A 64,839-nucleotide genomic window follows, 5' to 3' on the forward strand; every position below is an offset into this window, starting at 1 on the left:
ATACCTTCAGGAACCATTCCGCCACTCATCGAGAACCAACAATGTGAAAATACTACGCCAACCCATAAGCCACATTAATGTGCACAAATATTCCTTGTTTCCTTCAGCTATCTGTCACTGGAACAAACTGCCATCGACTGTTGTGAGCTGCAACACACTCGAATCTTTCTTAGAACATGTTAATCACCGTGATCGAACATCAATCCCGCAGTGATGCCGCTGTAATGAGGAAATTGTTATCTTGTGTTTATTTGTGCATATACTGTTTTCCTTGTTCAATCCGCTATTGTCAATTTTTCTGCCTTTTATCCACTCCTTCATGGGTCTGAGAAGGGCCTGCAGTATTTGTAAATTAATAAAATAAAAATTGGAGCGACACTTAACCTCCGCCTTAAGTGCATTACTCTATAATGGGTTAATTCCAATATTTGGAGAAGTTCATTCACTACATTCGTGCCGCCACGGTAGCTCAGTGGTTATGGCGCTCGGCTGTTGCCCCGAAAGACCTGGGTTCTGCTCCGGCCATGGCGGTAGCATTTCGATGGAGGCGAAATACTAGATGCCCGTGTATGTGCAATGCCAGTACAAGTTATTGAACCTCAGGTGGTCGAAATTTCCGGAGCCTTTCACTGCGGCGTCCCTCATAGCCTGAGTGACTTTGGGAAGTGAAACCCCCATAAAACAAACCATCTACTTTACATTCATATATACCTGGGAGTTCTCATGCCCGCTTGGCGCAGTGGTGCAGCGGTTAAGCGATGTGCCACGGCGCTACAATGGCAGATTCTCCCAACGGTGGGCCCTTTGAGGCCCTGGTTCTGCTTTCCTAGCGACCAGTCATTAATTTTGCTACCACTTGCCACGGTGGGCAGTTTGCTCACAATCCGGTGGGCAGGTTGTGAAGACGCCGGAAGGTCTCGTGATGTAGGTGTCCCACCTGCCTCCTAGCTTGCTCTCTGGGCACCACCTGTCATAGCCATGCGCGTGATTTTTCTCACAACGCCAACGCCGACACCAAAAAAACCCCGACGGCTACAAAGCCGACTCCGGATTTTCTGGCGAACGGGGCCTTGAGCGCTGTCACGTTAAAAATTGTGAAACAATCAAAGTACTGGCACACCAGCAACGATCGCTTCGAGAGCAATTACCGCGCATTCAGCGACATTTTTTGCGACAACACTCTTATGCTGTAATACCGAATATATATTAGTGCTACACTCACGAGGTCTCTTGTCCGCGAGCATTGAGTAGAAAATGTTCGAAAAATTTTCCTAGCCTTTAATTTCCATGATGAATGAAAATGACATACCTGGGAAGAATTAATTAGTATCCTCTTAAAGTTCAATGTTATCAGTATATAAAAGTGCTAATTACTCTCGGCAGTCGCCCAGTTACAAAGCTGTTGTATTAACGCAATGACAACGCACACGTGCTGTCTCCTCTCCTGTTCTGCTCTTCCTTTCCTTTCTCGGTTTTTTTCGCGGAGAGACCTTTTGATGGGCACTACTTTTTGACAGCGGCACTATACTAGGACGAGGGGGAGTCTGTCCTTAAATGCAGACTTCAGCAGACAGTTACAGCACGAGTGCAGCGTGAGTGAATCGGACTGCTAATTTTTACGTTGCCTTAAAAACAATTTCCGCTGCTGCTGACTTCCCCGTACTTCCGTCTGTCTTGATCCACAAGATAAGACACCAAATTTCCGCTTTTCTACATCTCTTTTAACGGTTGTACCTCGGCATCCGTCGCCCTAGCGCACAAGCAAAGCTCGCCGTGGCGGCGTGCCGCTTGTCTCGCACATCAAGCCGGCGCACTCAGTTTCGCGAGCCGCCTTGCTGAGTCTCGCCTGCGATACGCGTAGTGCGCCGTTAACAGCATCCTCTCACGTCAATCCCCCTGTGTCTCCGTCATCACCCACGGGGCTTCTGGTTGTTACCGACAGACGTATCTCTCGCCTACGCCTCCATAAATAAAGTTTGCCGGTTCCTATCGCGCAGTCTTTCTATATCCTCTTATTTGGATAGAGAAAAAGAACTCCACCGCCATACTGTGCTCTCGCATTCTCTCAAAGTAGTAGGAGAGAGCGTTTTGTCTATTGAAGCCCGCCGACGGTACCCAGGGCTCGCGCAGAAAAGCTATTGCACGTAAGAAAAGAAGACTGCAAGCCCCACAGCAGCCCATGGCTGTTCGCAAAACTGCGCTTCTGGAGGGTGAAAACATCACGAAATATGGCACTACATTAGACTGAGTGCATGGCTAAGCGTCGGTTATATAGAAAGAAAGCCGCTTAACAAATGGCGTTGGAAAGGTTTTCTTTTGGTCTTATGAGCCCACCTTAACGCCACAACTGTGGACCGATGCGCCGCCAGAGCGATCCTGAAAGCTGCGTAGGACGGCGTTCTGCACTGGGCTTGGGGAAAAATTAAGCACGCCACCGCACGGCGGCGTCGCTATGGGGCTGCGCTAATTGCGCAGCCTGCTTGCATGTTTTAAAAGCGCAACGGTTTGAGGCCGCCAGGAGACATAAAACATCCCAGCCGACACGTGTGAATTTTTCATCAAAAGAACTCCTTTGCCCTACTGAACTCGATTTTGAAAAGGCGATTGAATCTGCGCAGGCCACTGCCTTAATCTTAATTCTTTATGCACTCTGCTTTAACCAGAAAACATGGGTCGGATTCCGTTGTGCGCATGCAGATGACGGGACACAAGTGGCTCACGGTTTATTTTCTCATTGCAAGCGCAGTCTTTCTGCCAGGTAATTTATTTACGCACGTGGTTTGGGCTGAGCCACTCAGTGAAATCTAATAGCTTCTTGACGGTCGGCGTGTTTTGCCGGTCGATTTATTTATGCCCACTTGCAGCTCAGCTAGGAAATGCCACGTACAAAAGAACCCTTTGGGCATGCAAGGACGTGGACAAGAAGAGGTGATCTTTCAAAATTTAGACACGGCTTCTTGTCAGACTTTGCGAACTCGTCTGTTTTTCCGAGCACGTGCGGCTTTTCGCCGAAGTACATCACACAATTACAGGGGGAAGCCTTGAGCTCATTCTTGGCTATGTAGGCTCACTCTTTTTGGTTCAAGATGGGCGTGAAATCCAATTTAGTCAGAAGTGCTCTATTGCGAAGCGAAAGTTCGAGCAAGGCAATTGCATGGAGCAGAAACTTAGAGCAAATTTGTTTCTTGAGGTTCGAATGAACAGGCTTTGCCTACCTAATTCGGGTACCATGTAGTACAAAGGGATGGAGGCTCACCGCATTAATACTCCATGGTTGGGGTGATGTTGATATGCGAGCATAAAACATATGGCAAAGTTTGACTTAGTACGCATAAAGCGTTTTTATGCGCATATATGTTTATTTTTCCGTGCTTCTTACGTTTTGATCCTTAAACACTTACACGCAAAGCTGGACCGCTCAAAGGCGCTCTCCTTACAACGTCTCAAGTTACTCGCTTAGTTGTAGCAGTGAGTAAAATTTTATAAGGTGTAGTAGTTATAAGTGTGTTCTCAGCCATGCTGCTGAGTGTAGTTCGCATCGGGAACCCACCTGTTTTTCTCTTCATTTAAATACTGATAGTTACAGGGACGCCGTATTGGAACTCTGGCGTGCCACTGAAGAGTTTTAATACAGAGTTACATCGTATCTTTAACGTGTTTGCGTTGCCGTTTACTGTGTTACCGAACGCCGGACTTTCTGGTTGGTGCTGAAAAACGTCAGAATACGTTCAGCATAGCGTCGCTTCCGTATCACATTACTGCAAAGTGAAAAAGAGGGATGATGACGGCAATTGCTCCAACATTTATTGCAAACATAAATACGTACGTATTGCAAGCACAAGCATATCTTTGCAATGAGATGTTGCATGCAAGTTATAATCTTTATCTAGCATATAAAGACGCATATAAAACGTTTGAAACAACGGCAGGCTCAGCGGTTTTTCACGTGCGCTCGTGAATCAAGTCACCTGCCTACCTTGGCTGCACAGTATCCAGTAAACACTTTTGCTTGAGCGTACGCAGCGGCCACTGCGTTGCGAATGCAGTAAATGACGCAACTACGACACATTTAGTTTGCCGTTCCGCAGCGTCACTTAAGTGGACGAAAACACTGTGACGTTATCTAGTGACAGTAAGTCAAAGCTCTTTGACTCTTGGCAGAACATTTTTCTCCAATTACTGAAGATAATGATGAGTGCAGTTTTTTTACGGAAGAAAATTATGGAAACAGTGGAAGATGTTGAAGATGACTCAAAACTGAAAAACTGCTGCCGCTGCTCTAAGGATAAAGCGCACGGCATACAGTTAGGCTTAACAGCTTGAAGACCACCTTGAAAAAAAAACATCGGCTAGTTTTCTTTTATATCTTCACGTATGAGTGTGAATATGCGAATAAAAAGCAAGTGCCATCATTTAGTGCAAGATATCATCACTCTGAAGAATGCGGCGACGATGCTGTATTTGGTCTGAGGCAAGCGAGCAGTGCGCCGCCATGTCTCGCATTACGTTTTCCGGCAGCTTGCGTACGAACGCTAACCCTTCACAACGCTAAAAAAGATCCCCTAAAGTGCTCGCAACTGGGTAATGGGCACGCATGGGCAGTTGTCGCCAGCCTAGACCAGTAAATGGTGACGTAATCGCTGTAACGGTATGCTACAACTCTCTATTAATAATACAGCGCTGCTAATCAGGCCGTCGTTTTGACGAAAGGCTGCTCCGAAAGACGGCACACATTTCGTCAGGTTTCGTAGTTCACTAATAAAACATCTCGTTTGAGTGCAGAACCGCGTTAATCCTAGGTGCGTAGGAGAGGCTTTGTCCTACAGTGGACGTAGCAAGGCTGAGGATGATGATAATTAGGATAATATTATACTGACGAACATAAATCCCACCCTCAAACAGACATGAATGGGTCTTATATAACTTTCATTTACGAAGATTAGTGACTTACATATCCCACTGATGTATCATACTTTTTATGAAATAAACTCTCTTCTCCTCCATGCTTCCTTTTACTGCGTTTCACGCATGCTGTCGTAAAAAAAAACGGCGTTACTGAACAGAAAACAATTTGCCCATGGATAGTCGAATTCAATGTGAAGAGCTGCACAGGCGCATGGCTCTCCACAGCGAGAAGAAAGATCTGGTATAACCTTTGCGGAAACCGTTTCGGGATGTCAGAAAATCGGGCGTTTCCATAATATATGCGGTTGTTCCTTTCTTGGCTTTCCTGCTGACTCCGTCCCCAATTATAGCTCTTAATGGGAACAGTACTGACGTAAAGGAATGACAAGACGGCGTTTGATTTGGGTGGCATATAAATGTTGTGCCATTTAGAGGGAAACTCTTAAATTGTGTGTTCGTCTCCATTTGTGCAACCGGAACATGAAGAAACTGCCTTGTCCTGCAGGGATAACTTTAGAGTGTCCAAAGAACATATGCAACAAGTTTTCTGCCCTCTTAGCCTTTTCATTTAGTGTACTGAAACAGAACGTTGGGCCGTGCCTTACGTTGTATTTTTGTTGTGTGATTGTAATACCCTTTTCAGAAAACACTCAGAGAAAGCGTGGAAGTGAGAGAGAACACGAACTTCCTAAACTCGGTTCGAATCATGAATGTGGTGAACCTGGTTTTTTTTTAACCTTGATAACACCCAGAAGTAATATTTGATTGACAGAAAAAAGAATAAGGGGCGCCTGGATGTGGCCACCTTAAAGCTGTTTTCTGGATTTGTCTTGTGCCGGAAGGCCAAACCAGAGAAGCGGAGAACGCTAGGCTTTGTTTTGTTCGCCTGGCGCGCAGGTGCCAATATAAGAGCAAGGAAGCTCACCCGCATGAACGCCAGGAAAACAGAGACATAACCGCAAAAGCAAAAAAAAGCAACACCCGCGGGAAGGTCGCTTTTTCTCGGGAATACACACGATCCCTGCAGGGCACGGTAGCTGACCGCAGTAAGGTGGCGGCGTAAGCTTGCAGGGGCGATCTCGTAGGCCCTCTTTGGCGGCCTATGTCCACGCTGTTTGCCACTGACCCAGACACGAATATCAATGCCGCCAGCGCCGTGTTCTGGCTTAACGCGCGCCTTTTTATGACAGCGCACGTTCGGAAAGGCGCGGGTTCTGAAGACTGTGAGAATCCCGTTGCAAAGGCAGGGACGTGCTTTGCCTGATTTCCCCAGCGTCCCCATTTGGGGACCGGCACCGGCCGGCCTGGGAGCGTGGACGAGGCGTTGTCATGGCGACGCGTCGGTGTCGGCAGCAGCCCATCCGGCTTTCCGATATCGCTTCCCATCCTCGTCCGCGTTGTTTCGCGTCTTGTCCCCCTACGCGCTGCTGCTACACCTCCTTTTCCGCACCCTCTATACCTCCTCTTCTTGCATGTGCGGTGTGTGTGTGTATGTGTTGTTTCAACATGTAAGGGGTGATCGGGCGCTTCCCGCTTTGCCTCAATTTGGCCGTTGTCGAGATACGGGGCGAGAAGGTGAGAAGTGTACAGAAAAGAAACACCGTAAATATGCTGGACCCAGGGCGTGACCTTAGGCCCCAAGGAAACGAATCAGTTCGGCCCGCTTTGCCATGCCGATGTGCGCGCGTAAGAGACTCGGCTAATCCCGTTAAAAACGCGCTGCCTCGTCTTATAAACACGGCTTTAGCTGCGCAGTCGCGTTAACTATAGACGCGCTTCAAGCCGCCAAGCCTTCAATCCTTCAAGCCGCCAGCTGACTTTGACGGCTTAAAAGAGCGGCTTTTGCTCTCGTTGTCATTCCAGTCAAGCCTTTGCGAACGCTCACGCAACACATCGCTGAGTATCTGTGGTTCTAACGACATTGGGTCCACTTTAAAAATATTAATACGTTAATAGCTGCTACTTTGGCAATAGTGAAGAAGGATAAACTAGAAGAATTATCAGTTCACCAGTAGAGCACACATTATAATGCCACAACTTCGTCTTAATAGACGCCGATCACGGGAATAAACAAAAAAGGCTCCGATAAAATTCGCTGAGCAAAATTACGATGAAACTAGGTATCAACCAGGCTACATTTTATATTTTTACTAAGAACACCTCTGCAGGAAATTTATGGCTAGAAACGCTGCACAGCACACTTGTTTCTTGGTTCTAAATTACTGTTATCAAAAATATTTTGCGGTGTATAATAGCTCAAACCATTTAATGAGACTGTAATAGAAAACCGCCAAAAAATTACGAGCAACTTTAGCGGCTAAAGTGGTGAAAGGCGAAAGCCTGAGTGCTGCATTCTGCTACGCGATTGTTCACTTCACATTTTGTTGGTGCATTAATTAACTGCCAATTAATGACGCTTAAGCTTCGCCTTCAGGAGTGGAACGCGACAGCGTGTTGTAGCGCTGCCAGGCAGTCCACGGACCGCCACCACTCGTTCGGCGCGATGCCTAGCCCTTTGAACGCAACGCTTTTTGAGGAAAAGAAATGGCGCTGTAATTGTCTGTCGTCTCGGTGGACACCTGAGCCGCACTGTACAGGAAGGGAGGAAGCGTGAGTGAAAGAAGAAAGAGGGGCCGTAGCGAAGAAAATGAAAATTGTATTTGAAGAAAGGAAATTAAGCATGAACTGTATACATATCTCAGTAGACACTAGTCGAAAATTGTATTTGAGGAGAGGAAGTTGCGCAGTAACTGTCTCACATATTTCGGTGGACACCGGTCAAAATTCGCGCGTGGTGACGTCACGACAATTTTGACCAATCTGAAACGCGGACAATTACGCCTTGCTCGTCGGTAAATTGGTTTTTGAGGAAAGGAAATGTATCTGTCTCTCATATCTCGGTGGACACCTAAACCTCGCCGTAATGGGAAGGGAGGAAGATGGGAGTGAACGAAGACACCGTATTCACTAGACGCATCTTTTGTTCATTCCAAACCATCGAGCTGGCATGGCGGAGTGGTAGCGTGCTCGACTCGCACTCCGGAGTCCGGGGTTCGATTCCCAAGCTCGGCCAATTTCTTACTCGGTTTTATTTATGTATATGGTATGACTAGAAAGGTTAATTGGACTGATTCGTAAAGTAAGCATTAACTAAACTCAGTCAAACTTACTTGGAGCATCACTATACGATCCCTTCAATTGGTTGCATGGTTAGTAGCCAAAGTACAATTGGCCCTGTTTGAAATTCGCGCACTGTGACGTCACAACTGTTTCGACCAACTGAAAAGCGTGACATTTCTGTCGGCAGCTCCTGCTTACAACGATGAGGCATTAAAGGCTTCCGCCTTAATATCATGTTGCCCCCGAATGACAGGAACAATTAAAATAATAGCAAAAACGATGCTTCTTGGTGTAAAACAACGAATTAAAACAACGCAAAAAACTGTGCTCAAAATCTATTGCTGCACAATAACACACCACAAAGCATATACATTATCTATAAAAACTTTCGAGCAAAAAAGTAAAAATATTAGCTTTTTTGCATGTGTTTAATAGACGAATTTCTGCACTCGTCTGAGAAATTCAAAGGTCGGTACATGACCAGGAATTTTTTTTCCCAAATTTATTAATGGTAAATAATTTAGACGGTTCAAGAAAGCCACAGATTTCATGGAAAAGATCGGAGGGAGTCAGGCTCAAACTCTGGTCCATTTGACATTGAATGATCCAGCTTGGAGTGTCAGACGCTACTTTTCGTCTTGCACCTGTGAACCTGCTCTTTTCTCCAAGTGTTTAAATGTTGATTAAGCAGAGCATTCAGCGCCGCGTCCAGAGAGAAACTCTGCAGTAGGTGCCCGCAACTATGGCTGGAGCCTTTAACCTCCTTCCTCATTTCGGTAATTAACGAGAAATATTCGGAGAGGATAATGCAACGTCCTCCACCATATTATTTTTAAGAAGCCCCGAAAGGCTTCTGTTCGTTATATCGCGACGTATATTTTGCGAACAAATAAAGAATATTTGATGCTAACAGTTAAAGCAAGCAAAGGCGGTCATACTTGAAGTCAGGGTGCCCGCGAACTGTACTACATAAAATAAAAACGGTCTCTTAAAAGGAATCACTCAACACATTTCGATTCTATCTTTCGATCGTCATATCTTTCCTCAAAAATTCCTGAAAATAAAGCGGAAAAGACATGTGTGAGAATTCAGGGACGTGGCCATCTCTTGCAAACAACGTTAAGCGACACTCAAAGCGCTTTGCCTTGTGCGCGATTTACATCTATATTTTACGCATTTGCCGTTTGCCTTTATGTTTGAGGGTGCTGCAACGCAACAACCACATGGCCATAATTTTTTTCCTTCCTTCCCATATATCTGCTGCTTCGTAGCCGGTGACCAACTGATGTCACCCATACCAGTTTTCTGAACGCGAACACACACAAAAAATGCTTTGTGGGATGCAACATTTCCTATTATCATTCGGCAAGTGTGCCGCGTACTGAATGGATGAATAGAAGACCATGGGTACCTAGTGCTAATCTAACAGTTCTCTGACATATTTCTAGTCTTGACTGAGCTTCTGCCCTTAGGTGCAAAAACGCTTTCCCGAAAGTAAGCCCTGGCACCATTATTTCTTTCCAAATACCTCTCAGTACTTCACACTTGTTGTATCAAAGTAATACCCTATGCTTCATCATTGCGGCATCTCTTCACCCTTTCGCGCTGTCTGTTCGTTCTTTTCCATGCATATCTGTCCTTCGTTTAACCGTACCTCGAGATATTTGTATTCTGCCAGTCTGGACATTTCATGGCCTTGTATTGTAAGCACCTCATCAGTGGAATCGTTGCAAATCGTCAGACCCGACTTAATAGCACCAGAAGTGAATCCTAGTCCCTCTCCTTCGACTGCACAAGGATTACCCACAATCTGAAAACCTTCCTGGCTATCTGCTAATAGTACAATATCGTCTGCATACATTAAACCGGGGAGCCGCTGCTCTACGACCTTTCCGCCTAGTCTGTACGACAAATTCTAACCTACATTGCTTTTTTGTAGCCTTCTTTTCATATTTAATGTATAAAGCATGAACAACAGCGGTAATAAAGAACAACCCTGCTTGAATATTTTGCATACGTCGACAGTTTTCAAATGCTTCACAAGATCAATTTAATTATTCAAGGATTCATGCAGCGCCCGAAGGCATTATTGCGGGGGAGCGTACAGTACGGTCCACTGTTAAAGGGAACGTGTGATCGCCTGGCTTCCGCGCTTCGCGAAGCGCGGAGGCCACGCGATCGTATGTTTCCTTTAACAATGCACCGTACTGTACAACGAAATACAGCATTACAAGTGCCATAGTCAGATGATGGGACTATTCTAATAACACATGGAATAGCCATGAACACAAGAAAAATACACACACACTCGCATACATTGAATTGTTCAATCTTAAGACAAAATTAACTTAAGAATCAGTGCATGAAACGCTTCCACAGATGTACAGTCAACCACGTTTTTGGGCAACTTGTTCCCCAAAGATGTGACATGTGAAAGAAGGAATTCTTATAAGTGTTAGTTCGACATCTGATTGCTTGTGCCTGAAATGCGTGATCACTACGTGCCGATACAAAATGTGCGAAGAGAATGTGCAAAGTTTTATCAATTCCGGTTTTATCGAAATAGATTCGGTCGAAATTTCTAATTTACTGCGCAGGCGCCTAGTACTAAGAAGTTTCCAACCAAAGATTCCTTCATTGCTTAAACGCTGCGTTGAAAATTCTAGTTGCGGGCAGCACTATTTTGTGGCTGTTGAACCTATAATATCTACTTTGACCTACTTTGGCCGTTATATCTTCCCATTTAAGTTTCACTTCATTATATGCAGCGTGCCGAAAGGATATAACTCTCCCCCCCCCCCCCCCACCAAAAAAAAAATTGAACTTTGTAGTGAGCACAAAAACCTAGCGGCAACTTGGGAGTCGAATGAGAAGGTAAGTAACTGAGGTTTGTTCATTGCTATTAAAACAATTTTTCAGGACGGCAACTGAATTACTCCTCACAAGCACCCAAGATCTATTCCAGCAGGATCTATGCATGCAGGAAGGGAGAGCTATGAGTAGAAAATACTGTTATGCAATTTCGCTTTGTCTAGTAGTGAACAGTTGCGTTTACAAATGCAGTCAAAGCCTACGATTTGCAAAAAAAAAAAATGAGTTATCGTTTTTCCTAGAAAGCTGGACGCGAAGACTCGCCATTATTTTCGACAAAATGTCTCGCGAGTCAGAACATGCATGGCTGGCACCGTCGAAACCCAGGCGCAACATGCGTCTACACAACAAGTCCATCTATATGCCAAGGCAATTTTTGCCAGTGAGCGGACTCCTAGTTTCCGTAACAGCTAATATTTGTTTCATCAACTCACACACAAGAGAGATCAAATAACTAAGCTGATATTTCCGGCCACAGGGCACAGCAAACGTGCGTGCAACTGCGATGGTGGGCTAGTTATCAAACGCTACACACCTTGATCTCGTATAGAATTAAGGGCATAGAAATTGCTAGTGGCTCCGTAGGTGCACTCAAAGGAAACCTAAATGACCTTCGATATAGTCAGCTTATTGACTTTTAGGACAGGAATTACTGACAAAATAATCGGGATCCGCAAAATTTTATTTTGCTTTCTGCGGGGATCCAAGCTAGCTATTTTGCGAACTCGCAAACGGAACGTTTTCCATCTCGTGTGGCATACAATTTTTTTTTCGAAAGAAATTACAGTGTTTCTTGCAAAACTAAGTACAATTACCTTGTGTCGACACATTTGCCCAGCGCAAATAAAAATTTAGTTGAAAACAAAAATGGTCACAGTACCTCCATCACCGTCCTTACTGAATACATCCACACGTATTGTACCCGGTGTTTCATGGAAGCCGAGCACTAACTAAAAAAGGGGTTTTTGATGTAATAAGAAGCTTTTTGCGGCATAGAAATGCCATTGTTGGCGGACGTGAAACAACAGGCGAATCATGTTAACTAGAATAACTAAATTCTAATAGTTAACTCTTGAGTTATTACTGATAGACGACTATTTGCAATTAGAGACTTGTAACCGGTGTTTAGTAATAGCCTTATCAGCCTTTAGAATTTCGAAACTGCGAATACCCTCGGTGCTCTGGCTCAATAAAATTTGGCTTTTTGGACTAGTTACGTGTGCTGGAGGGATTGCTTTGCTTGTATGCTTTTCTAAAGCAGATATATTTTGGCACAATGTAGCCAAAATTAGTTGAGTTATACACATGCCTATAAAGTACAGTAACACAAGCTTCAAAAACATAACAAGGGTTCAATGATGTTTCGACTGGGGACCAGTCTTCATCAGAGAGGAACATGAATTTGCATACCAGTATTTGCAGGGGTTAGAAAGAGGCTGTTACAATGCGCCTGAGTTAGAAATCTGTGTGAGAAAAAAAAAGGAGAAAAGAAAAGGAAGGTGTTAAAGCAATGGCACGTACGCGTACTGGGCGCGTGACGACTAAAAGTCCGGAGGGATGTCCAGCGGCCGCACTCAGAACAAAGCACAAAACGTCGCAACGCGCACACGCACTCGAGAACGCGCGGAAATACACTTCCTATCCCAGTAGAGTTTGGGATAAGTTCTTTGCCCCAAAATCTTCTGCATGTGTCAAACAGATATAGCGAATTCGTTTCCAGGAATGTGGGTGGGAAAGGCGAGCCATTTTCTCCAGGAAGTAAATTTCAGCGCTGCGACTAATTGTGAAATTCCTCAAAATTGGAAGGTGGATTCGGGCCTACGATCCTGGAGTAAAGGTGGATTTACTCTACCGAGCCACGCAGGTCGAGCGACCGGCACAGGCCGAATCGTTATACGCTACCTCCTCACTTTCCTAGCGCTCGGGAACTGCAACTAATTGACCGAAACCGGTCGCGAGAGGTTGGGGCCTGTGACTGGAGTCACCAGAAGTTTTACCGGGAAATGGTGCGTGTGACGTCCTGGATTACTGGCAACCAGGAATGTTTGGCCAAAATAATGAGGAGGAGTGGAGGAAAGAAACGACACTGTGTGGAAATGTGAAACCTGCGCCTTTTTTCGTTCAACTCGCGGTGAGTCACCGATCCCCCTACCAGGACATGACAAAAAAAAAGGTTAAGAAGAAAGGAAACCTAAAGAGAAAAGGAGCAGTTTACTCTGTGAAATAACAGTCGACTTAAAAGTAAAATACAAAAAAGCTAAAAAATTGATAAAGAAGCAGGAGAGAAATAGAAATGTTACTGTAGTTTTTCGGCTCCCGCCTATTAACATAAGTCGCAATACTTCCGTACTGAATTACGAATGTAATCGTAAATTAATCTTTAGGCGGACAGGTGAGTTCCCAGGACTCTCATTTAGTGGCGAGGAGGCTGCTTTGAATATATAAAAGAGATACGACTCTCGCGCTTCTCTGTAGTGGTCCGTGTGGAAGTTTCATTCCAGGATGGTTATTCGTGACCGCCAATGCTAACACGTCTCGGCAAGAGCAGACTGGAAAAATATTTGGCGTGTGCACGATGATCATTGAACCGCATCCTGAAGCGGGTCTCTGTTTGGCCGATATATTGGAGCTGACACGTTGAACACTCAGGAAGGCGTACCACGTTCGAGCTGTCCCAATTGAAGTTTCCTTCAATTTTGATTGAGAAGCCGGAGGCTGTGCTGAAGGCGGTGGTTGATAAAGTAATTTGGGCGCAGACCTGACAACAAAGCTTATCTCAGGGTGGGCAGCCCGTGGTCAGAAGAATGCTAATATTGGGCGAAGTTAAAATCTGGTGAATATTTCTGTTTCGCTGGTTCACAACTAGCGGTGGCTTCGTAAAAGCAGATCTACAGTGTTCACTTAGGGTGACTGCGTTATATTGTGTTGTTAAAATACGCGAGAGATCTGGAACATAGGCAGGGCCTGTTATAACTGCATTCGTGCTGCTAGTATTGTCGGTAGCATTGTAGCTCCTAAGAATCTCTTCGTGGCTCTGTCTGCCCACTCTCTAGATGATATTATTAATGATTTTTGCGGGGTATTTCTGTCGCAACATTGCGTCTTTTAGTTCAGTATAATTAGAGCTGAAATCGTCTTTCCTTGAACAGATTCGCCTACAGCGGTATGCTTGGCTGTAAGGGGTGGCTGTTTCACTGTGTCTGGTGTGGCTGCTCTTAAAATGACAATACTGCTGATAATCAGTGGATTTCCGGTAGAGCTTGCTAACGAGCCGTTTCTGAGAAACCATGACTGTGATGTCCAGGAAATTCACTCTTCAGCGCAAGTCATGGTGCAAACTTGTCATGGATGAGTGAGCACTGTTAAAAGATCTTAGAAATTTAGAAATGCTGTTTCTCCGTGTGGACAAATTAAGAAAATAGCATCAATTAAACGTTTATAGAAAAGTGGTTTGTGATCAAATTTTGCAAAGAAATCGTCCTCCATGGTAGCTATACAAATTTTCGTATAATTAGGCCCTATTCTTGTTCCCATAGAATGTTCCGCAAATTTGGATGTAATGGGCATCGCCCAGTTCAAAACTGTGGAGTGTTAGAGTAAATGGGAGTAGAGACTTTAGTGTGTTGTTATCAATAAATTTGTGGTGTAACGACTGGTTGTAAGCATGAAGTATTGCCTGAAATCTATCAGTGTGCGATATGTTCGTCTAGAGTGACGCAACGTCTAGAGGTACAAGAAAGGAGTCATTAGTTATAAGGAGATCTAAAATTTCGGAGAGGGAGCGGTTGGCGTCCATGATATACGACGAAGATGTAGGTGTGATTTTGCCTTTCATGCTGTCAACGTATTGAGAAAGGTTTTCAGTGGCGGCGCGTACGCCGGAAACCATCGGGCGTCCGGGGTTGCCCTTTTTATGGCTTTTAGGTAGTAAATAAAACCTTCCTGCCACCGGATTGAGCGGGAAAAGAGAACGGACTCAAGGCTACATCTATTTTCTTTCTTTCTGATGCCCTTTGAAGGTTTCCCTGGTAGCTTGTTTAATTTTATAGGTCTGGCTATCGTTCGCTCGTTTGTAGAATATCTTATCCGACAACTATACCTCTCGGTTTCCGGTACATAAGAGCTCCTATTCATGATGAGAATCTCACCGCCTTTATCAGTTGGTTTAATTAATATGTCCTGGCGCCCACACAAACCTTCAAGACATTTACTTCCGCTTAGCGAGAGGTTACGGCGAAATGCTTTTTGACGTTTATAAGCTTTTAACAAGTCCGGTTGTACTGCCGCAATATACATGTCGAGGTATTGGTCAAGCAGAGGGTAAAGACTCCAGTGTGTGTTACTAGGCAAGATAGCGTTATTTTGGTCCATGTGAGGGTGGTCATGAAAATATCCTCGTAATATCATGTTGTGGGCAAAATTATCTAAATATTTAATCAACTCAGATTCATTGCACCCCTACTGCTGGATAAAAAGTGAAACCTCTTGGAAGGGTGCTCACTTCTGCTTTGCTGAGTACGACGATACAAATGTGTACTGTCAAATTACTGGGAACGTTTCGTGGACTGTGGTAAAGGAGGCGTGTGAGATAGGAATTTCGGAAGGGTGCAGACTGCTACTCCATGGGGCAAGAACTTTTTTTTGGTTCTAGGATTCAATAGTGCAGTTTTTTTTTCTCTAATAGATACTTGGTCAGAGAATTTCCTTCTTCTTGATTAAGTCTGAGGATCAATTTGTTGTCCTTCTCAAGTAACATCTTAGCGCTGCACTGATAATTATTTAAGGTTATGCGAATAATTACTAAAGGTGCGTGGTGAAGTACTCTCATTCTTTCCGGCATTCAAGTGACAGCTACGGCGTGGTGGCTTTCCGATCTGTAGTTAGGCCTTTAGGTTTGGCAGAAGCCTTGAAGAAATGGCGAAAAGCGCCATTACTCTCATAGCGGAGGCGTCAGATAATTTTCCTGCCTGAATAAAGTCTCGAAAAACAACGGAAGCACTGTTACCGGAAATAAGGCTGTTCGTGCCGGCGAGCCATTACTGTCGGCATTGGGCAGCTTCTTGCGCAGCTTTGTTGAGAAGATAGCAGCGAGGAGGAGAAGGCCCTCGTAGCTTCGCAGGTGGGGAAGTTGGTTCCATGGAAGGAAACTCTTCGTTGGACAGTGCGGGTGTGGTGGAGGCCGTCTTCTTGCGTGTACGCAGCAGAGGACCTGAGGCGTTATTCTCAGCATGGTCTTGTGATGTGAAATCGTTCCACGATGTTGAATGTGCCAATTTTCTTGAAACACAATCGTTGAATGTGGCTTGCTCTGATTGCTACCCCTTCAAAGTTAGGGTGGACACCATCGGCGGCCAGTACATGGGGTGCGGAAAGCCATTCGAGGCCCTGGTTCAAAAAGAACACGTTTTAAAAACGCCGGCAGAAGTCCCGCAGAAGTTTGTTGAGGTTACATGCCTCACGGTTGCACTCCCGAACGAAACCACCGTTGCGGTTGTCGTGACGGCTGTTCAATAGCTTCTCGGCAGAATAAGTGTTGCAGAAATTCTAGACACATGGGGTCTTTATGGCAAAATTTTCCTAGCAGGGACTTGTACTTTTCTGATGCTGCTGTGGCGCTGGTATTTTCCATGTTATTGGTTCCAACGTAAAGAATGATAGCTTTTGCCGTCGTTGGCACAAGAGTGCGTGCGACTGTGCATCGTAAATGCAACGCTCATGTACCACTCCCTCGGATGAAGATTGGTCCCACAAATGAAATCACACAAACACACACACACACACACACACACACACACACACACACACACACACACACACACACACACACACACACACACACACACACACACACACACACACACACACACACACACACACACACACACACACACACACACACACACACACACACACACACACACACATATATATATATAGGGTGAAGATCGGATGGATCCGGTAGAATATAAACGTAATTGGGTTGACACACGGTAGAAAAACAACTTTATTCTAAACGTTTCGACCAGGGTCTGGCCTTCGGCAGTCTGACGAAGGCCAGATCCTGGTCGAAACGTTAGAATAAAGTTGTTGTTTTTCTACCCTGTGTCAACCGAATATATATATATATATATATATATATATATATATATATACATACATATATATATACATATATGAGAGAAGCGAACAGTCACAAAAACCAAGAGACACAGGGGATTTTTAATTAATTTATTTATTTTGTGGTGTTGATCAATTTAGAATATTACTGAATATGTTATCGCTTAAAGCCGCCGGATCCCACCGGCGCATTGTGGTTGTTTCTTCTGCTTTTCTAATCAGTTAGCTTTAAGCGATAACATAATCAGTAATATTCTAAATTGATCAACACCACAAAATAAATAAATTAATTAAAAATCTCCTGTGTCCCTTGGTTTCTGTGGCTGTTGGCTTCTCTCATACTTATAACGAGCGCCCCACATTCCCTTTCCCTTGTTTGGTATATATATATATATATATATATATATAGCAAAAGTAATTCCTTGGGAGCTGATTGATCAATATAAGATAAATAAACCAGAAATAGAAAAAAAATTGCTGAGGCTTAACTTGGTTAACCCTGGTCAGATGCGAAGCATATTGATGGCTAGGCTTGGTAATACATGGCTTTCCTTGGTTGAATACTTGGTCATTTTAATACAACCACTAGAAGCCTTCGTCGTGGGGAAGACAACGGCATGGCTAGAGCGGAACGCCGACTAACCCCGAGACGCGCGTTTGGTGGGCGCCTGGATTGCGACGGAAGCCGCGTCCGCCTGCCCGGTGGAGCGAGCGTTTCACCTACACCGAGTGTGAACGCGCGTTCGAAATGCGCGGGAATGCCGCTCGAGGACATTCCAGTGTCTGTGCGATGGCATCGTTCTCCCTCTCCCAGCGCGTGACGGCGATCTGTCGTGACGTCATGTGTCACGTGGTATGTCACGTGGTGTGTCGTCACTGTACCACGTGGTCTGCACGGCGTGCAACCACAGCGACGGCGCGAGGTGGACCCTCATCTTCCTCTGTCGTGACGTCATGTGTCACGTGGTATGTCACGTGGTGTGACGTCACTGTACCACGTGGTGTGCACGGCGCGTAACCACGGCGAAGGGCTGTAGTGTACCTCTAGTAATATGCTTGGCATAAAACATGAGTATGTATTTCAGCCAAGGATTTATTTCAATGAAATCCTGTTATGCTTTTCAATTTATGGTGACTATATATATATATATAAATATATATATATATATATATATATATATATATATATATATATATACCAGGGGACCCAGCTAAATGTAACCAAGCTTTTAAAAAACACGGGGTGTCCTAGCCGTAGGAAACCAAATGAGGGTTATTTAGAGTCGCATGACCTAGTCTGCAGTATTTTTTTCGTTCGTCAAGGTTGACTAATTAGTCAAGCTTAATTAACTAACTTTTTAATTATTGACTTGAGGAAGAGAGTCTCAACGGAAAAGTTGTAGATCGCTTTGAGAAACAGCTTACTGAGACATTTGCAGCAAAGTAATATTTACGTAAAGTAGTTTTTTCACCGGCCTTTAACCATAATTCGCACAATAAGAAAAAGCTTTCACATGACAACTGTGCCACTTCAACGTCCCAAGGCGCGCCTTAAAGAATAAAATCAGTTTTGTTTGAAGTCCTCTCATCGATGAGACTTTGGGTGCACACCGGGGGAGAGAAATGAGCGAGCAGCTGGTCACGTGACAACTTTCTTTTAAGGCCAATAAATGAAGCTATGTGAGTCGTAACTTGACGGAAACAGCACTACTAGCGGTTTTTCGAGGTGATCTAAAACTTTTGCATTGACACTTTCTTCCTGAGGTCAGTAATTAAAAAGTTAGCTAATTAAACTGAACTAATTATGAGCTTTCAAGAGCAAAAAAATACTAAGACTAGGCCAGGCGACTATGAACAACTCAAAGTTGGTTTCAGTGGACTAGGACACTTCGCCTTTTTTTAAAGTTTGGTTACATTTAGCTGGCACACCCGGTATATATATATATATATATATATATAGTGACCAGAAATTGAAAAACATAACAGGACATATATATGCAAAGCAGAAACTATAACTATTCCCCAAGAAAGAAAGAACACCGGGCCGTCGTGTGAGCTCAAAAAACTGTCCGGCTGTCTCTATCTATCTATATATATATATATATATATATATATATATAGTGACCAGAAATTGAAAAACATAACAGGACATATATATACAAAGCAGAAACTATAACTATTCCCCAAGAAAGAAAGAACACCGGGCCGTCGTGTGAGCTCAAAAAACCGTCCGGCTGTCTCCCTCGCTGAAGCCTGCGGCTTCAGGTGTTTGAAATCCTCGTTATGTACATGCGCGGCCGAAAGCACACCGACGCTGACTTTCTCGTGCCCCTGTAGAGCCCCCGCCATAAGACCGTGAAGAAAAGTCTTTCATCTGCATACTCAGCTCGGCAGATCTCTCTAAACAATGGCAGGCCGAGCTGGAGTTAAAGTTCCTGATTGACTACAGAAAAGGCAACAACACCACAGACCCAAGAACTTTCAAGAGCGATCTGATGGTGCTCTGGCTCTTCGGTGGCATCTTATTGAGAAAACTTTTGGCACAATGTGAGAACAAACCAAGTCGCCATTCCACAGATACCGCAGCGGTGGCCTAGTCGTTTGAGCATCCGCCTCACATGCGGGAGTTGCGGGGTTCGCTCCCAGTGCCGCCGGGTACCCACTGGTGATACCATGTACAAGCTTTCCCCTTCCTGATATGCTCGGCTTCTTTAGGGTGAAATGCTTGGGAGATGGGTCTATGACCCAGTCTCCAGTAGAAGAAAAAGCCGTATGCCATGGCACTCTTTGGCTACAGATGCCCTTACGCCCTAAAAATTCATCATGATTCCACAGATCTTGCGTGCATATATCTTCAAGGTTTGCACGAACAGCCTTCCTCTGGACACCTTACGGTCGCTCGGAACGTAGCCCAAATACAAGAGAAGTATAACTGGCCGCGCTTAACAACAGGTGTTGTTCACTGTGTTAGAAGCTGCCAGGATTGAAAGAGTCCAAACACTCCAGAAAAAAAAAAATTCGGCCGGACTTCTAAACTCAATATAGCTACCAACGAGGCGTTTCCAAAAGGCCGGAATGGACCGTTTAAGTCTGTTCCCAACGTCTGCGTCCGGCAAAAATTTATTACAGTAACAACATAGTACAACAGTCGTTACTGCGAAACAAGAGCCCTTGTAACCACTGCGGCACTGGATGCCGCGCGCTTTTCGTCAACAACGTTGCGCTTTGCCACGGCGCGAGAGAAATCCTCATAACTGGTATCGGACCGGCTTTCACTGCGGAAATGACGCAAGCTGTACTACACTACGGCCACATCATTCATCGCCGGACAGCAGCGGACCATCCCCAGACGAACGGGCACACTGAGCATCTCAACAAGATGCTTGAGGACATGCTCTTGATGTAGTACGTGGACATTGAATCCAATACCTGAGACGATATTATTAAGTATGTGACGTTCGCGTAATATACTGCAGCACGTGAGACGACGCACCAACCTTTCAGTTTTGTCTGTCTAGACGATGCAACGACTATGCTCGACGCCATGCTCTTTCAAATAAAAGACGAGAATCTCAAAATCGATGTAGCTACATTCCTACCGTGTGCTGAAGAAGTTCTCCAGCTGGCAAAAACTCGAATCATGCAGCAGCAACGGCTGGACGCAAGACGCTATAGTCTGCGATGCGGTGATATATAGTTCCAACCAGGGGGTGAGCTTTGTTTATAAACGCCTATTCGACGGCGAGGTCTCAGTGACAAGCTATTGCGACGCTATTTTTGACCCTACAATGTAATTCGCCACATGGGCCGTCTGAGTTACGAGGTTCTCACCGACAGCCGCGACCAACCACTCAGACGTCGTCTGCAGCCTGAAGGGTTTCATATCGCACGGCTGAAGCTTTACTATGGAAGATAACTACCTGGACTGCATTGCCTTTGCCTTGATTTTATTTCTTTCAGTTTGCAAGCCTTCAAGCAGTTCTTTTTTGCTAGCAGTCGAGGCGATAGTCTTTTCCAGCATGAATAACACACCGTGTAACGTTCTGTGTCGCGCCTCTCGTCATTTTTCTCGAACATGCGAATGGAACACGCTGATGAACGAGCGGCCAGCAGGTGCCGCTACGTGCGACAGAAGCGCAGTCACACTCGATATAGATAGCGTGGAGAAATCCCGCGCTGTCTCAGTTTTTCGCAGAATTTTGTAGCGTTCTGCGCATCACCGCCGCTGCCCTATTCTTTTAGTCTTTGTTGAGCACAAGTTGACTTAACAAACGTGATGGGTTCCTTATTTCTCCGATCGCCTAGCTATTCCCGGTGACATCTACTTTGCCAGCTATGAAAATAGCAAGAGTTGAAGATCCGCTTACCGGTCTGGCTGTGAAATAAAAAAGAAGCTTTTCGCGGGTTCCAAAGTTACATATTTGTTTGTTTCGCTTGGCATTGTAAAATATAAGCTGAAATGGTCTATTTTAGAGGTACAATTTGTTAAATTACGCCTAAATGGGCATCAGGTGATAAGAACGAGTTAATATCACTACGGATCTTCTGAAAACACAAAACGTTTTCGTAGAAAATCATTGTTGTTAAAATAAATGCTGCTGAGATGGAAAATCGGGCATGCCAATATTTTAAATGGATGCTAAGATGAGAGAAATTGCAACCTGTGAATGTTAATACTCTTTAGAAAGCTTCTAAAGACATCGTCAGGCGCTTAGCTTAAGAGGTTTTAGAAGAACGGCCTGAAGAACGTCTCATGATTATTTCTTTTTTTTTCTGAGCTATTGTGAATCCACTTGAATCGTTGACAACCAGTACGGATCCTTGCGCTGGAATCGAACGCAAACCGAGCCTGAGAAAGTGCTCTTGGTCCAAGTGGCTCCAGGTGATCTTATGTGCGTGGAAGCAACCATAAAGTTTTGGTGCTCTGTGTGCGCTAGTCGCCTGTGCTGAAATGCCACAACACTTTAACATCTGGGACTTCAGATCAAAGAAAGAGAACGGCGCGGAATTACTCCGTACAGTGCACAGTGAATAAGCGCCTTTCCAGTTGCTTATGCTGAAACATCCGAGATTACTAGAGTCTGAAAACTGGAGAGAGAACGGCTGGAGTAACTCTGCTTTACTACCTTCCGAAGGTCCCACCTCCGTCTCACAGGAGGCGAAGGTTACCCTGTAATTTAATTAGTAGATTTTGTCCATATGCCTTTTTTGTACCGTTTGCATATGTTCAGAAGGACTTCCAAAGGTGGTCGAACACTTTTTCCCGTGATCTCGCAAGCCCTTGTCCCCTGTATTAAGTAAGGTGCAGCACCTTCGTTGTTCGCCACAATAACGGAATACTTTCTGTTTTGTGGCCCTTCATCAAGACCGTCGACAGGTCGAGGCGGAGAATTATTCGGAAGGGGGATTGCCGTTAGAATGCTGTCCCGGTGTCTCACGTCTCGCAAATGCATGTAGTACTTTCTCCTGCTGAACCCAACGCAGCTGTTTTTTCTTCTTAGAGTTCATAATCGTCAGTGAGACGGCATTGTATGCACCGCTCTAAGCCCACCAGGGTCATGAAGCACGTGCATGGTTCTTAGCAATTACAACCAGTAATAACACTACGACACTCCCCCCCCCTCCCCCTAATGTGAAAGCTTTAGTCCACTGACTGCACTCTTAAAACCAGGCAACTCTCAACTTAATTTCGCGTATATTTTAGGCCAGTCTTGTGGAAAAAATTGCAGGTAGCTTGATTGTCATGCCCTTTTAAAGAGCTACAGACACAGAATTTCGAACGCAAATGATATGATTTAATGAATGTAAAGGTTGTTTCACATCATGTGACGCGCACGGTAAATATGGCCCTGTCGCATTGTGGTGAGGACGTCAATCGCAGCCACTATTTCGCATGCTAGCGACCTCAGTCGGAACGGCGCGAGTGGCCTTTCATTGGCATGAAATTCCTCGGCGAATAAAAGTATAAAACATCTTATCATGCGTTTATTTAGAAATGGTGACCACTTTTAGTGAGCTGTTATGCATTGCTGAGTTCGATGAAACACTTCGTGTCCCTTAAATCTCTAGCTGGGATATGTTGTCATTTGACAAGTGTCCTATTGGCTGGACACCCGTGCTTCGTCTGTGGCAGCTCACAGCAAGATGCGCAACCGGAAGCCTCTCGCTGCTGTTCCAGACGTAAGGGCAGCTCTTCCGACAGCGATGGCGATAAGGCTTCCGTGACGCAGCACTTCTACCAGCGACGGATATTCACCATCAGGCAAAGACAGCCCCGCTTGAACCGGGCGCTACATTCGGTGGCAGCTACATGTGGCGTCAACAAGTCCGAAGCCGAATTCTCAAAACTGCACGCTTGTAGCAATGGTCTCTGACTGTGACTTCCGTCGGCATGTGACTTCTCATGTGGCATGTGAAGTCTGTGACTTCCGTCGGCATGATTGTCGTCCACGACGATCCTAAATCTTCATCAAGCCTCAGGAGCTAAGTGAAGAAGTAGGCGGTTGAATGTGCAAATACGTAGCTCCTGTACATGAGCACTTCCGTACATCTACTGTAGGTTAGCCTTTGTCCTCACTTTTCCAGGCCTTTTTGCATTTAGGAGTTACGTAAGGGCTCCACTGTAAGGCTTAGAAGCAAACCCCATCGCCTGGTTAGTATTATCAAAGGCGTTACCACACTTTCCATCCAACGCGTAGGACAGAATAAAAAAAAAGGCTATGGACGAGTGGTAACACATTTCGATAATAATACTGATTCCTCGTACGGATTCCTGGTATGCTAGTATGTTTTCTTTCTTTATGAGTATTTTGAGAATTCGATGTAGAGAGAGTTCCTGCGCGGGTTCTTCTAGAGCATGTGCTACTCCCCTAATTCACTGTGGCTTACAGAGGGTACGAAAACGCTTGCAAAAGGAATTCAACATGCGACAAGCATTGCGCTTTCTTGTAAAGAATGTTGGACTAACATTTTGCTGGCAGCGAAGCTTCTGTTCGTTGCAATAGCATGTAGTAGGGCCCAAATACACGTAGCTTTCTCATTTATTCAGCAGCATACAATTGTAGCATTGTCGCATTTCTTCCACAAAACAAACGCGACAGATTTGAATGCCCATTGTCTTTGTGGTGGCGTTACGTGTTGCGCGACCATGTGCCAGGTTCTGTGCTTGAAGCTCACGTAGTACGCCGATTAAATAATATCTGCTAATATTTTTTAGTCCCTCTATTAGTTTCGTCTCGGTTTCTGAGGTGGATACTTTAGTTATCAGCTATGACCACTCTTCTCTATCTCCTAGAGCAGGGTGCCAAACCTTCTTCCGATTAACCTTCCTATCATTTTTAACACACACCTCTCTCTTCCTATGCTAGGCGTGGCTTTCTTTTGAGAAGGCGGATGGATGATGCGGAATAAGTGCAGTTCATCGTCATCATCATGAGCCTGACTTCGCCAACTGCAAGACAAAGGCCTCACCCATGTCTATCCAATTGTCTTGCGGAAGCTGCGGCCACCCGATCCCGGCAAACTTCTTACCCCATCCGCTCACCTAAGTTTCTGCCACTCCCTGCTACGCCTCCCTTCATTTGAAATACAGTCATCATCATCATCAGCCTGACTACGCCCACTGCAGGGCCAATGCCTCTCCTGTGTCTCTCCAATCAACCCTGTCTAAGCCAGCTGCGGCCACCGTATCCCCGCAAGCTCCGTAATCTGACCCGCACATCTAACTTTCTGCCGCACCCTCCGACGCTTTTCTTCTATTTAAATCCATTCCGTTACCCTTAAGGAATAGCAGCTATCTTGCCTTCGCATTACGTGTGCTGCCCAAGCCCATTTCTGACTCCTGATTTCGACTAGGATGTCATTAATCCGCATTTGTTCCCTCACCCACTTTGTCCGCTTCGGTCTTTTAACGTTACACCTATAATTTTTCTTTCCATAGCTCGCTGCGGTGTCCTTTTAAGCTGACCACTTCGTTAGCCTCCACGTTTCTGCCACACAGGTGAGCATCGATCAGATAAAGCTGTTGTATACTTTTCTCTTGAGGGATAGTGGTAAACTGCCATTCATGATCTGAGAGGACCTGCCGTACGAGCTCCACCCCATTCTTATTCTTCTAGTTATTTCCCTCTCATGATCTGGATCAGCGGTCACTACCTGCTCTGAGTAGTATTTGCTTACCTCTCCCATCACCTCGCTACCAACTGTCAACCGTTGTTCCCTTGCCAGACTGTTGAACATCACTTTGGTTTTCTGCATGTCAATTAGAGCCGCTGTTCTGTTCTTCCTGTCTAACTCCCTGATCATGCATTGCAGTTCATCTCCTGAGTGGCTTAGCAAGGCAAATTCATCAGCGAATCACAGATTACTTAGGTATTCCCTACTAACTCTTATGCTCACCTGTTCCCAATCCGGGCCTCGGAATACCTCCTGCAAACAGGCTGTGGATCGCATTGTCGAGATCGTGTCTTCCTGTATGACACCGTTCGTTATTCGAATTTCATTGCTGTCTTTATGGAGGACTATGGTAGTGGTGCAGGCGTTATCGATATATGACTCTGGGCAGTGGCGGCAGTACAGGCGAAGCACGTCCTAAAAGGCCACCTCTGTATTAGAGATCTGCCGATAGCCAGGAGAGAAGGTCGGAGACGGCTTATCACCGGACTACGCGTATCCACCGCCAGCCCTTGCTGTCAGCCCTGTGCAGCTAAGTTGGAGCGTCATCGCAGCTTGAAGCACGTGACTTTCGAGCAGCGCAGCCCCGGACCGCTATAAAAGAAGGAACCAGCGGCGTTCTCGGCACTCTGGGCAGTGACGGCAGTACAGACGGAGCACGTCCTAAAAGGCCACCTCTGTATTACAGGTCTGTGGCCACATCTTTTCTTGGAATCATTTTGCGCTTACCTTTGTTCATGTGCTGCCACCGCATTGCCCTTCTTTGTAGCGAAGAATGAGTGGAGATGAGGAAGATTGCTGCTTTGAGTGTGGTTTGCCGATTGGTGACGATGCCTACATAACCTGCAAAGAATTTTCTCATTTCTATCATTCGGGAAACTGCGCTGGTATCTCTGAGAAAACTTTGAAATCAAAAGGTGAAGCAACTCGAAGGCAGTGGCGTTGTCCGCAATGCCAAGGAGCTAAACAAAAAATCGCAGCCGATAACATGAACATTGTTGCGATAGCGGAGCTGCAAGCCGACGTAAAGAGCATGAAAGACACCGTCAGTGCCTTCGAGAAAAGCATGCAGTTGCTATCTGATAAGTACGACACAGTGTTGGCTAGGATGGCACAACAAGAAAAAGACATGAAGGTAGTCCAAGAGCGTGTTGAAACACTTGAAAAGAACGAGACCAGTGAACAAATAAAAAGTATAAAGAAAGACGTCGATGAACTGGAATGGCAAAACAGAAAGCTGAATCTCAAAATTCATGGCATACAGAAGACAGAACACGAAGATCTTCATCTTAAAGTTAACACACTTGCTGCCTCGCTTGGCCTTCCCGAACTGAAAGACAGTGATGTCGTTGCAATGCATCGTCTGCCCTCAAAAACTGATAAAACCCCAGGGGTAATTGTTCGCTTCGCCCAGCAATCTGTGAGGGAACGGTGGTTCGAAAAACGCAAGCAACTAAAGGAGGAGAATTCATCGACGTACATTCAGGCAAACCTAACCAAACAAACACGTTCATTACTGTGGCTAACGAAGCAATGGGCGAAAGAAAAAACTTCAAATTTGTTTGGCACAGCAGCGGCAAAATTCTTGTCAGGCGTATCGAAGGAGACTCGGCTCTGGTAGTGAGGTCAAAGGACGATTTGACAGCTATTGCTTAGGAGACAAAAGCTTCGGCAGACTGCGGTCTTTGCTTTCATGTATACTATTCTTAGCGACTTAAGTAAGCACCTCGGAAAAGGATATTTATCTGACATCAAATATAATCATATAAATGCACAATCAGCAAAAAATAAGCATGTACCATTACATGTACTTTTTGGCCAGCTCGGCTGTCATTTTGATGTGATTATGCTAACCGAAACATGGTATAAAGACGAAGATGTTTTTACTCTGCCAGGCTACAATGTTTTCTACCTAAATCGTCCAACGCGGCGTGGAGGCGGTGTATCATTATTAGTGAAAAAGACATACAGATGCGACATTATCGAAGCCCTCACCCGTAGTGGCACCGACTGTGAAGTACTATCTGTTTATTTGAACGGTTATCTTGTCTCGGTAGTTTACCGTCCTCCAAGCTATAGTATTCCAAACTTTCTCAAGCACCTTGAGTATATTTTTGAGTACAGCAGAATTAATAAATTAAAAGTAGTCTGTGGCGGCGATATTAATATAGATATGCTCGTATATTCATCAATGGCAAATGAAACAAAATGGCTTTTCGAAAGTTTCGGCCTAATGAACGCTATTAGTATGCCTTCGAGGGTAACTGCTGAATCTGAAACATTAATTGACATCTTTCTTACTTGCTCAACCACCGCAAATACAAAAGCTGGAGTATTGTCCTGTGATCTCAGTGACCACCTTCCAATATTCATGGCTATTCTGGATCACGGTGATGAATCTCAATCTCCAATGTTCGTGCAAAGTATTTCACCTCAAAAGCTCGAACGTTTTCGGAAGGAAGTATTAAATTTGTCCTGGAGTAATGTATTTAGCACGGATGATCCTAATGATTCCTTTGACAGATTTCTTTCACTGTTCACAGCAATATGCGCAAAGTATTTTCCGAAAAAGAATACAAAAAGCCACGAAAAATTAGAAAGCCGTGCATTAATAAAGATCTTCTGAAGAAAATTAAAGTTACGTACTCTATGTACGCTAAATTTCTTACAGAGCGTGATCCTGAGCGATTAAAAGAATTCAAACAGTATCGTAATCGACTTAACAAGGAAATTAAGCGTGCCAGGACAGAATACTTCAATAATGTATTTATGACAGGTTTGGACTCAGCAGCAACATGGAAAAAAATAAATACACTCTTCGGAACCGGAGAGTCCCAAATTCCAGTCACTGAGCGAAATATTGATGGAAAAATTGTAACTGGAAGGGAACTGGCAAGTACTTTCAATGACTACTTAGTAAATCTGCCTTTTTCATTAGTCGTTGATGACAATGCACACTAAGCGACTAATAAGTGTGGGCAATCAATTTTCTTATACCCTGTAGCAGAATCTGAGGTTCAAACAGTAAATTTGAAATTAAAAAACACTACTTCTCTTGATGTTTTTGATATCCAAGTTCGACCAGTGAAATTTGTCGCGGACATTATTGCCAGACCTTTAACTTATATCTTTAATCTTTGTTTTAATGCTGGCCTCTTTCGTCGTGAGTTACAGATTTCTAGAGTCAATATCCTTTATAAGAAAGGTGATAAGAACAACCGAGACAACTACCGGCCTATTTCAATATTGCCTATTTTCTCAAAGGTTTTAGAGAGTCTTCTTTCTCGATTTGCGTCATTTACAGACAAACACAGTTTATTAACCGACTCGCAATTTGTATATAGAATTACATCGCTCAACTGAACTTGTCCTATTAAATCAAAGAGAATACATCCTAGAAAATTTTGAACAAAATAACTTTGTGTTAGGAATATTTGTGGATTTCAGTAAGGCCTTTGATTCCTTAAATCGCAACTTACTTTTGAAAAAGTTAGAATTGTATGGTATACGTGGTGTCGCACTTAATATGATGGAGTCTTACTTTGAGAACCGTAAACAGTACGTATCTCTAAATAACTGGGTTTCATCGACTAAAACAACATCATTTGGTGTACCACAAGGCAGTATTTTGGGGCCTTTTCTTTTTAACATTTTCATAAATGATATCACACAAATTGATCAGTCTGCAAGGTATATAATCTACGCTGATGATATCAGTTTATTTATTGCAGATAGTGATATTGACCCTCTTTTCCACTGTGGCAACCAAGTTTTATCTAAGTTAACCGATTGGTCTTTTAGTAATGGACTAACCATTAATATTAAGAAAACAAAAGCTGTAGTTTTCAGATCAAAAGGAAACTGGAACAAGGTCATTATCTCTCCTTAAATGGAAAACCCATAGATATCGTTAGTAACTTCAAAACTCTAGGAATTATATTTTCGGAGCAGATGCTGTAGGACTTGCAATTCGACTTCATAACAACTAAACTAGCTCGCACCACAGGTTTGCTTTATCGCCATCGCGACGTACTTCCATTTAACATCAGACTTTTGCTATACCACACACTTTTCCTGTCCACTGTACGTTACTGTTTCCTCGTGTGGAGAAATAGTACATGCAAAAATATTGCAAAAACTTGGTCGCGCTCAAAAGAAAATTTTAAGAATTATTACAAACTCACCTCCAATATGTTCATCTATTGCACTTCTTAAAGAACTTAACTCAATAAACATGGAACACTATTATGATTTCTGTTTATGCAAGGCCCTAGTGAAAGATAAAAAACAAAGTAACTTCCTCTCACAGTTAGCAAACATAGGTCAGAACATTCACCCATATCACACACGACACACAGAACTCTGGGAAGTTCCCTCATCGCGAACAAACTATGGAATGCAAATGTTGTGTAATATAATTCCAAGACTGTTAAATGATCTTAATAAAGGCCATAATATGCATGAACATATTAGAAACCTTGACGTTCTGTACAGTTGATTTTATTTATGGTATATGAATTCTGATGAATGCAGTTAATGTGTATATGTGTGTGTGAAAGTGGTGCGTATTATGCCGACATTTTTTTACACGGCAATGAAAAATTGCCACTCTCTGGTTTCTAAAATTTGCATATTATTACAGTATCTATAGAGTTGTCATGTGTTTTGATATTAATTGTTATCTAATTACTCTAATGGCTTTACAAAATATGTAATTCCTAATGTTTCGCGCATGAACTGTGTCTGCCCTTGTCCATATATAATAGGGGGTGCGAGCTTGTCAAGCTGCCCGTAAGGCAGCTTTTTTCTCTCGCCCCCTCATGTCCTTTCAGTACATGAAATAAATGAAATGAAATGAAATCTAGTATTTTCCCATAAGACTCTTCTACACCCTGATTCCGCAATGTCTGCGAGACTGCTGAGGTTTCCATTCAGTCAAATGGTTTCCCATAATCAAAGAAGGCCGTATTTAAGGGTTATATTCTGCTCATTTCTTTATCACTCCATTGATAGCGTGAATATGGTCTATTGTCGAGTATCCTTCACAAAAGCCTTCCTGATCATTTGGTTGATTGAAGTCTACGGTTGTCTGGATTCTATTCGCGATTACCTTAGTAAATACTGTAACGTACTTGCTGACGAAGGGGGGCTTTAATAGCAGGCACGAAAGGGAAGGCCAAGCAAGCTGGGGCAACAACAGCGACGGACTCCACACGGCGCGAGCCCTACTTCGTCGTCGTCGCCCTGCTTCGTATGCGCCACCTGGCAATACTAGGTGACATTATTCCCCCCTTATGAAAAAAAAACAGAGCGCTGTCGCTGTCGACGTAAGGGTGAAACAAAAAAAAAAAACAAGCAAACTGCCGCAACTGAAGCGCGCGAAAACATCAGCACGGTTGCGTCACCGTGTATAGTACGGCTTAAGCCGCACAACGTGCACAGTGTCAGAGTCGGGCTGTCGGCGTCGCGGTTGCGCAGCACCGTCCGGAACCACTTCATAGTTAACCTCACTCACACGCCGTACCACTCTGTAAGGGCCAAAATAGCGGGAGAGCAGTTTCTCACACAAGCCTTGGCGACGTACAGGAGTCCACACCCAGACTTGGTCACCGGGTTTGTAGTCAACCTGTCGGTGGCGAAGGTTGTAACGGCGCGCATCCGAGCTCTGCTGTTGCCCGATGTGCACGCGGGCCAGCTGACGGGCTTCTTCAGCACGTTGGGCAAACTGTTGGGCGTCTGGGGCGAGTTGGTCATCCTCTGGGCACGGGAGCATGGCATCAAGCATGCTCTGGACTTCGCGTCCGTACACAAGGCGAAACGGGGAGAAGCGCGTAGTTTCCTGCAGGGCGGTGTTGTAGGCAAAGGTGGCATACGGCAGGACCTCATCCCAAGTTTTGTGTTGAACATCTACGTACATGGACAACATGTCCACAAGGGTCCTGTTTAATCGTTCGGTCAAGCCATTGCTCTGCGGATGGTAGGCCGTGGTCTTGCGGTGTGTTGTGCAGCTCAGCCGAAAGATGTGGTCGATTAGTTGCGCTGTAAACGGTCCCTCTGTCTGTAATCACGTGCGAAGGAGCGCCATGTCGCAGGACGATGTTGTGCATGAAAAACTCTGCGACTTCTGAAGCTGTGCCACGAGGGATCGCCTTGGTCTCGGCGTAGCGAGTCAAATAGTCGGTAGCAACTATGATCCACTTATTGCCGCCCTGCGACAAGGGGAAAGGGCCGAGGAGGTCCATGCCGATCTGGTCAAACGGAGCGCGAGGGGCAGTAACGGGCCTGAGAAAACCCGCCGGCTTAAGTGGTGGCGTTTTCCGGCGCTGGCATTCTCGGCAGCTTTTAACGTATCGTTTGACATCAGCAGAAAGTCCAGGCCAGTAATACATGTTCCGCACTCTGACGAGCGTACGTGAAAAGCCTAAGTGGCCAGACGTGGGCTCATCGTGGCAGGCGAAAAGAACGTCAGATCGGAGGTCGGCTGGAATGACGAGAAGGTAAGGTCTATCGTTGCCTCTCGAGTTCTTCTTGTACAAGAGACCTTGCCGCAAACAGAAGGAGCCAAGACGTCGAGAGAAGTGGCGAGGTATAACCGTATCACTACCTTCAAGGGCGTCAATGAGAGGGCGAAGGTCCGAGTCCGCCCTCTGCCGAGTCAGTAGGTCGGAGGCGGTGAGAGTTCCAAGGAAGCCGCTGTCGTCATCGGGCGCTGCGTCGGCAGGATCAACTGGTGCACGCGACAGTGTGTCGGCGTCTTCGTGTCTGCGGCCGGACTTGTAAACAATAGTAATGTCAAATTCCTGGAGCCGTAAGCTCCAGCGTGCCAGGCGTCCAGATGGGTCTCGCAAATTTGCCAGCCAGCATAGGCAGTGGTGATCGGTGACTACTTTGAATGGGCGGCCGTAAAGATAAGGGCGAAACTTCATGGTGGCCCACACGACCGCAAGACATTCTTTTTCAGACGTGGAGTAATTGCTCTCGGCGCGGGAGAGAGTACGGCTAGCATAGGCGATAACCCTCTTAAGGCTGTCTTGGTGTTGAACAAGGACCGCGCCAAGACCGATGTTACTGGCGTTGGTGTGGACCTCGGTATCGGCATCTTCGTCGAAGTGCGCAAGAACGGGAGGTGTTTGAAGGCGCTGGCGGAGCGTAGAGAAAGCGGTCTGTTGCTCAGTGGTCCAGACAAAGGAGGTGGTATTCCTGGTGAGGCGCGTCAACGGCTCAGCAATCGTGGAAAAGTCCGCAATAAAGCGCCGATAATACGCACAGAGACCCAGGAAGCGCTGGACAGCTTTCTTGTCGGTCGGAACGGGAAAACGTGCGACGGCGGCGGTCTTTTCGGGGTCCGGCCGCACTCCCTCAGCGCTCACAACGTGATCCAGAAATTTGAGCTCTTCGTAACCGAAATGACACTTCTGGGGCTTCAGGGTAAGGTCTGCCGAGCGGAGGGCTTCGAGGACAGCCCGCAGGCGCTGGAGATGTTGGTCAAACGTTTCCGAAAAAACTACGACGTCGTCCAAGTAAACAAGACAGCTTTGCCACTTGAGGCCTGTGAGGACGGTGTCCATCATCCGTTGGAACGTAGCCGGGGCGGAGCACAAACCGAAAGGAAGCACTTTAAATTCATAGAGGCCATCTGGAGTCACAAAGGCGGTTTTTTCGCGGTCCCGTTCGTCTACTTCAATTTGCCAATAGCCGCTCTTTAAGTCAATGGATGAGAAGTACTTAGCGCGCCGTAATCTATCCAGCGAGTCGTCAATGCGCGGCAACGGGTAGACGTCCTTTTTGGTCACACTGTTCAGTTTGCGATAGTCGACACAAAACCGGAGAGTGCCGTCCTTCTTCTTAACAAGGACCACAGGTGAAGACGACGGGCTTTGGGAAGGTTGAACAATGCCATCGTCAAGCATTTCCTGAACTTGAGTTTGGATAACCGCCCGTTCTTTAGCAGAAACACGATAAGGCTGCTGTCGTATAGGGCGAGCGTCGTCATAGGTGATGATGCGGTGCTGCGTGATGGGTGTTTGACGAACCTTCGAGGAGGAAGCGAAGCACGACTTGTATTCCTTCAGCAGCTGTTCCAAAGCCAGGCGTTGCTCCCGAGACAGGTGGCAGTTTATGTCGACGTTTTCAAGGGAAGGTTCGTCAGTGCCGGCTGCCGCGGACGCAAAACAAACGGGAATATCGGTAACAGGTTCGGCAGAAGCGATAGCCGTTCCTGCAAAAAGGTGCCGGTACTCATTAGAAAAATTAATGACCAGGACCGCAGACCGGCCACCACGAAGCGTCAGTAGACTGCGAGCGGCGCAGATGCCTTGAGTAAGCAGGAGTGAACAGTTAGCCTCGGCGACTGCTTCTGCGTCATGCAAGTCGTTGCAAGTGACTTCAACCAAAACACTGCTCCGTGGCGGCAACGTGACACTGTCTGCAGAAACACGAAGGGCGGCACTGCGGTGGCAAGATTCGGCGAGGTGGGTCGCTTTACTGGTCGAAAAGGTGATGATTCGTCGGCGGAGGTCGATGACAGCACCATACTTCCGCAGAAAGTCAATCCCGATAATGAGATCGCGGGAGCTATTGCACAGAACTACACAACTGACGACGAACGTAGATCCCTGAATCTGAACGCGAGCCGTGCAAATACCCTTTGGAGTAACGAGATGACCACCGGCAGTACGGAGATGCACTACAGAACAAGGCGTAAGCACTTTTTTTAGAAGAGTCGCCAATTTATCACTCATAATTGAATAGTCGGCCCCGGTGTCCACTAATGCACTGACTCTGTGACCGTCGAGAAGAACAGGTATGTCCAAGGAAACGCAGCTGTCTTGGTCAGATGACGGTACTATCTGTTCACGGTCGGAGCGTAGCGGCGGCGGCGGGAGGTCTTCAGCGCAGCGACTCCCAGCGACCTCGCCCCCGAAGGTCGCTGGTCTCAGTTTTCCCGGCGAGGGCTCGGCGAGCGACCCTGTACTGCTCGCGGGGAGCTGTGCGGGTTCGGGGAAGAGCGCCGCGGAGAAGATGAGCGCGGCTGATGCGGCGCACGGCCTGAAAGTCGCTGTTCCGCGAGGAAATCTTCAATGGCTGGAGGCCGGTGGCCAAACCGGGGTCTGGGCGAATCGGCTCGAAAGCCCTGCAGACCGAGGCATCGATAAGAGCAATTGCGGTAGAGATGGCCTGGTTCTCCGCAGTGAAAGCAGAGTGGCCGGTTGTCAGGTGTGCGCCAGACATCGGCCTTCCGCAAGTGCACTCGGCGATCGTCGAAATACGGGACTGGTGGAACTGGGGACAGCGGTGCAGGAGGCGTTACTGGAATCGGCGGTGGCGAAGCTGCAGCCGGGCGTCTCGCAACTTCGGCATAGGTGGGGCGGCTGTAGTCTCCCGGCAGAGGTGGTGTTTCGACGGTAGGACCCCTGAACGCCTGTTGCACCTCCTCGCGAACAAGAGCGGAAATCGAACCAAGTGCAGACTGCGAAGGGCTGCAAAACTTGAGGACCTCTTCACGCACGATGGTGCGAATCAGTTCGCGCAAATCGTCAGGGTGGCTCCCGGCGGTGGCAAACGATTCGGTGACTACAGCAGCATGCACGGGCCGGTTGTAAGTCGCAGAACGTTGTTGAAGAACCTTTTCCATCGTCGCGGCCTCGGCAAGGAATGCAGCGACGGTCGATGGTGGGCTGCGCACGAGGCCTGCAAAGAGCTGTTCTTTGACGCCACGCATGAGTTGGCGCACCATTTTCTCTTCGGGCATGGCCGGGTCAGCTCGCCGGAAGAGCCGAGTCATATCCTCCACGTACATGGCTACAGACTCATTCGGCATTTGAATACGAGACTGCAAAGCCCGTTCAGCCCGTTCTTGGCGATCCGTGCTGGTGTAGGTCTCCAGCAGGCGTCGGCGGATCTCATGCCATGATGTTAGCGCATCTTCTCGGTTCTCGTACCACGTACGTGCCCCATCCTCCAGGCTAAAGAAGACGTTTCGAAGCTTGGCTGCGTCGTCCCACTGGTTGAACGAGGCCACGCGTTCAAACTCGACCAGCCAGTCTTCGACGTCTTCGAGCTGACTGCCATGGAATGGTTTGGGCAGTCGCGGATTCTGCAAGGTATAGTAGGCTGCAGCTGGCATAACAGGTCGATGGGTGGGTGCTCTTGCAGACTCCAAAAGCCCGTGTTCGGGAGGTAGGCCTTGGTTTCTCCGGCTAGCACGGTGCACAGGGGTGTCCAGCAGCGAAGGACTGGAGCCCAGGGTATGCGGAGGAGTATTAGACATATACAGGGATCTTACCCAGCGCATACACCAGACTGTAACGTACTTGCTGACGAAGGGGGGCTTTAATAGCAGGCACGAAAGGGAAGGCCAAGCAAGCTGGGGCAACAACAGCGACGGACTCCACACGGCGCGAGCCCTACTTCGTCGTCGTCGCCCTGCTTCGTATGCGCCACCTGGCAATACTAGGTGGCAATACCTTGTAGGCAACGGACAGTAAGCTGATTGTCCGTAATTTTTCAATTCCTTGGCGTCCCGTTTCTTATGGATAAAGGTGATGTTAGCGGAATGGAAGTTAGGTGAGGTTTTCAGCCTGAACCGAACAGACATATGATGACTCAAGTTCTAAGCGGCGCACCATTTTGGCGAAGGGATCGTGCTGAGCGATTGTTGGCGTCTGTCAAGGCCATAGTGTCGGCTGGTTCTAATATCACGCGGCTGCTTCTACCGAGACACCGAATTTGATAATGCCACGTTCAAAACGGTGAAAAAACTACTGATTTGTAGTGGCAACGCCTGAACATCAAGGCATGCGATCAACCATCCCTCTTCCCCAGATCAGGGTAGCAAACCGGAACACCCTTCTGGTAGGCTACCAATGATAACAACAAGGGTGTTTGCCTTCCCTAATGCCTCCCCTCTTCATCTTTATCTCTCCCCCTCTGTCTATCAGATGCTCACGATCCGTTTGCACCTCTTCCCCTCGCCACTTTTCGAGTATGAATCTTTCTACCGTCATTAGGTTGATTACCTGAAAGTTTCCTCTGAGCCTTAAATAACCGGCTTTGTGTTCTCGTTTCCAGAAGTCCGTGTTTGCGAGAACTTCTTAATGGAATACATCGATTACCACATATTTCTCAGTTGCCGGGGCGTGGGGAACTGAATCTGCATTTTTCTATAGCCCCATAGCAACAGATCACGCGCTTTTGTCTTGCTCGCATGGGGCGCGGCACTTTGTTCTGCCAGCAAAACAACGCACAATGGTCATTGTTCTTGCTGGCTGGAGCCTGCTTGGCCGTTCATTCTTCCGGAAATGATGACTCCCTGGGCAGAGGCTAATTCACGTCCATCCATTGCGATGCCTTTTTTTTTTAAATGATCGATGTACCTCCTAACAGCTGCGTTATAGCGCCGCATAACAGAGAAGGAGCGAGTACAGACGAATTTACCGTGGTCATTTCACCAGGGCGGCGTACAATGGCACAAAGTATGGTGACATCTGAAATTAAGTTTTCGTATTAGCAGTCCATGTTTTGGTTTTGCCATGTCAGAAGGGGAATGTCTAGCGGGAAGCTTAGAAGAATTGGTTGTATTTTCGTGTTTTTATACCTGGCGCGAAGCTCGCGCGTCACCAGCTAAAGCCTCTAGCCCAACATAGGCTACGTAAATATTATAATCAATTGCTTCACTATGAGGATGCATTTTTAAGCCATGTTCATTACGGCTTTGATTAGTGAAGAATTATGAATATTAATATTTATCACGCTGAAGTTGCCACACGGCATAAAACGTGTTGTCAGTAAGGAACGTTATGATTGGTTTATGGTTTGGTTTGGTTTATTGGGGTTTAACGTCCCAAAGCGACTGAGGCTATGAGAGACGCCGTAGTGAAGGGCTCCAGAAACTTCGACCACCTGGGGTTCTTTAACGTGCACTGACATCGCACAGCACACGGGCCTCTAGAATTTTGCCTTCATCGAAATTCAGCCGCCGCGGCCGGGATCGAACCCGCGTCTTTCGGGTCAGCAGCCGAGTGCCGTAACCACTGAGCCACCACGGCGGGGTGGAACGTTATGAAACGTTAGTGAAGAATGACCTACGTTATTGTAGCACTAATTAGCATGAGGCTGAAATTGGCTTCTCTAAGTCATGAGAAATAACGTTGTATGGCCCAAACAAGTATCCGTTATATAAACAGACTTCCTTCAACAAGTGTTGTTAAAATCTCTGGAACTCATCGTTATAGGAATATAATGTGGTTATACAAAAACAGCTACGTCTGTGGCGCTTGACAAATGGAGAAAAATTGTACTTAGGCCTCCAATAAAATAATTTTTCCTCCTTATGAATGTCACAAAACTTTCTGAGCAGCCGGAAAGCAGACGCAGCCCGAAACCTAGGAATAAAATATGTCCTCCGATATTGTACTTCCTTAGTACAGGTCTCCCGCTGTTTAAGGAATGATACTATCTTTGCGGAATAAAATTCCCTCGAAGAACCTTTTTCAGGTAAACGGCACATATGATTTCGCACTTCGTTCCCTTCAGGTATCAAGTTCGCTGGATTGCTTGCTTGATTAGCCATTCATTTCATGCTATAAATTCGAGCGTGTATGTAAAGAGCTACGCATAAAAAACTAGCGTTCAGTTTGTAACATAAACGCCTGATTGTTTTTAAGCACCACCACTATTTTACTTAACCTGACCTCAAAGAAAATTGCTTGCAAAGTAGTATAATCAACAAAAGCTCGCATGCGATACTTTTTCTACAATTAAGCGCAATAATTTTCAGCTTAAAGTAAAATTGTATGACGCTAATTCGACATTTTCCAGCTTTGTGGTCGAAAGGACTGAACAATACAGCAAAAGACAAACAGCCTGTTACAAATTTAGGCTTGCCATGCCGTTTAAAGGCCTACCTAACAGAAATTTTAATTAGGCTAATTTGGCACTCGTTACAGAGAGCAGTCGGTTTCAAGAGTACATGGCCCACAGCTCCGATGGCAGGAGAGGCTGCGGGGCCGCATTCGACGCTGCTATCTCCGTTGCGCTAGGGTGCCTCGATGCGCGTACGTAGGGCGCACGCTGCGAGGGGAGACCTAGTGACGACAAACTGCGCCCTTACTCACGCGCGGCCACGTAGAGCGCTTGATAAATTTCGTGCGCAGCGCTCGTCTGTTGGGGTACTGGCGACCGCTACGAAGCAGGGCGGATGGATGCTCGCGCGTCTTGACGCGCGCCGAGGGTGGCGTACGGCGCACGTGGATCGAGGCGCACAAAAAATGCGCTCTCGCTCTTCCGCGCTCTCTAGTCGCGCTTAGGCTCCCAGTGCATCGCCTAGTGGCGCTGCTGCTCCTGATATGCAGCGGCACCTGTGGAAGAAAAGTAAAAATTGGGACATTGACCGATGCGCTTCCTGCTTTCGCCGCAATATTCTCTCGAGCATCCGGAGGAAATTCTTCCAAAGTATACTTCACTCTTAAAGGTGCACTGAAGAGGAATTTGAACTTGTCTTTTTGCCGCGGCAACTCGATCTACACGTTCCGAGCTTTCTTAGAAACTGCGATTTACTGCCCTGTGTGGCCGATTTCCCCAATTAAATCGAATTAACGTCCGGCTCCCGCCTTTCTTTTTTTAATTCTGCCTCGTACGGTGGGCGGAGCCGACCAACGCGTGGGGCGCCTTTCATCCAGTCCCGTGGCGGCTTGCCGCTCTGCCATCGGCGGAGTAATACGTAGTAGTCCGTAGTAGCAAATAGTCTGCGCGTTTTTATATTTCTTCGGGCTTATTTTGCGGCTATGTTATCTGCGAATGAAACTATTTGTTCATGGAAACCTAAAAAACAAAATAAAGCGAAAGCAAAGCCTCCACGGGACTGGGTGAAAGGCGCTCCACGCGTTGGTCGACTCCGCTCACCGTACGAGGCAGAATTCAAAAAAAAAAAAAGGCGGGAGCCGGACGTTAATTCGTTTTAATTGGGGAAATCGGCCACACAGGGCAATAAGTCACTGTTTCTAAGAATGCTAGGAACGTGTGGATCGAGTTCCCGCGGCAAAAAGACATGTTCAAAATCCTCTTCAGTGCACCTTTAAGGCATGTGGCGAAAGTGCACCTGCATGAAATCTTTTACCCAGTGTGCCCATGATGACGTCAGTGGGGAGGGAAGGCTGTGGCTGGATGAGGGCAGGTATGAATTGAATACCCTCATTCTTTCAAACTATTCACGATACTCTAACACTTCTGCCTTAAAGTTTCAATTACAACTTCCTTCTCTTGCTTCCTGTCGCCGAATTTCAGGTCTCTACCTTTATCATAGTTTGTTTTCATTGTTCACCCCGTCACAGCCGGTACCTCGAACACCTCACGCAGGCCATCCTAACAACATCAGACCGCATCTTGGCCGCACGACAGCATTACAAAAGTCTTTTTTTTTTTTTGTGCACACAACTCACGAATGGAATGACCTTCCCAGTGGCCTAGCGCTAGCTCCTGGTCCTGCTAAATTCAAGACTGCCAACGAGGAAGCCATATCATATTCATGGTTACCACGCAACAGCCATTGTTAACCGCCGTTAATGCGCCTGCCCGTCAAGTAATGTGGCGCCTGGGAACCCTTGAGGTTCAAATAAATAAATAAATATTGTAAAAAGTTGGACTGTTTGCAAAAATCATCTGAAATTTTTTAAGGACCCGATGCCCACCAGAAGCTGTGTGAGATTGTACAAGTCCCATCGCTCCTGAAGGTCATACCGAAGCTATCTGCAAAGGAGCAGGAATTTGATAGTGAGGCTTTGCTCAGTCTAATAATCCTGTTAGCAACCAAACACTTTTCGCTACAGTGATGCTGGAATGCGAGCCAGTTTAATGCAGTGCTTCATTCACTGGTGCAACTGACAGCGTCACGTCGCAATACCCTGCATTAACACGAATTTTACAACCCAATGTATTGCAAAATGATTCTCTTTACTGGGCCATGTATAATACAACGTATTTATTACTGCGGCCGCCGCCCAATATGCACTGTTGCACTTTTTTTTTGTTTTAATGATACAATGACCTTTTTTTTTGCAACTCCATTTGCTAATGAAGTTTCTTGCAGACACCTCATAGCGACACTGCTATATAATGAAAATCAAGAGCGCGACCAGCCGGTCCGAGCTTATGGGCAAAAACGGTTTACAAGGAGATTCCGGAAGCGCCGAAATAAAGCGGCCATTCTTTAAAATGGGAAGGTAGAGCAATTGTAGGGTAAGCGCTCACCATTATGCATTGCGACAATTGTATTTGCTCAAGATACACTTCAACCTTAACCCAGCCGGGAATTTGTAACCAGCAGATGTTAGTGAGTTGCGACATCGCGACTCCTTGACAACATGTGGGCTCGGCCCACTTACATCTAACCGTGCGTGGTGCTTGTCTGTGTCCGGGCAATAGGGGATAGTGCTGGTTGAGCCGACGCCGAGTATTTGGACCATTCAAGCTCTTCGGCGGAGGCAACACACCACTTTGGGACCCTCTTCTCTAGATGGCACCCTCGGGGCTGACCCGACCGGGAGAAATCAGCAGATGCCTTTTCTTGTTCTCCTCTCCATCTTTTACTTTTCTATGTTCTTTCTTACGGCTGTACTGTCTCGTCCTCCCTTCTTGTTTTTTGCTATTTCCAGGCGACTAGGGTGAACCTCGTGTCGATAAGTTCTCGGAGTTACGTCATATTTGGTTATAAGTCGAGCCCACTTATAGCGGCCAAATATATAACGAACACTCGCTTATTACAAATGAGGGTGATGCTGCTGTCAAAATGTGCATTACACCAATGGCAATGCACTTCAATGCCACGAACAACTTTGGCAGCACCACTCAGTTATACGAACGAGAAAGCTACGGAAACTATACCACGCAGCTGAGAAACTCGCGTTTCTAGCCAGCGTCCAGACTGATAAGTGTCTCTCAGTCCCTACAACACCACCCAGGAATGAACTCGGCCTAAAAGGCGGTATATAAACTGTAGGCAACCGTCGTCCAAGCGCGCGGCGATCACTTATAGTGTAAATCATTCCGCTCATGTGTGCCAACTGGGCAAAGCGTCTAGCGTAGGAGAAGCGTGGTTGGCGTGGGAGAGGGGCACCGTCGAAACCGAAGCTACTGTGCCAGGTCAGGGGTTAACCATTGGGAGGGATTTCAGAAGTTTTAATGCCTTGCTGAAAATAGTCCCCGACCGACTGGAATGTGATTAAGAAGGCCGGCCTGTCGCCAGCTGCCGTTAACGCTTCAACGGCGATTAGTAATATCGCGTCCCTAAAGCCGAGTGTGGGCAGCATCGGTTTCGGCTCGAGAACATGATCGCGATAGAGAGCCTGGAAAACGCCGCGATATGGTCTGGTTTGAAGGAAGAGACACAAATAAATTGTTTTTTTTTTTTTTCAAAGAAATAAACGATGCTTTCGTCGGACTTAGCTCTTTTTGCAGTAACTTCAGAAGTCCATTTACTACGAACCTCGGATACAGCGAACGCCGTTCGTATAACAGTCAGGTTCGTTATAAGTGTGCTCAGCTGTAGTTGGAGGGTACAGCTGGCGTGGGCAAGGCTTTCTCTTTGTATGTTACTTCGCTGGCCATCCCCTCGTTGGGCTCCATGGTGGGCGGCTGGCACCTCAGCCGAACAAAAAAACATTTTAATCTATTAGCATGATGGAATCTTCCTCTTCAGGGTGCTTTGGGAGCCGTATATCGTCCGACGAGCGACAGACCACAAGCAGCGGAGAACTAAGAATATTACGGGCTAGCGAAACAACACTAAAAGGAACAACAGGACAGACGCGGCAGTAGCTCGGCCGGAACAAAATACAAAACTGGCACTACAGCGCAGCCCTGTGCTGAAAGGCTGTCTCCTAGATGGAAGAACGAAGAAACGATCAGCGTATATTGTAAACAGAAGTGAACACGGCAGCGGAAAGCGTCAGGGAGCTTGCCAAAGCGTTCGTCATTGGCGGGTTTAAATAGGGCCTTCACTCCGAGGCGGAAGGTCTGGTGAGGGGGAGGGAGGCGTGAATTGGGAAGGGTGTTAGTATGGGAAAGGTGAATCCTGTCCAGGCGTTATGGATTGTTAAGACGGTTAACTGGGTGACCTTCAAAACTGTGAAAACAAATACGCCAGCTGAGGAGAACGGAATCAGTCTACTTTGTGTTTGCAAAAAAAAAAAAACATCTACTTGCCCTTTATCTACCATTAAAAATACTATATCGCTATTAGCAGAGCAGAGAATAGGCGAAACCACTAACGGAATGGCTGCACGAACACACGAACAACGCCACGGCCGGGCTCGAACCCGCATTTTGTGTCAGCATTTCTTAACGATGTTTTCACTGCTTCAGTGTATATTACAACCTTTGTGAGATAAAACCTTATTTTTTTGGCACATAAAGGCGTTTAGCAATAACAACTGCATAGCAATACTCTAGTTTTTTAGGTTTGATCATACTTGGCTTTCTGTGATGCTATACGTGATTACGGCGACAATAATTGGCTGTAAATAGTCGTGACTTGCTTCTTTGCAACAGTACGTTATCCGCAAGGCAGGTGATGCTCATATTTAGATAACTTCTGTTCTGTTTATTTTGTGCATGTATGTTACTTGTGGGCTCATCTTGTAAATCAACAGAATTGCCTGGAGTGCTCTCCATGTTCAAGTAATCGTGCGCATGTGCTTAAATGCTCATTAGCGCTTGATCCCACAATTTAGGAAATTGAAGCATAGTTATCGTGGCTTGTATCTGTGCTTTCTTCAAGAAAATAAAGAGTTATCATTCAGTATTGCCGGCTCTGCTTCGAATGCTGCTGTTTTGCTCCCAGTTCTCTAAACTAGAAAATACGGGTTGGGAGGTCTGGCTTGTGCCTCCATGGTACATCGGCGGGCCATTCGTTCGGCGATTTTGGTTAAAATTCCTATGAATGGCTTGGCTAAATTTCTCACCTCTAATTTCTGGTAGTGCTGTCGCTCTGAGAGGAGCAGTGCGCCGTTTTGTCGACAAAGCCGAAACGTATGTTTTACATGCCCATTATTCGAGATGTAAGAGCCCGGTGGCCTGCACAACACAAACATATCGGGCATTTCTGGTTTTAATAATGAAGTGTCGTCGGAGAAAAAAAGCAGATACGGCGCTGTACCCAGTCAATTCGAGACCCATGTGGGCGGTTCTTGCCGCTGAGCACGCCGTGGTACGTATTCATACGTGCGCGTGTTGAACTGCTTCCTTTGAAAATGAACAAACATGAAAGCGTTTACGGCAGATGGAGCTTACGCCGTTCATACTTGAGGCCGAATACATGTAACATAAGGATTACCATCCGCATTTACGCGACGTTAGAGGCCTGAACGCGCAAGATATTCGAGTAATAAATTATTTTAAAAGCAGACAAGACGTAGTTTTGGTGGCATTTTATAGATTATTATTCAATGGATACAGGCACATTGCCTACCGGCATTTTGCATGGTGAGCGCACGGTCGACTTGGGTCCGGCGACGGTGTCGTTCTGCCCAGCTGTGGGGTGGAAAAGACACGAAAAACTTTTCCGTCCCTGGAGTACGCGGGCTTTAAGTGACTTTAGATAAATAAAGTATTGTCGCAGCGCGCAAGCTTTTGCTTATTTGTAGCCGTGTTATATTCTGAACACGCGCGCTTATAACTCAATTTTTCTCCCATTCTCTGCAGTGGCATGTCCCGATGCGCGCAGTGGTGGACCAGCCCTCCATCGGAACCACATAGATGCCATTGTCTTAGAAAAAAGAGAACAAAATAAATAATTTCGTCGCACGAACTTTCCTTCTCGTTTCTTCCTCCGTTTTATACTAAAATTCTCTCCCCCCCCCCCCCCCCCTTTTTTTGGCATCTAGTGTTTTTCTATGCACAAGCAGGTATAGCTTTCCGCGGGAGAGAAAAATGAGACGAGAAGGACGAGGCAAAACCCTTTTTTTTATGAAAACAATTACCTTACTGTGTCCATACCACAGCGCATGCGTGTTGTTGGCACGCCGGCACTTTTAAAATACCAACTCGATACTGGAAGAGCTTTTAATGCGAAAGCATTTCTTGTGTCATGAGTGGCGTGTACAGAGCCTGCAGGCAGAGCGTGTCGGCAGATCGGCAGATCGTGTCCACCCGAAAATGACCACTCGAAAAAAAGAAATCCACCGGCGCTGCGCTTCGAAGAAGGATTTTTCCCCTAACATCATGGTATATATATTGTAGGGGTGCGTTTATTAGGCGTCCTCAAGAGATCGAACCGCCGTGCAGGATCTGGCAGCGTAGACGGGCGAAGCCAGCACCAAGAGAGCGGGGCAACTTCGTCGTCGTCAGGCGCAGCGTAGTGTCGGTGCATAACTTTGTCGTCGTCAGGCGCAGCGCAGTGTCGGCGCATGGCGGTAGCGGAACCTGTCACAGTTGGCACACTACAGTTTTCCCCGAGTGAAAAGGAGCCATCCTGGCGTCTTAAGGGGAAGGAAGAACAGAGGGGTCGTAGTACGGCTTCAGTCGGTCGACGTGGACGGTTTCGCGGCCACGGCGACGCAAGTCCGCAGCGGGTGCAACAGGCTCAACAATATAATTGACCGGAGATGTTTGCTTGAGAACCCGGTAGGGACCATGATACCGATGCAGCAGTTTTCGCGAAAGGCCGGGAGTTGTGGGAGGCACCCAGAGCCACACAAGGGAGTCGTCAGGGTAGGAGGTAGAGGCCGCGGAAGTGTCGCGGTCATGTTTTTGCTGCCACTGGGTCTGCGTGGTAAACGAGCGAGCAAGCTGGCGGCATTCTTCGGCGTACCTGGCAGCGTCGGACAGTGGCGTGGACTCGGAAATGTCGGGTCGGTAGCGAAGAAGAGTATCCATCGTGCAGGGGGGCTCGCGGCCGTACAGAAGAAGGGAGAGAATCCAGTGGTGGTTTGTGTCGCAGTGTTATATGCGTAGGTGACGAAGGGAAGAACTTGGTCCCAGTTGGAGTGGTTGGCGTCGACGTACATGGACAGCATGTCACTGAGGGTTCGGTTGAAACGCTCGGTCAGGCCGTTGGTCTGAGGGTGGTAAGACGAAGCGGTTCGATGGATAATGCGGCATTCCTTGAGGAGGGCCTCAAGAGCGTCAGACAAGAATACGCGTCCACGGTCGCTGAGCAGTTCTTGAGGAGCACCATGGCGAAGAATCAGGTTCTTTAGAAGAAAGGAAGCCACGTCGCGGGCGGAGGCAGATGGTAATGGAGACGTTTCAGCATAACGTGTGAGATGATCCACGGCCACGATAATCCAGCGGTGACCAGCGGGAGTGGGAGGGAGGGGGCCGTAGAGGTCTATGCCAACGCGGTAAAACGGGCGGGCAGGGCAGGGTAACGGCTGCAGTGGAGCAGGCGAGGTGTGAGGCGGACATTTACGCCGTTGACAGGATGGGCAAGATCGCACAAAGTGGCGAACAAAGCGGTACATGCCACGCCAGTAGAATCGGAGACGCAGACGCGTATAGGTTTTCAACACGCCGCCGTGGGCACTGTTACGACCCATCTTGAGACCCGAGATGAAGCGGAGGGAGATTCAACGTAGCGGCAATTTTGACGGGTCGTTTGACTTCAACTTGACCCCACGATGACCTCACAGAAAAGGGTGACCTTCTGGGAAGTGGCCGACGAGGCTCTTCCCACACTCGGCTCGGCGAAAACGACCTCCCCTTCGAGAAGCACCCGACGACAGGAGAAGAAAGGGTGTCCCTCGTCTTGAAAAAAAAAACCCGGAACGAATCAGAGGAAGCCTGCGCAGCTGCGGCTGTGACGTCAACAGGACACAATGCTATAGGAATGCGGACTTAGCCATCTTCCTTGCCAGTTCCCACGTGCGGGCTCTCCACAGGTGTCTTAGCCAGCTGCGTCTCTGACGTCATCCTGCCACACCTGTGTTTGATGGACGCGAGCGGCCAAGTCAGTGCTACAGTGGTGCGGCCTTATCTTCATCCTCGCCAGTTCCCACGCGCGTGCTCTCAACAGGTGTCTTGGCCAGCTGCGTCTGTGACGTGTGGTGGCGATCTTTTGTGCCACGATGAGTTACCGCCCAGTGAGAGGGCTCAAAAGGTCTTCGATGGCGGTGCTAGTGCCGATCTTTTGTGTCGCGATGGATTGTCGCCTGGTGAAAGGGCGGAGCCTTGGGCTATATAACCTGCGACCAAAGTGGGCACGAACGCTCTGGACCTTCGGTAATAGGTTCATCCAGTGGCTCTGAGCCTTGGGTATCAGGCTCATCCAGACGCTCGACGCTATGAACTCTTAAATTTTGATTCCTTGTTCTTCTTTTGGAAATTTTTGTAAATAAGTGTCTCAGTTTCTTGCCATTAAATCTGCTTGTTTTTGTAATCTCCAACCATTCGAAGCTTCAGATTGTTCATCATCCTGTACGAGCCCCCTTGGTGCAACAACATCTGGCCACGCTACCTCGAGCCGTAACAGCACAATGGGGGTCCGCATGGAAAGCGGCGCAAATGTCGGTGCGTAGATGGCGGGGGATCACTAGGAGCCATTTGCGTCCGTCGAACAGGTAATTGCGACGATAGAGGAGAGCGTCCCGAATAGAAAAGTGACGGGCTTGACGTAAGAGGGAACGGGACGAATTATCAGTCGTAGGACTCGAAAGGAAGTTAATAAGAGTGGCGATCCAAGGGTCTTTCCGCTGCTCGGTGGACATGTCGGCAGTGGCAAGCGAGGACAAGTCGTAAGCAGACACAGGAGCAAGCGATGAAGCACTAGGTAGCGGCGAGCGGGAAAGAGCGTCCGCATCATTATGCTTGAGGCCAGAGCGGTAAATGACATCAATGTCATACTCCTGCAATCGCAGAGCCCAGCGAGCTAGGCGGCCTGACGGGTCTTTGAGAGAGGCCAGCCAGCACAGGGCATGGTGGTCGGTTACTATACAGAACGGGCGACCGTAGACATAGGGACGAAATTTTCCAATGGCCCAAATGATGGCCAAACATTCTCGTTCGGTAACAGAATAGTTGGCCTCCGATTTGCTCAAGGTCCGACTGGCGTAGGCGACCACATATTCACGGAAGCCAGGTTTGCGTTGAGTGAGAACGGCACCCAGTCCAGTTCCGCTGGCGTCAGTGTGGATCTCAGTAGGCGCAGTCGGGTCAAAGTGGCGCAGGATGGGAGGCGAAACCAAAAGGCGGCGCAAGGTCTCGAAGGCGTCATCGCAAGCAGGCGTCCAAGCGGAGTGGTTGGAGCTGCCTGCGAGTAGCTGGGTCAGAGGAGCGATGATCGCGGCGAAATTCAAGATGAAGCGACCGAAGTAAGAGCAAAGGCCAACGAAGCTACGGAGCTGCTTCAGTGAGGTGGGCTTCGGAAATTCGGCAACTGCACGAAGTTTGGCGGGGTCCGGAAGAATGCCGTCTTTAGAGACTACATGTCCTAAAATGGTGAGTTGTCGGGCAGCAAAGCGGCACTTTTTCAAATTCATCTGGAGCCCAGCGTCAGTAAGACAAGTCAGAACGCGCTCGAGGCGGATGAGATGAGAAGAAAAGTCCGCAGAAAAGACGACGATGTCATCGAGATAGCAAAGACAACTCTCCCACTTGAGTCCACTAAGGATAGTGTCCATCAGGCGTTCGAAAGTTGCCGGGGCGTTGCAAAGGCCAAACGGCATGACGTTGAACTCATATAAGCCGTCAGGTGTTATGAAGGCAGTTTTTAAACGATCAGCGTCAGCCATGGGCACCTGCCAGTAGCCTGACTTCAAATCCAGCGAGGAGAAATACTCAGCTCCCTGCAAGCAGTCCAGGGAGTCATCGATTCGTGGCAGGGGATAGACGTCCTTGCGTGTGATGTTGTTGAGCCGGCGGTAATCAACACAGAACCTGATGGAACCATCTTTCTTTTTTACCAACACAACAGGAGACGCCCAGGGACTGTGGGAGGGCTGTATGACACCCCGACGGAGCATGTCGTCCACGTGATCAGAAATGACGCGACGCTCAGAAGCTGAGACACGATAGGGGCGCTGGCGAAGAGGGGCGTGTGTACCGGTGTCGATGGTGTGCGCAACGACAGACGTACGGCCCAAGGCAGTCTGAGGAAGATCGAAAGAAGAACTGAAGCGCTGGAGGAGGGCGACGAGTTGATCACGTAGCGCGGGTGGAAGGTCGGCGTCGATGGCACGGTGGAAGACGTCGGAGGGCGGTGGATCATTCTTAACATCACAAGAGCTGAGCACATCGACATCGAAGGAAGCGGTGGTATCAAGAATAGGGTAGGGAAGGCAGGAATCAAGTTCTTCAACACGCCCGAGGCATTCACCTCGGAGCACTGCTGACGGGCACGAAGATGGGTTAGAGACGTAAATTGCACTTCGTCCATGGTCGATCGTCAGAACAGCAATGGGAAGCAGGAGGCAGGGATGGCGGGAAGCGGTTTCGGAAGGCGTGAAGAAAACAGTTGAATGAGGGACGCCGACACAGGAGAGCGGCACGAGGGCAGCAGAAAACGGAGGAATGTCGGTATCAGTCGCGACCACAAGTTTGGCAGACTGCGTAGGTACGTCGCAAAAGGAAGCGTCACACAGCGGAGAAAAGGCGATTTCAGCTCGAGCGCAATCAATAACGGCACGATGAGTCGAAAGGAAGTCACATCCCAGGATGATGTCGTGTGAGCAGTGAGACAACACAATAAACTCGATGGTGTACAAAACATCTTGAATGAGGACACGGGCCGTACATGCGGCTGAGGGATGAATGCGCTGTGATGAGGCGGTGCGAAGCGAAAAGTCAGAAAGTGGGGTAGTCACTTTGCGGAGTCGGCGGCAGAGAGCTTCACTTATGACAGATACTGCAGCGCCCGTGTCGACGAGGGCGAGAACCTTGGCACCTTCCACGAACACTACGATTACATTAGCAGGACGACACGGAGGACTTGAGGAGTTCGAAACAAGCGCAGTTCTTGCCCCCGGAACTGCGGCTGTTAGTTTCCCTCAAGCGCGGAGCTAGAACGTCGCAGCATCGGGGAAGGGGAACGGCGTCGAGGGGAAGGCGATCGGCGAGTGGTGTAAATTTGGCGATCAGGGGAAACAAAGGGGGGACCAGAAGGCCTTCTCGGTGAGGATAGTTCAGCATCGTACGGATAGGAGCGCAGATCAGGTCGAGAAGGCGGAAGGCGCTGGCGGCAAAGCCGCGCGACATGGCCGGGCAGACCACAGGCGTAACAGATGGGTCGGTTGTCCGCAGTACGCCAGGGATTGGTAGGATGTGGGCGAACCCTTGAGAACGAAGCTTGAGACGGGGGCTCAGACGGCGGCGGAGGACGGAAAGAAGGGATGGCCTGGTAGGAATCGGGTGCAGGCGTATGTCGTGGCCTGGCCACCGCTTGGGCGTACGTCAGGGGTGCGGTCACAGGCGCGGGCACAGGGCTGGACGGTAGCAGATCAGCCGACTTGGTCTTGCACGACACAGCGAATGGTAGGAGCCAAAGACGGGGTCGAGTCAGGAACTTGACGGGCGGGGTCTTGAAAATGGGATATGAGGGACAGCTGGCGAGCGATCTCTTTACGAACGAAGGCTTTGATTTGGTTGAGAAGAGGGGAGTCCTCAGGAGTAGTACCGCCCAGGGCCAGTGTGGAGAGGGCTTCGTCGCAGACACCGGCACGCCGTGTAGAAGCGCGCTGCTTGCGGAGCTCGTCGTAGCTCTGGCAAAGCTTAATAACCTCACTGACGGTGGTGGGATCTTTCGCGAGCAGCATCTGAAATGCGTCGTCAGCGATGCCTTTGAAGATATGGTGGATCTTGTCCGCTTCTGGCATGGCGGCGTTGACACGTTTGCAGAGGTCAACGATGTCCTCAATGTAACTTGTGAAGGTCTCGTCGGTATGTTGAGCGCGGTCCCGTAAGCGCTGTTCGGCACGGAGCTTGCGCACCGCAGGGCGGCCGAACACTTCCGCAAAGCTCTTCTTAAACACGGGCCAAGTGGGTAGGTCCGCCTCATGGTTTCGAAACCAGAGGTTCGCCACGTCCGTGAGATAAAAGATGACGTTACTCAGCTTGATAGTGTCATCCCACTTGTTATAGCTGCTCACTCGCTCATACGATGACAACCAGTCGTCAACATCTTGGTCGGCAGTCCCACTGAAGAGGGCAGGGTCACGCTGCCGGATGGCGCCAGAACAAATGACGGTGGTTGAACTGGCCGCCGGTGTTGGGGCAGTCTCATCTGGCATGGTTGACACAGGCGGCAGCGTACGGCTCCGGAGTTCCAGGTTGGTAGGGGACGTACCCAGCACCTGCACCAATTGTAGGGGTGCGTTTATTAGGCGCCCTCAAGAGATCGAACCGCCGTGCAGGATCTGGCAGCGTAGACGGGCGTAGCCAGCACCAAGAGAGCGGGGCAACTTCGTCGTCGTCAGGCGCAGCGTAGTGTCGGTGCATAACTTCGTCGTCGTCAGGCGCAGCGCAGTGTCGGCGCATGGCGGTAGCGGTACCTGTCACAGTTGGCACACTACAATATATATATATATATATATATATATATATATATATATATATATATTAAAAAAGCACGCAGCTAGTTACTGCACTGCACAAGCATGACAGAAAGCAACACAGCTAAAAGGGCGTCAAAGATAGACATCGCTTAAACAGCGGAAATCAGTCCGGCAGAAAGTGCCTTTCATCATAAACGTCCCTTTGTTGGAGCATCATTCGGATTAAATGGCTCCTGGCTAAAACAAGAGGTTCAATATTGCGTTCCAGCATGCGCATTTTCTACAGGCTGTGAAGTCCAACGAGGAATAACATGTCATATGGTTCGTAATCAGGTGGAGTAGCCGCAACGTAACGAACACTGTATGAATTTAAAACAATGTCTTTCTTTCAAGTCCTCTGCAACACATCCCCAAACAAAATAGCACACTTGCAGTTAATAAAACAGTGTCCAACGGTTCCAGGTACATTGGACAGACGGCAGTTAACAGAAGTCCCAAAATTTTTTTTCCTATGGAGCCATGTGTTAACAGGTAAAGTTTCGGTGTGTAATTTATGGAAAAATATTTTGGTGTAAGGAGAAAAGAACATCTTGCTCACTGGCGTTAGCACATCGGCACCCTTGAAGCCAAAGTTCATAGAACGATACGACAACGGCGGAAAGAGCATAGTTATCAAATCTCTGTAAAGACTAGAAAATCGAACATGTCAAAAACTCAAAAACACCACGAACGCACAAACTTCCCGCATAAAGGCCAGTAAAGAGGAGCGCTCAGTTGTATTAAATGAAACCACTGAGTTTGGAAACAGAGTCATGAAATTAATCTGCAAGAATGCTCTAATAAACGGACGGGAACACTCACGAAAAAACAAGAAACGGGCAACTAACTGTCTCACATACAGCTGGTTCAAGCGTGTTAGAGGAGCACGAATTGAATGCGTTGTGGTGTGCACGACGGTAAAGTGTGTTGGGGATGTGTACTTATGTTAGACAATGATTACTTGCAAAAAAAAAGTAGCTGACGTCATACAAAGGTCACGTGACAAAGTCCCACTTGACAACAATGACTGAAAAAGTTGCTGAGTTGCTGACGTTCATACGCAAATGCTTTCGCATTTCTCCAATTCAGCGGTCTGCAGTGCTCTCCAGTTTTTTATCACTTGGCCTCCATTAGACTATTCTTTCACGATGTTCGTACTCTGCACCCGCTATAATCAAATACTGCCAGGTGAACAACCAAGGGCGTCCGCAGAATTTTTTGCAGGGGGGGGGGGGGGGGGCCATTGGTTGTTGGCGCCGGAGGGGGGGGGGGGGGCATGTTCGTAGCAAAAAGGCCCTATTTGCGGTATGAATTTATTTATTTATATATAAATAAATAAATAAGTGAAATACACACATGAAATAAAAATCACAAACAGCAAATTAAAGTGTGGCTAGGAGAGATACATTGCAGTTTATCAACGAAGAAACAATTAAAATTAATAAAAAATCCAAAAATATACTGTCACTTCGTGGAGAAGAGTGCTCAGTATTGCTGCATACGGGTTCTCGACTCACCCGGATTGATGACCAGCACACAGCACAATATGGTCACAAACACGCAACTACAGTCACTCAGTCAGTCTTCCTTGAACAGCAACTGTAGACTCCACGGATTTTTCTGGGCGAATTGCGTGATTACACGGGTGATAAATTCATTTCTGTGCTTCATTACACGCTCTCGGTGCACACTCGTCACACACATTGATTGGAAAAACGGTTGAACGCGCACGTTGAAAACAAAAGATGTCTATACATACAACGAAAACTTATTTACAAGATAAATGCACGCTCGCAGCTTCATACACCTCGCTCCATCTTGCTCGCGCAACCGCACAGTCGAGCAACCGCACGCACACTGCTCGCCGCTCGTAGTTTTCTCGTCCACCGTCTTGGTTGTTCTCAGCTTCGTTGACAAACGGCCACTAAAAACACCGAAGCACAAATACAGAGGCGCGCACACGTGCAAGGGCTTACTTCCGTGCAACTTCCAAGGGGAAGGGACACTCGCCACTCCGGTAGGAAAATTTGTTTTGTGTGTTTTTATGGGGTTCAGAGCCCCAAAACGACTCAGGTTATGAGGAACGGAGTAGTACAGAGCTCCGGATAATGTCGACCACCTGGGTCTCTTTACCGGGCACTGACCTCGCACAGTACACGGGCGCTGTTGTCATTTGAGGCCCAGCCAGAGGTGACAGGCGAGCCAGGCAGGCGCCATCGGGCTGTGTTGACCAAAGGCGCTGGTTTTCGGAGAAGACGCAAGGGACGCTGGTGGGGGGGCGCCTCTGGAGACTGCGTCGCCGTGAACAAATGATGCTAATCTCCTTTGCCGAAGATTCTGATAGCGGCGCTTCTACCGCACTGCGCTCTCCCGTGGATCGGAGGCACAGCGAGCGGCGGCGGCGCCAACTGATCGCCCGCTTGCCCATGAGCAGCCCGACAAAGCGGGGGTGGACACGGCTGATTTGTCTTTCCCTCCTGAAGAATTCATCGGTGGCCGGCATAACGAAGGCGAAAACAAGATGCACTGTGCACTGTCTGCCTTCGTGTCGCTATCTGTCTAGAGATCAAAGAAACAGGCACCCATTTCAAGACGGCTTGAAACACATGCTCGCCGGTGCCGCTGTATGTCTGCAACAGGTCGGCCTTCAACAGAGCTAACGATGGCGTGGTTTGAAAACGGCATAAAGACGCGTGCCCGGACGCGGCATTTCGCAGATGTGACCCAAAGCGTGGAAGCGGGGCTGCTTTTACCCTTTTGGCTGAGCCCACCACGGCCCCTGGCGTGCGGCCATCACTCACGGTTCGAGGGAGTGATTTTCCAGAGGGGTGCAGCCGCCCCCCCTTGCCCCCCCCTCCGGACGCCCATGTGAACAACGCTCACTATCTATGCGGCGCGATTACCTTCCCTGGGGTTGTGCAATGGGCTTTAAAGTCTACCACCACAAATAAAACACGTTTAAAACTTTTTCCCGGCGTTTTCATCCTATTGCAGACGCCTGTAACGTAGTTTCATACGCGCTCTTTCATACGTACACATCATCTATTGAGCACAACGCTGTATGGGCTATACCGGTACCAGTGCTTTGATTTACATGAGCCGCGCAGTGCAGACGCCCCAGACCTGTCTGCACTCCGCCTTAAACAAGCGTCACTTCTGGCAGGCGTTAATGGCCCCCGTTTCTCCACTTTTGATATTTTTTGCGTGCTTTCGCGCCTTACCTACTTCAAACTTGACCGCATTATTTTCTAGAAAGCACAGTGCAAGGGTGCACAAGGGATGCAAATGAGAGGTTTGTAATGACATACATATGAAGAAGCTGAACACTCACCGAAACCAAGAAATGCATAGAGGAAGGATTTTTTTGAATTGGAGGTGTTCATGAATGGGAAATCAGTAGTGCAGTCATTCTATGCCTGAAATATAATTGATTTGAAAACAGAAGAGAAAAAAATTTCCTAGAACGGTTATTGCTGTGTAGCGCGAGATTCAAAGACAACTGTTGAGGCATTACTCTCCCAACTCCTTCCACGGTAACCACGCTCTCGCCACCTCCTCCTTCCGTTGTACCCTCGCTCCCCCCCCCCCCCCCCCGGCACTCCCCCTAGTGGTCCCCATAGAAACCACTTTTGGGTTACGCACTCAGTTCTGGCCGTACTCTCCTTCCAGAGTAACCCTCACCCTTACGCGGTGAACACCACCCGGGTGATTCCCGTGGCAACCTTTCTCCGGTTAAGCATACTTACGATTTTTTCTTGCCCTCCCCCTTCAAAACCTGCCAGCTGTAGGTTGGTTCACTTGGTAGCCACAGGTTACGCATTCCTCCTCTCTCGAAATATCCTCCGTCTTCTTTTCACTGTAACCACCTCAATTAGAACTTGCTGTTGGGCCAGTTGATGCCCTGTTTTAGTAATAAGGAATCGCAACGAAAAACGGTCACAAGAGAAGTGGGCAGGACGACGCGCTAGTGACAACTGGTTCCTTCATTTGAAGGCACACATAATATATGAAATAAATAAATAAATAAATAAATAAATAAATAAATAAATAAATAAATAAATAAATAAATAAATAAATATTCCTTTAATAATGAAAGGAACCAGTAGTCAGTAGCGCGTCATCCTGTCGATTTCTCTCGTGTCTGTTTTTGTGTTGAGCTTTCTTATTACCAAAACGTTAACCACCCTCCGGAAGGTTCCGGTGGTAACTATCTTTCGGTTACGCATTCTTCCGCTCTTGTCATGGCCTCTTCTATCTACGGTAACCGCACTCCCGGTGCTTCCCATGGCAACCACGTACCGGTTACGCCGACTCCTACTACTATTACTGCAACAACTACTGCTGCTACTCCTCCTCCTCCTCCTCCTCCTCCTCCTACTACTACTACTACTACTACTATTACTACTACTACTACTACTACTACTACTACTACTACCACCACCACCACTACCACCACCAACACCACCACCACCACTACCACTACCACTACCACTACCACTAACACTACCACTACCACTACCACCCACTACCACCCCCATCACCACCACCACCACCACTGCTACTACACAAACGGGAAAACCAGAAACGGACGCTTAGCAGCTGTCGCTCTAAAACCAGCCAGACGCCGCCAGTGGGTTCCGAACCGACGACCTCGTATGTCGCTTACGGTGCTCATCCACTCAGCTATGGCGGCGGGTGTCCAACCTTCGAATTGTCAGGGTTATTTATGCTGCGGGCAAACTCATAACCTTGAGAGTATCCCCATCTCTGCTTTCGTCCATAGCGGTGGACACAGAAAGCCCTGTATTACTGCGACTGCCAAGTGGGATGTGATGAAGCACTGGATAAGAGCGAGCTGGGCGAGTTGGTACCGGTTCATTATGAAACAACCGCGCGAAGAAGAAGGGGACAAAACTGAACGCGACAAAACGCTTTTTTGTCGTCTTCACTGTTGTCCCCGTCTTCTTCGCGCTGTTGTTTCATAATGAATGAAGCATTTAGGTCGGCGCCAGCTGTGTTGGGTTGTGTTGGGTTGAATGGCGTATAAGCGGCTAAGGCCAGCTGTGTGGGAACCCTCTTATGCTACCTATTACATGAAGACTGACAGAACCGAAGCCCTCCCTAAGCTACTAAGCTTGCAAGGGTAGGGTGTGTTGTTTTTTCTTCTACTTTCTAATCAATTATCTTTCAGGCATAAAATATTTACACTACTAGTTTCCCATTGATGAACTCAACAAATTAAGAAAAAGAAGCGGTTACCTTATGCATTCCTTGGTTTCGGTAACCTCTTGGCTTCCTTCATATGTGTGTGATAACGAACCGCTCATTTCCCTCCATTCGGTTTTGGCAGGGCTTCGGTTTTGGCAGTCTTCATGCTATAGATAGCATAAACGGGTTCTTGCACAGCTGCCACCCTTACCTTTCGATCACGTTCAACGTGGCTCTCGTATTAAAGGGCCACTGACCAGGGTCCAGACATTTTTGAAAAACAAGCCCACTGCATAGATGAGGCATCGAAGATAACCTCTGCAAAATACTAGAGCCATGCGCGCCCCGAAAAGCTGCGAAAATTCAAATCAAAGCCCGCTCGTTCTTTCCTTCAACAAAAACGGCCCGCCCCACTACCTGAACCCCGTAGACGTCATGGGGGGTTACTTTCGCTAAAGGCACTTCATTGGTGCATCGTTCTGACTGACGGGAGAAGGTTGCGTAGCCTTGGCGTCGCGTCGTCTGCACAACGCTTTCCGCAGCGCCTTCTGTTCTCGCTCATGCCTACAAACCCGCATGAAGGAACAAAAAAACAAAAAACTGCGGAGGGAGCGTGTGGCGACAGCCTTGAACCCTAGCTATAAAAAGTAAAAAATAGTAAAACTGAGGGAGTTGGTTCACTATCAAGGTTAAAGTTCCACAGAACACAAATAGCCCCGAAAAGTAGAAGGTTGGACAGCCGCCACCATAGTTCAGTTGATAGAGACCATACGCGACATACGGAGGTCGTGGGTTCAGATCCCACTGGCGAAATTTGGTTGTTTTTCTTTTACTTTCTGATCAGTTATCTTCAGAAGAATAAAATTATTGCACTAATTATTTCGAAACACGATAACAAACAAAATAGTTCCTTTGTGCATACTTCGTTTCGGTGACAGTTGGCTTCGTATGTATACTGCAGGGGTGTACTACAAAAATAAATAGCCTTTGTGCGATTTGCAAAATTTCTGGAAAGTAGGCCTTTCAGTGAAGCGCCGAGTTGTTTTCCTTTGTGCCCTGTAAGATTTAAAGCAATGTTGCCTTGCTTCGACTATTTTCTGCACAAGTAAAGACAGAGGGAACAATGGATGCCGAGTAGTTGAAAAAGATATCTGGGTGCTTTTAAAAGTGCAAGGCAAAGAGAAGCAAAAAGTGGCAGCGTCCTGAGACGAATGCAAGAGAGTACTCGTGATGGCTTTGTCGGCGACCTTCGAAGTCATGCGTCGCGGGTGCACAGGCGGCGCTATTTTTTCTTGGGCATGATTTACGACGACGGCGGGACTGCTCTTCTGTAGACGGCGCTTTTCAGCCACCGCCAGGGCTTCTATTTTTCAAGCGACGGCTATCTCAGTCATCCTCGCGGAAGGGATCGTTTACTGCAGAAAAGGGGCAGAACGCGATTGGGGAGCAACGGCACGCGCAATTTGTTGCAAGATATGACTATAGATTCCGTTGTTCATTGAAAGCAGTTTGATTTCTAGGTTTGTGTCGTTTGTTCACTCGTATAATATCATAACTGGTCACGGGGAAGCTGTACGCGCATACGAGAGGAAAAGACCTTTTGTATTGCACCCAGAAAGGTCAACGAAGGCGCACAATAAACACGAATTGCCCTTTATGGGAGCAAACGGTCCTGAATAGCGCCCTCCCAAAAAGAGGAATAATATGCTCCTAAAGCCACAGGATAGCCTTCCATCAAGGAAAATGGGAAATACTTGCGGTTAGCAACGGGAGAGATTCCCGTCTTAGAACACATAAAGTTATTGCAGTTAGCCATGCCAGGAGTCTTAAACCGAGATTCTAGTCTTCCATCGCTGAGCGTAAGACCTCCATTGTCGCGGGGAATATATATATCGTCCGATTGCTAACTCCATAAAATGGATGTTGCGTTGAAAACAGCCTCTCATTGCTGACCTCAAGCACTCCGCATTCTACCATCCGGGAATCTGCTCCTATTGGCAATCCTAAGTACAATGTATTTTTAGGGGTCGAAGCCTACTCCCCGGTATGCGGAGCATATCATGGCTGCTTTAGGGAGTGCGCTAGAGCAATTTTTTTTTTATAAAAAAAGTTATTAATGGTTTGTACACAATACTGTAGTGAAGAGTCTCATCAATGTAAAAAATACCTTGTAATGAAGCTAGCAGGAAAATCAAAACCGGAGCTAGCGACACCTGTATATTTAACCGTACCGTAATTGCACTCGTCTTTCGGTAAGGTTTTTGGGCAGCAGTAGAAAGCGCCACATCCCACCACAACGAAGCGACCGTGGTAAAGTTGTAACAACGCAAGGCTTCTTACAGTTCTTTTTTTCCCATTTCTTCGCTTCGTTCAACCCTTCGACCTTCTTCGCGGTTTACATTGTGATGTAAGAGTGGAAAAATGCCACCAGTTGCCTGTTTTCTTTTATGGGAATAGAGGAGCCTACATTTCGGTGTGAATTTCAAACAAACAAAGCTCGAGGGGACACTTCAGCTCCACCTTAAGTTTATGAGGATATAGCTTTAATGGGTTAATGTCTATATGTGCAGAATTGCTCATTTTCTACTTTACATTCATACATCACTGGAAGTACTCATAACACTCCTCGCTCAGTGTTGCAGTGGTCAAGCGATGCGACAATGCCCCGGCAGGTGGCTGTTTCAGACACTGCCATCGGTGAGGCTTGTTCGTACCAGGTTGGTCTTCCCGAGAAACCTCTCGCAGCCAATCACATTTAACTGCCACCTGCCACAGTTGGGCATTTTACTGACAATTTGGTGGTTAGGCTGTGATGACGCCACAATGTCACGTGGCCTAGGTCGCAGGTGGGCCGCCTGTTTTTTTTTTCGAATTTAATGCAGAACGGCAGCCTTAACGCCGTCGTGACAACAAAATGGTCGTTATTCAAAGATGCATCATTAGCCGACGGCTACACTTGTTTCCATCCTGCCCCAAGCTATCCATTGAAGAGCGCTCGCCTTGCCTTTTGACAAATAGAGGCTGCGCGGGCAGAGAATGTGATCTTAGCGCACTAGCACTAAGGCTTCCAATATGGAAAAAGCCCGGTGCATGGAAGAAGGAAAGAACTCAGGAGAGGCGGTTACGTCACATCTTTAGAAGCCGCTCCCCCCCCCCCCCCCCTCCCTACTTGGCCGCCGTCTCAGCGCGCTTGCGCATGCGCATGCGCAGCAAGCAATGCAAGAGACGACGCCGCTGGGCCCGGCGTTACTATTGGCTGTGCCGTCGGCCAAAGACTCCCAGTAGTCCTTGCGAAAGCGCGTGACTTCGGCACACTTTTTGGCGTGCAGCTCGGATAGCCAGGGCCTCTCCTGAGCTTCTCTCCCTCCATGGTCCGGAGTCTGTCTGAAACCAGCTAGAAATAAAATAAGATGGCCGCAAATGCGCCGCGCCAGAGTTTTGAACCCTCGGCTGGGTGATCAAATCAGCTTCCCTGGCCACCGCACGTGAGAACTTTGCTATCACCGACTCTGATCAGCCCTCGTGCTCAACTGCGACTCTTTAGTGCTCTGCATTGCAGGTTGTATTCATCAGCTTCCTTCCGTGGACAGTGGATCCGGAACATACCGCTATCGTAGTGCTCTCTTAAGTTGCGTTAAGCGGTCCTGAAATTTCATAGTGCGGTATCACTAAGGCCCCTAGTGACCAATTTCGCCTACCTTTGCCTCAAGCCTGACCTTGAAACCATAGTCTCGAAGCGAAAGCGAAATGAACCGCGACGAGCACGCATACTTCGCATTTGGCCAAATAAACTATATCGGCCGTAAATTTTGAAATAAAATGTGCAGGAGAAACTCTTTCAGAGAAACACTGAAATTTGATATTCGTCTGAAGAATTAACTGCTCTCTGAAGCCCCTTTGTCCGTGTTAATGAAATCATATTTTATATACTCAAGCAGAAGAAAATTGCTATTAGCATCATCACAAGCGGAACCATACGACTAAAACAGATGTTGTACGCCTTTTCGTGTTTTTCGTACTTAAATTCAATCTCTGAAAGTAAGTTCCCTGGTAAGATATTCGATGTAACGGCAACGGTGTCAACTGTAATAATAATAATAATAATAATAATAATAATAATAATAATAATAATAATAATAATAATAATAATAATAATAATAATAATAATAATAGTAATAATTATAATAGTAATAACAATAATAATAATAATAATAATAATAATAATAATAATAATAATAATAATCAAATCAAATCAAGCTTATTTCATATTTACAGTACATGGTTATGGGGTATATACATCAGGAGGTCCAAAAGTCGAGACTGCAAATAGGGCCTCCTATGGCTACATTAACAGAATACATAAACCGGCGCATGCACAATAATCCGAGGTAAAAAAAAAGAAAAAAAGAAGGCAAAAAGAGACAAAAAGAAAAGAATTGTACAGCAAATGAATGTTACATAGTGATTGCAAACACAAAAACGTTATTAAACATCTAGGGATTCAAACAAGTCGTGTTTTAACATTTTTTTGAATTTGTACAATGACATTGGGGATTTCAGTGAAGGGAGCAAATTATTCCAAGTGCAGATGGCAAAGAACGATGCAGTTTGCTTTCCATAATTATTCCGTACTTTTGGCAACAATAAATTGTTCGACAAAGCAAAACGCGTGACGTTATATTAGTAATTATATTTCAGGGACAAAATTAACACATATATACTTATTGATGACTTTGAAAAGAAAAACCAGGACCTGAAATTTCTGTAGGTGTTCAAGGGGCAGGACATGTAGTGAATGGAACAAAGGTGCAGACGGCTGGGTAAAAAAAGAGAAAGTGATGATTCGAAGTGCTTGTTTTATGCGAAGCTTACTACTTTAGCTACCACTTCAGCCCTTCACCGTGGTTATGCGCCTCCAAATCACGTGATACATGACGTCACACCACGTGACACGATGACGTTACGACAGTAGAGAAACGGGGGCCCACCTCGCGTCGTCGCTGTGGTTGTGCGCCTCCAAACAACGTGATACATGACGTCACACCACGTGACACGATGACGTCACAACAGTGGAGAAACGGGGGCCCACCTCGCGCCGTCGCTGTGGTTGTGCGCCTCCAAATCACGTGATACATGACGTCACACCACGTGACACGATGACGTCACGACAGTGGAGAAACGGGGGCCCACCTCGCGCCGTCGCTGTGGTTGTGCGCCTACAAATCACGTGATACATGACGTCACACCACGTGACACGATGACGTCACGACAGTGGAGAAACGGGGGCCCACCTCGCGCCGTCGCTGTGGTTGTGTGCCTCCAAATTACGCGACACGATGATGCATCGCATTCTCCAGGCTTAACCAAGTTAAGCCTCAGCCATTTTTTTGCATAGAAATGAGCACAGAAAGATGAATTCTGTATGTGCTCCCCATGAGGTGATAGAGTGATTAATATGGGAGTGTATGAATGTGTAATAGATTGAAAGCAACGTATGTAAGCTAAAGAATGGCCTTGTTCTGATTAGAGCCCTTATTCCGAAACGAATTCTATTAACAACGCAGGCAACATGATGATTAAACTTTAGGTTCGAGTCAACTATCACACCTAGAAATGTAGCAGAATGTGTTTGTGGTATGGAAACATTATTGATAGATATTGATAAATGTGGAGTAATTTTTCTTTGAGGGGCGTGAAATACCACAAAACTGGTTTTAGACGGATTAATTTTAATACAGTTAGCGTGACTCCAGTTCTCTAAAGATAGCGGCAACGAGTCAAGATTTGTGGTTAACTCAGAAGACGTGTTACCAGTTGCCATGATGGTTGTGTCGTCAGCGTACAAGAGACAGTGGGTTGTATTTAAGTAAGTCTGAAGGTCATTAATATAGGTTAGAAAAAGGAGGGGACCTAGAATTGAACCTTGGGGCACTCCTTTATTAATTAGTCTATGAGATGACAATATACCTTCAATGCACACGCTCTGGTACCTGTCGGATAAATAACTTTTGATCAGGGTCAACGCTGGGCCTGTAATACCATAGCTTTCGAGTTTAGAAAAACGAATGCAATGATTAATATTACCGAAGGCTTTGGTATAGCCTATGAAGACAGCGCCGGCTATCATACCGCTTTGAAGTTATGTTTTAATCCAGTGAGAAAAATATAATAGGGCACTTTCCGTTGAATGACCGCGTCTAAAACCGAATTGAAAAGGAGACAAGATATTAAATTTGACGTAATATGAATGTATTTGTATTTCTAGTAACTTTTCTACAACCTTGCTTAAGAAGGGAAGTATAGAAATAGGGCGGTAATTCTGCATTTGTGATCGGTCGCCTTTCTTAAATATTGGAACTATCTTAGCCCGTTTTAATTGAGTAGGGAAAACTCCTGTTTCAAAAATTACATTGATAATGTGACAGAGAGGCTTGCAAATAAGGTGCTTGACACTTTTAATATGGGAAGAATGTATATTGTCTAATCCAGCAACTGTGTTATTTAGGTTGCTTATTACACCTAAAACTTCCTGAGGCGTGCATGCACTTAGAAAGAAGGACTGCGGCTGACGTGATAAAACAGGAACTTCAACGCTCTGCACTGTTTCAGAGGAGGAAAAATATTCACAAAACGCATTGGCTATTGGTAAGGGGTCGCGCAGAGCTGAATCATCTTTCTCGATAGTCTTAATAGATTGTTGACTAGGTCTCGTGTTTATGAATTGACTGATCAGTTCCCACTTTTCGCATTACTACTGCTGTCGATAAGCTTGGTTTCAAAATACTTTTTTTTTGCAATTTTAAGAGACAGGTTTATTTGTTCAGATAGAATCTTGTAGCGATGTAAAAGACGCGTATTAAACGGTTGTCGTTTTGTTTTTCTATACAAGTTCTCTTTTTTCCTCAATGATTTCAGTATATGTGGGGAAACCCAGGAACAGCGAGGTGCGCGATACCTTTTGGTCGTTATATGTCTTGTACAGGATGTAACTGCAGCTGTTATGAGATTTGAGAACATATCAATGGCCTGTTCAGCGTCTGAGCTTGAAAAAATTCCTGAGAAATCTGCCCGTGCTATTTCATCACTGTAAGCCTGCATATCTATTTTCGTCTGAACATAATTAGTTTTGTAGTCATGATGGGAGTTAAAGTAAAAAAACTCCGGATAGTGATCAGTGATGTTGAACTCTGCTACTCCAACATTCGGCGAAAGCTCAACATTAGATAGAATAGTGTCCAACAAAGAATATGGATTATGCGGCACGCATCGGGTTGGTATGTTTACAAGAGACTCAAAGCCAAATCCACTAAAGCAGTTAATGAACTCTTCGTAACCTGGGCATGTACCATCAAGTAAATTAATATTGAAGTCACCCAATATTAGCGCGTTCTTGTTTTCGATAGATATTTTTTCAAGCGTAGCAGAGAAAGAGTCGCAAAAGTCAACAGTTGAACAGGAAGGGGAGCGATAAACTGTGCCCACGATTATTTTCTTTTTGTTGTACTGAGGCACAAAAATTTTCAATTTCCAGCCACAAGGACTCACACTCATTCACATTATTGCTTAAATCATCCCGCCTATTGTATGAGAGGGAGGATGTAACGTACATGGCAACGCCCCCGTGGGGACTGCTACTGCGTTGGAGGAGAAATTAAGCATTGTAATCTTGTAAGGAGAACAGTTTTTCATCTTCTGGGTGAAGCCAAGTTTCCGAAAAACAAATGATTGAAAAGTGATGGATATTAATAATAATAACAACAACAAAATAATAATAAAGTAATAATAATAATAGAGGCTTATTCATCCCAACGATGAAAAGGGCCGAGGAAAAAAGCCAGCAGGGCTTGACGAGCCCTCGGCCTCCACATATACAAAGGGATCACGGGCACAAAGAATACACATTACGCAACAATATCACAATAACAAAAATAGCACCAAAAACATTTGATACACACATTGAATGAAAAGAGAAAATGAAAAGATTATTTTTCATTTATTATTTTTCATTTAATGAAAAGACTAATTTTTGAAGCGCAGGAAATGCTTACAAAGATAACGGATCGGAGTACTAATTACATCAATATTTTTACGATGTAACGTGTTTAGGTGTTTTGGTAGCTGGGAGGCAATTAGGGGTGTGCGAATATTCGAAATTTTCGAATATATTTCGAATATTATATTTTTAGTATTCGAATTCGATTCGAAATCTAAATATTCGTGTTCTTTCGAATATTCGACACGACGCGAATATTCGTATCTAGCCGAATATTCATTGTGAGCACCGGCGTTCATTTCGATCCGCAAGCCCTATCGACAGATACATAACAACATGGCGGCGCCCACACGGAAGGAAAATTCTTTCTTCCTCCAAGGGCCATGCTGTAGCTGACTGGGCTGGTGAGCTATTTTGTGGCTATACCTGCGAAGCTGGTATAGTCAGAGCTGTGCACGAAGTACCTCGCAATACGTGCCAGGTCAGTTCCAAGTGAGAGGGCAATTTCTGTGGCTGGAGGAGTTGTTTCAGTTAGAAGAGAACTTCTGCCTGACCATGTGGTGCAGCTGGTTTTCCTTCACGACAACCTTTTACATCATCCCAACAACGCGCTTTTGTGCTGATGGCAAGCTAGTCTTAATCAATGCTGTGTACTAGCCATCTTCTCTGATATTTCCACTCTTCTAAGAATAATTTTCGAGACTTTGATACTTTTTGTGCAGCCACACACACCTTTTGTGTTCATTTAATCATCGATAGTTGAACTCTGATGTTCTTCGGTGCACAAATAAATGTTTTGTAGTGATTGAATGCGTATGTCCTTGATTATTCGATATTCGATTCGATATTCGGAACTAAGTATTCGTATTCGATTCGTATTCGAAAAATTTGATATTCGCACACCCCTAGAGGCAATCATTTGTAACCAGTAGTTTG

At 46.7% G+C, this 64,839-nt stretch overlaps 1 pseudogene; it reads right to left on the reverse strand.

Annotated features, from left to right (window-relative positions):
* Nucleotides 1-15,832: 15,832 nt before the first annotated feature.
* On the reverse strand, nt 15,833-43,356 carry LOC149351443 (uncharacterized; annotated as a pseudogene).
* Nucleotides 43,357-64,839: the final 21,483 nt, after the last annotated feature.

This window comes from Amblyomma mixtum, chromosome 3 (genome assembly GCF_055824585.1).
Source record: "Amblyomma mixtum isolate Tamu chromosome 3, ASM5582458v1, whole genome shotgun sequence".
NCBI lineage: Eukaryota > Metazoa > Arthropoda > Arachnida > Ixodida > Ixodidae > Amblyomma > Amblyomma mixtum.